A 72,089-nucleotide genomic window follows, 5' to 3' on the forward strand; every position below is an offset into this window, starting at 1 on the left:
ATATATCTATCTTTTCCTTTATAGCTTTAGATATTGTGACATGAAGAGAGAGGCCATCTCCACTGTAAACCAAACAAGATAGAAAAAAATTCTCACAGTTTTGATACATCTCATATTTTATGTTTAAAATTTTAATCCATATAGAATTAATTTTGGTATAAAGAATGAGGTATGGATTTGAGCTTGCATTTTTTTCCCAAATGGAATTCAGTTGCCTTAAGTCTATTTACTGACTGACCCACCTCTTTCCCATTACTTTGATGTCTGTTTTTCATCTTTTGAAGGTAATTATTCTCAATTAAAAGGCTAGATCAGACTCATTAGATCCTGGGTATGAAAATTTTTCAGTTAGTTTATTCAATTTAGAAGCTACTGGCAAAAAAATTCCTTTTATATACAATTCTAAATCCATTCAGCAGATGGTACTTATTTTTTCTCCAAACCAAAAATTCATGTGTCATAAATGTTGATGAAGTGTTCTTAAATGAAATTTACTCCCATTCATCTTTCATTTCTTAGCAATAAGGCTGCAGTCCAAGTGGAGAAGGAAAATGAATTCTCTGCAGTGCAGAAAAGGATAACAGACTATTTGCATCATTACCTTTAATTACACAAGAATTGGTCCGTTACTGGAGATTATGCTGTGTTTTTTTGTTTGTTCCAGTCTTGCTTGGGATACCTTCCAGGTCTCAACTACATTAAAAAAAGTTAATCTCATGGGTTAACAAAGAGAGTCATGGAAAAACTGCACGTGAGTTTATCATTAGTTCTTTATGTTACCAGATACGTCTACTGTTAACTCACTTCTAGGATCTGTATTTGTCAGATGACTTGATTTCTACCCTCACAAGAAGGTAATATTCAAGTGCAATCAGTTGGTGCTGCTAAAATAAACTTGAGAATACTTTGCAGGCTGCTTCAACTTGACTAGTCCTTAAAAAGATTCAAAAATGCTCCTTAAAAAATGGGGGCGGGGAGGGCATATGGACTTCATGAGCCCTAAGCAGACATCATTGATGGAACAGAATCCTATTTCCACTTGTCCATTTTGTTCACCTCTATGTTACCATTTAGAACAGTCCTTTGCACATAGCAGATATTCAGTTGGTTGAGTGGAAGGATGGAAGGAAGGATGGATCAATGGGTGGATGGGAGAGTCCAGATGTAGGACTCACCAACTTCCTTGACACAGCAGCAACTGTTGATGGAGCAATTAAACACTCAAGATGAAATCTATTTTCCGTACTACACTGAGGTTTTATTCTTGACTCATTTTTCCTGACTATTCAATGAAAGACATGTATGTTAAAGAAAGCACTTCAATCAGAAAAGCCTATCTTGCTTGGTGTTCTCATCGAAATGCATCATGCTCATTTTTGCATCATGATATAATAAGAAAACTGTTTTTATATCTCGAGTTTCCATAAGTCTCCTAAACAGAAGTGGATCCATGTACTCCCTGTTTCCATTAGGGACCACTCAAGGTTTCTTTCTCTCTCATTAATTACAAATATAAGCCAAATGAGAATGGGAGCTCCTCCTTTCATCAAGGACAATGGAAAGTGTTTTTATAATAGCCATGGTTGCAGTATTTTAAAGTACAGATAATTAAAATCTCAGCATGCTGCCATCCAAATCATATACAACAAAAAAGTAAAATCTTCTTACACCATATTTCAAAGCACCAGCCACTTGGCTCCGTCCTCCCCTTCCTCCTCTAACAGGCTCTTCTTACTCGGGACCTGGAGTGTGACACATGGCCTGTAAGAGGGAGCCGGCACCAAAGGTGAGCAGCCATTTGGTTCTGTTGGGCTTGCATACAGATAAGCAGGGAGTGTACACAAGCAAACAAACAGCGAGAGTGGCTGATGACAAGCTCTTACTAAAGTCAGGGAAGGACTGAAGAAGTTGCTTCTTACATTTTGGTAGACTGCCTGTAATTTAAAATGAACATTTATTTCTGCCTGTTCCCAGTTTACACTGTCAAGGTTTTGGTAGTAATCATTTCTCCTCTAGATTCAACTTCCACTGCTTGTTAAAAACCCTTGCTTTTATTCATTTCAAAGGAGTTGGCTTCCTCAGGAGATAACATCACTGTTTATAACAGATATTCATAACAACCATATGGACCTTAAAAAATCATCTGATCACTCACTCAAAAAATATTTATTGAGTACCAACTAAACACCAGGCACTGTGCTACATCAATGTCAGGGCTACAAGGGCTAGAGAGGCTATATATTCTTTGTATATATTTTTTAAATTACTAGTAGACTTAAAAACATAGACAAATAAATGCACAAGACTGCGGATTGCTGGAGGTCAGCAAAGCTCAGATAGAGCACTTTGCATGCAGTAGAAGAAATGCCAGAAAAAAAAAATCATTCATATAATGTCTCATCCCACAAGAGGTTTGAGGTGATTTACAAAGATATATGAGCTTCCCTCCTAGCTCAGCTGGTAAAGAATCCACCTGCAATGAAAAAGACCCCAGTTCGATTCCTCAGTTGGGAAGATCCCCTGGAGAAGGGGTAGACTACCCATTCCAGTGTTCTTGGGCTTCCCTGGTGGTTCAGGCAGGAAAGAATCCGCCTGCAATGCGGGAGACCTGGGTTTGATCCCTGGGATGAGAAGACCCCCTGGAGGAAGGCACGGCAACCCACTTCAGTATTCTTGCCTGGAGAATCCCCATGGACAGAGGAGCCTGGTGGGCTGCAGCCCACAGGGTTAAAAGAGTTGGACACAACTGAGCAACTAAGCACAGCACAGAGATACATACAATTCAAAACGATGAAATAAATGAGTCAGTGCAAAGTAATATGGATATTAAAATAATAAAGGTGGGAATAAATTTACCATTTAGATACACTTTCTGAAATTCATTTAGTTACTCAGGAAAGCCAACCACTAGTGATTGCAAAATGGAAGAGAAATGTAGGTGAAGCCTATTTAACATGATTTCTTCTGCAAATAGGAAGAATTTAACGCACAGACAAATAAAAGGCATTTGTAAGATGATTGACTGTACTACATAATGGTCATGCTCAGCGAGAACACATGGAAAAGGTATTGTTATTGAAAGAACTGAAAATTATGCTCTTGTAAAGAAACACTCTTTTATGTGTGAACAGTTGTATTTTCTACTGCAGGACACAACATGCTTTTTAATTAAAGCATGCATCAAACTAAAAAAAATAAATTAAATGATTAGCCAGTCTGTGGAAATCAACAGAAGGGATAGTCCCAACCTACTTTAGATGGATAATAAATAATAAATACCTAGGTGTCTGAAATCATGTTGAAAAGAGTAAGGATCAGACAAAAGGTGGAAATAAGCTAGTATCTAAAAACAGTGAGTTCTATGCCATAGTTAATCAGAAATTAAGATGTGGTTGATTGCTGTGGTCTTCTTAAGGCTTTGACAATTGTGTCTGGGGGACACCCACGAGTGAGGTCACTCCTACTACTGTGACACCAAAAGATAACAGTCACTAAACAAAGAGAAGGTTTAATTTTGAGGACATCTGGTTTAGACATTAGAACACAAGAGTTGAAAGCAGAGAAGGCAGGGCTGAAGGGTGAGCACCAGGATTAAGATTTACCATTGGCAAGGCACTCCTGTGGCCTGGGGTGGGGGACTAAATTTTGTCCCATATAGATATCATTCTAGCACATTTTTGAGGCAAGCAGCAGCATGACAGGTGTCTAGGCTAGACAGTTCATCAGGTGGTGTGACCCTTAAATAACAAGCCTCCTGGAGTGAGCGAACCTCCTTAGAACCACTCCCGGCTAACAGGTGGGTTGACTAAGAATCCAGGTATCTACAGGCAGCTGAGTGGCTGAGAAAAGCTATCAATTTTTCACAAGCTCCCTTGCTCTGGGGAGACCCACCCATGGTGCCAACCTGCCCCCATCCTTCACCAATTCAGAGGAAAGAAACAAATAGCTTCAACCGGATTAAAGTTCCCTCCAGCACCCAGCTCACTGTTTCCAAGACTACCAAATTTAACCTGATGCTCCTCCCAAACCTGTCCTCCAGGGATGACCCCAAGACACCCAGGTTGTCCTCGTCATGGTTTCCCTCTCTGGTCCACTTCACAGAGCAGCCTGCTTGTCCTGGTTCCCACACGGCTGCCGCTGGTACTCTGCAGTAACTTCTCACACTTAGTGAAGGAAGCACAGAAGCACAATTCTAATCAGTACTAATGCCAATATTTTTATTTAAAATCTATTCACTTAAAGTCGAAGTGACATCTTAATGCCATTCAGCACTGATGAAAATGCCACTCAGCATTGATTCACTTGATGAAAGTGAAAGACGAGAGTGAAAAAGCTGGCTTAAAACTCAACATTCAGAAAACTAAGATCATGCCATCCGGTCCCATCACTTCATGGCAAATAGATGGGGAAACAGTGGAAACAGAGACAGACTTTATTTTCTTGGGCTTCAAAATCACTGCAGATGGTGACTGCAGTCATGAAATTAAAACATGCTTGCTCTTTGGAAGAAAAGCTATGACCAGGCTAGACAGCATATTAAAAAGCAGAGACATGGCCAACAAAGGTCCATCTAGTTAAAGCTATGGTTTTTCCAGTAGTCATGTATGGATGTGAGAGTTGGACTATAAACAAAGCTGAGCACTGAAGAATTGATGCTTTTGAACTGTGGTGTTGGAGAAGACTCTTGAGAGTGCCTTGGATTGCAAGGAGATCCAACCAGTCAATCCTGAAGGAAATCAGTCCTGAATATTCATTAGAAGGACTGATGCTGAAGCTGAAGCTCCAATACTTTGGCCACCTGATGAAAAGAACTGACTCATTGGAAAAGCAGAGAAGGCAATGGCACCCCACTCCAGTACTCTTGCCTGGAAAATCCCATGGATGGAGGAGCCTGGTAGGCTGCAGTCTATGGGGTCGCTAGGAGTCGGACATGACTGAGCGACTTCACTTTCGCTTTTCACTTTCATGCATTGGAGAAGGAAATGGCAACCCACTCCAGTGTTCTTGCCTGGAGAATCCCAGGGATGGGAGAGCCTGGTGGGCTGTCGTCTATGGGGTCGCACAGAGTCGGACACAACTGAAGCAACTTAGCGCAGCAGCACTGGAAAAGACTGTAATGCTGGGAAAGACTGAAGGCGGGAGGAGGGGATGACAGAGAATGAGATGGTTGGATTGCATTACTGACTCGATGGACATGAGTTTGAGCAAGCTCCAGGAGTTGCTGATGGACAGGAAAGCCTGGCATCCTGCAGTCCATGGGGTCGCAAAGAGTCAGACACAACCAAGCGACTGAACTGAGAACTGAGAATGCCAGTCAGCAAAGTAATTTGCCCAGAATAAGAAAAGAGCTTCATTTTTGTAAAGACTTACTGCTAAATTTCCGACATTTTTTTAAATTAAAATACAAGGATTGTCCTCACAAACTCTTCCTGAATATTTCATGTGTTTTCTGCTTTATTTGCTGTGCATATCTTCACAGTGTGTGTATTTTTAAGTACTCCTAACAGATGGCTTCAAGTGCTACATATTATATAGCATTAAGTGAAGAGCTTGGTAAACAAATGAGTCAAGGATTAAAATATTTTACAGCTTACAAATCATGAAAGATGTTCAATAACAGTATATTAATAAAAAAAATCTTTAAATGTAAACATAAAACATTCAATACCGCTATTAGATCGGTCAACTGTTTATGACGAATTATTTCTTAAAAGTGCTAGTCCTATACAGTTTCAGATTATAACCTAAATTAACCTGAGGTTGGCAACTAGTTTTCCTATGAGCCTGGCCTACTCCTGCTTTCTCCATCCAATTCCCCAAGCTTCTCTGCCATTTCCCCCTCATTAATGCCTCCTTCCTAACTGCTGCTGCTGCTGCTGCTGCTAAGTTGCTTCAGTCGTGTCTGACTCTGTGCGACCCCATAGATGGCAGCCCACCAGGCTCCCCCATCCCTGGGATTCTCCAGGCAAGAACACTGGAGTGGGTTGCCATTTCCTTCTCCAATGCATGAAAGTGAAAAGTGAAGTCGCTCAGTCGTGTCCGACTCTTCGCGACCCCATGGACTGCAGCCCACCAGACTCCTCCATCCATGGGATTTTCCAGGCAAGAGTACTGGAGTGGGGTGCCATCGCCTTCTCCGAACTAGGAAAGGAAATGAAATTCGTAAGTCAATTTGTAACCATTTGCCCAACTTTAGCAAAATTTTGCTGAAAGAAGTTGAAAGCGCAGGTTTAAGTTGAGAATTGAGAATAATCAGCTGTGATTTTAATGGCCTATGCTCTGTAGCTCCTTTTCTGCAAGAGACTAATCTAGTGGTTGGCACTAGTTTCCACTGAGGGTTTGTGTGATGATTGAAACAAAGACCAAAAAACCAGGTAACTTTTGCCAGTGTACAGATGTCTTTGAATCCATTTTACACTCTTAACTTTCTAGCCATTATTCCATCGAGGGATAAAAACCAATGAAATATTCTGCTACTGAATGTTTCTCTCTCGTGTGAAAGAAAGTGTTAGTCGCTCAGTCTTGTCCTACTTTTGAGACCTGGTTAACTGTAGCTCCCCCCAGGCTCCTCTGTCCATGAAATTCTCCAAGCAGGAATACTGAAGTGGGTAGATATTCCCTTCTCCAGGGGATCTTCCTGACCCAAGGATGAACCTGGGTCTCCAGCATTGCTGAAGCGACTTAGCAGCAGCAGCAGCAGCTCCAGCATTGCAGGCAGATTTACCACTGAGCCACCTGGGAAGCCCTCCTCTCTCACACTACCCTTATTTTAAATTGTTATTTTCAACCTAGTACGTAATGGTCTTTTCCTAATCATCCAACGTTTTCAGAATCTGATGCAAGATCTAACAAGACTCTTACATTTCATTCTCGATTTCCGCAGACATGAGAACTCGACTCAGTTTTGATTGTGAAAATAATGTAAGCTTTTTATGAACGATTTGACAAAATGATTATAACTAGCAAAGTTACAAAGTGCCTGTTAAATAAAACCTCTCACCTTCAGGTCACAAGTTGGCTTCACTTGCATCAAGGTTCACTGCCCAATTTCATACATACCTTCAAAAACGTTATTCTACTGCACTCCATATGTGGCTGCGTTCTGTTTCCTTTCTATGCTAATATTTTATACCTCACTTTTCCAGACGTCTGTGGGGCTGAGAAGGATGCCCTCCTGAATCAGCTTGGCCACCACATCAGAACAAAGGCAGGCACTCTGGCAGTTTCACATTAAGGCCTGTGTGCATTTTTGCCTTCCCCATCACAACAGCAAATCTTACTGCACAACAATCACTTAGAAGCATCAGCAGTATGAACTATGTATTCTGCATAATGTATTGTGCATATCTTATAAGCAGGCTATCTATGTTGTTTCGTCAGACAAGTTTCTTTAAAACACAAAATATTCACATCATCAAAAAACTAGGAAAAAAAAAACAGAAAACCAACCAAAACATGTTCATAAATAAATTCAGGACTGGCAAGGAAAGTTGCTTAAAGTTTCAAAAAAAAAAAAAAATCTCTAAAATATATTAAGGAAAAAGGGAGTGGGTCTCTATCTCCGTGGTACTCAGATTTGAATATGCATTGAACCACCTGCAGTTCTTGTTAATAGAGCTTTCTGGGTCCTGTCCCCAGAGTTTCTAATGAAGTGGGTCTGGAATTGGGCCTGAGACTCTACATTCTTCCAAGTTCCCAGGTGCTGCTGCCATTGCTGCTCTGGGAACTTTGAGAACTAGTGATCTCACCAACCACCTTTCCAGATCTGGTTGGCCAACTCCTTTAAAAGTACAGTAGAATTTTAAACGGCTGATGTACAAAATCAAAGAGACTATGGAATCAAGGACCACTGTATTTCAACAGAAAAATGTGTTTTACATCCCCAAATCACATCACACACACCACACTGACTTTAGACGACTGGAAGCTGTCACATACCATATGTGGTATGACCTTAACACAGGGCAGTATTATGTGCTCAACTGACCGCTGGGATACTTAGTTTTTACCAAAAGGCAAGACCATCATAAATGACACTGAAGAGTCATAGATACCACAAAGGGGCCTGTGTCAGCTCCTAGGTTAACATTCTGGAAGGCTCTAATCACCAGAGCAGCAGTCCGTGGACTGTCAGTCAGATTACCTGTACTGCCAGGCTCAAGGGCAGGTGTACCTAAGAAAGGCTTTTTCTTTATTGCTGTAAGAACATCTCACATGAGCTCTACCCTCTTAACAGATTCTACGTGCACAATACAGTATTGTTAACTGTAGGCACCATGCTCCACAGTGGATCTCTAGAACTGACTCATCTTACGTAACTGAAACTTGACAGTCCCTGCAAGCTACCTCCCGCCTCCCGCCTCCCGCCTCCCGCCCAAGTCTTGAGCTGTGGTTGCACATCACACGGGCCCCGCATGCCCCTTGGCCAAGTCAGGTTTTGATTAAACACAAGATCATCTGTGCGTGAAGTAAACAAGTACACTCTGCACTGTTCTGATGATTATGATAGTGGTACATCAGAAATAGGGATGCATTGGACTTCCCCAGAGATCCAGTGGTTTAGACTCTGTGCTTCTAATGCAGGGGGCACCAGTTCAATTCCAGGTAGGGGAACTAAGATTTCACTTGTGCTGGTGCAGTTAGAAATACTTCTTAATTAAAAAATAGAGATTCACTTACGAAGAGACTGTACTAGTGGCCTGCAGTTTTTTTTTAAGAACCAGTTACTAACATTTGGACATCATATTTCACATAAGAATGTGTATTGTCAGTCACTGAGACCATCAGGTTTAGCAACCCTGGCCTCACGTTCATTTCTGTCTGGCCACCATGAGCTGGGGCTGAGCAGTTCAGTTCTCCCACACCGCCACTATTCCCAGTAACACCCCCTTCTCCTGCCCCTGGCCTGCCTTCTCCTCCACCACATCTATCCGGCTCTATAAACATTTCAGTTTACCAGCCCTGCACCAAGGTTGTGGTATAAATGAAAAAGTTTGCTGGGAACTGTAAATAACCATAATCTCTGTCTCATGCACTTTTCTGTCATTCACCAGAGCACGAGAGAATGTGACATTGTAATAGTGACCATCTTTACTCCCCTCCAGTTTTTTTTTAATCATTTCCAAACTTTGGTTCTATTATTAAAAAAGTGGACCATATCTCACACTTAACAACACACCACTGAATACCTCTGAGACAGAATTAGATTTCATGCTTCCTAGTGACTTTTTAGTATGTCTAACAGATGATGAAACCCTTGAAATTTCAAGAATAAAATTTTAGGGGTATAAGAACAGAATCAAGCACTTCTAGTTCATGTAATTATAGGTATATAAGAATGTGGCTTGTAAACATTTGTACAATCATAAAAATGTGAAAATATGACTTCTGTGTTATCATGTAAAATCATTTAGGGGGAAATGTAGAATGCTGGGCATCCTACAAGCTTATTAGTTGAAAAGCTGAACAAAAACATTTCTGAGAGGCACTGCAATAGAGCAAACCTACATGGAAAATAACCACTTCAACAGAATAACAACTCTCTACTCCCAAATTACCCCAAATATCTGTCTCAGAAGACTAAGGAAAATAAATGTGAGTGCTAGGGACAGGCAGAAAGGGGAATGACCTGGAGAAATACTAGAGGAGGTGATGAGATATATTAAATGGACCTCTAAAACTGAGGACAGCTAGGGGTGAGGAAGGTATTCTGTCTGCAGAGAACCCCCTATTCCTTACCTTCACAACGACGACGTGTGGATCACGTCTCATCTAGAATACAACCACTCAACATACTGCCACACCCAGCATCATCCCACGCCCTTCGATTCCTGCTGCCCTTGGATGGCATTCCTGCTGCCTGGGATGGACAGGTGTCGTATACCTGCACTGCAGGCTGAGAAGGCTGGAAGTGGGCAGGAGTTAGTGGTCTTTACCAGGACCTAGACTAAAAACTGGTGAGAAATGCTACGGGACGGCCAACTGTAGTCTACTGTTGCGTTCCAGAAGTAGATATTGTTAATCATCTTCGATTTCCTCTGAAAGCTTGTACAGTCCTTACCTTAGAAGGCTGTTGTGAAGAATAATGAGATAATGCATAAAGAGAAGGCACTCCGTACAGGTCTCAGATTCTATACAAACACTCAAGATGTAATTTTCCACCAAATTGTTAAGTTCTGTCCCTGTGAGGGGATGATGTATTTATCTATGAAGGGCTGCTGAACAGTGTCCACGCTGAGGTATAAGCCACTCTCTCAATGACTTTCCAAAACCATTTTCATAGTGAAACGAGTCTGCAGGTATTATAGAATCCTTGCTGCGACACATCAAATGATAAGACATCCAAGTACTGCATTTTTAGAAGACAAGGAGGTCTCATGGACAAATGCATATTCATGCTGTTCTATCTACAATAAGAAATTATGACAACCAGATCAAGATTAAACACTTTTAATCAACTATAATAAACCAGTAATCATATATATTATATAAAAATTCTGATTCATGCATCAGATTACATAAATTACACAACTGTCACATTATGTAATGTTTACATACTTTTCAGTTTGTACCTGCAAAAATGTATACAAGTTATTAGAGCATTTTCCTTAGTAATTGTAATACTCCTCAGTTATAAATAATGCTAGTATCTTTCAAATACCTGCTAAATATATACATTTCTAGATCTGCAGCATTTTTTTGTACCTCAAAATACAAACCACCTAGAAGAGTTAAGATTATAAGCCCAATGTATCATTTGTTACAGACTTCAGTTCCATTATAAGAGTGGATTTTTTGACATGGAAAATAAATGAAATAAAATGTCAACTCTAGTTTAATGCTTGAAGAGCTTCTACACTTCTTATTAAATACATCAGAAAACCCTTCATATGCAGATTAATTAGTTAAGGTGCTACCTATTGCATATTAAATACTTCCAATGAGTGCATCTGGATTATTAAAGTTATAAATCTGTGAAAATGGGGGCTTTCGGTGTGGGCTGACAGACCCTTCCATCTACAATCATGAGCCAGCAGCACTGCGATCCTTCTCCTTTCACTTCAAAGAGATCGAGGAAATGAGCATGCTTCAAATTTCACTTACACACGCGAGGGACACCAACCGTATCTATAAGACATATGAGCACACAGACATCACAAAGTTTCACCTTGTTTTGCAAATCCAGGGTAGGCTGCTTTTTCTAAAAAGCTACAGAAGAAAATAAAAGCTCGAGGGTAACAATTAATAGATATATTAAAGGCAGCAATTTTTTTCTTTTTTTTTTTTTTGAGCTCTCTTTGCTGAAGAACAAGCACTCTTACGAGGGTGGAGGAGTTGGTGAAGGATGAGAAGAAAGCAAGTCTGTGACTAACGAGCTGAGTTTTACTTTAGGTTTCCATTCATGAAACCCCTTTAAATACAGGGCAACATTTTCACAGCTGGAAAATTACAACAAAATCTTCATTTGCTGTTAAAAGCAACAGACATAGTTATGTATAATCTATGGATATACATGAATACGTGTATTCATTCATGGGAGGATGGCAGAACTAGGCTCGATGCAGAATACAGCAGCAAAAAGCAATACTTAAAATTGAGTTGTGAATGGGGGACACATTATTTTATATACAATTCTAAGATTTACTCCCTGGTATTCAATAAATGAACTTGAAGCCTAAGTGGTAGGAGTGTATGTTCAATACTTTGAAGCTGAACTTTAGAATTTGGAAGGGAGCTGGTTGTATAACTACACTATTTAAAAAATATTAGCAGAGGCATTTTTAATTACATTAACAGAACTGTGTTAGCTTAAGACAGGTTTGAGACTATTACAAACACTGCAATTAAAAAAAGAATCCTCTTTTTTGTGGAATATTTTTGAGCATGTCTTTTTTAAGCATAAAAGCAGAAGTAATCTCTGTCTATAAGTCTATTGTGCTGTGCATTAATGAGTATATATGTTTTATTTCCATGTCTAAGTTACTAAAAAAACATACCATTTTAATACTTAAAAGTTACAGTTTGGAAAAATTAACCAATGTGATCTTTTGGCCTTTTTTCTACAATGCTAGAAATTAATACTACTCCACTTGCACTTCCACTCACAAACACAGGAAACACTGGCATGTTTACTCAGGAACTCATTTTTACTTTTCGTTTTTAGTTCATTATATTGACGAATTGATTATGAAAATACAGAGTAAGTCTGACTCTAGGTCATGAATGAAAGAAAGTTCATAAACATCAGAAAAGAATATTTCAGGCAGTGATAAATGCAGATTCAGTTTTCAATACAGTTCTTGTCTCAGAAAAAAAGATAAAAATATTGCAGTTATAGCCAAATCATTCACCAAGGATAAGTCTAATCCTTAACAGTTTTCACACAGGCCAAGATTCTCTCCTTAAAAATGAATTTCCTCATTAAAAAAATAGTAGTCCCTGAATCATACTTTTTCATGAGCTTTGTTTACATAAAACATATCCCCAGTACAACATTGGTATCGTGGGTCGTTCTATAGAAAGTAAATTTGGCCAAAGCATATTAAAATATCTGCAGATAATGTCATAATACTGAAAACACATGGATTCTAATACTTTTAAAAGTGTAAGAAGAGCCTCAATTATACTAAAACTAAGAATTGTGCAACATTTAACAAATGTTAACTAAAAATGGCACCATGTTAAAAAATAAGAACTACTAAGACCTCAAATGAGAAAATAAAATTTTACACCAGACCGTGAGGTTTACTACAGAAATTTAGAAGTGAAGGAAAAAGTTGGAAAGAGCTATTTTTCCTTCTCTTTTTCCTATTAAAAATTATTTTTTGTATTAACATTTGGGATTTTTTTTTTCAGAATTTCAAAATTTGTGCTCTCATAGGAAAACTAAAGCAATTCAGAAAAATACAAATAATAAGGAATTTTAGCTTATGAATATAAACCTGGCCAAGTATTATCTGATTCAAAATATTAAAACTGAGCAACAATTACATGTGCTTTGTTATTTAACTCTCAATGAAGTCTTAGTAGAGACAAATATTAGACAAAAATGTATTTGGTAAAAGATTGGGGAATACATGTCTCCGTGTATACAGGTGAACTTTTCATTGTAAATTTCCTTTAGAAGAAACAGATTTCAGTATTACACAGTATGTATTTCAGACTTTTAAAGTTAAAAAATGAGCAGCAGATGATTAGTAAAATTTTTATATCACTGTTTTTCACTTTAAAGACTAATTTTGTACAAATATATAAAGAAAATTCATGAAAGCGGTCAACATTTTGGGGGAGCAGACTTTAAAAAAAGTTGACATACAGTTTTGTGAAACTGATTTATTTTTAAAGGGTTTTAAGTATGTGGAACAGTATAAATTGTCATCCTAGTAAAGATCTGTTCTAAGAACTCACCCCTCCTTTAGTAAATCTTACTGTGGTTCAGAACCCAAATGCAACCATCTGTTCCATTATTTATGTAACTTGAAACCAAGCCTAATTCATCATTCCTAGAATTTGCTCATTGCTCTGGGTTATCAGGCATCAGAATGATCACCTACTCCCCCCCGAATTATCTTCAGATACAACTTCCTAATATTTCCTTTGATAGTATTTTAAAGACATTCAAAATCTCAACAAAACAAATCACATTTGCTTATCTTCTGCTTAAGGCTTAAACAAAGCTCAGATATTAAGACAAAAAACTAATTAAAAAAACTCATGCTGTTGTGAAGTTAATGAAGTTTCCTAAAATACATCATTCTTTAAAAAGGGACTTTGGGTCATTACTTTGGAAAAAGAGAAAGGATCTGATGGTAGAATAATATATAGTAGCAGCTTATTTTGAAACCAAGGTTCATATAGTCAAGAGTGATTTGAAGCAGCTTCTCTATAACAAACCATTTAGAGTATTAATAGCAATGCTGATTTGTTTTGCATCGACAGAGCACACATATATTTCCAGATTAAGAAACCCTAATTGGTATCCTATAATTTTAGAGGCAACCAGTTGTTTTTAAATGTTCTAAAAACACACGTATATATGAGGTATATGCACGTATTTTACATACAAAGATACATGAACATCTAGATATTCATGTACACATATGTGTATATAAAATATGAAACCTTTTTTTTTAGTAGTGTTTATAATGATCAGTACTCCTGCAGCTAAATGTCTATAAATTGACTTCTGAGAAACCAACCACAGTTTCAATTTTGCTTTACGAGAAACCTGTTCCTGAGGAATACGTCATGTACTTCTGAAGATACTTCTAGGTCTAAGAGAGATTAGTGGGCCAGCACCAGCACCTAAGTGAATCCTAAGGAACGGCTTATTCACGAGAATCTGGCCCATTTTCACTTTAAAGGTTTAAATTATTGAGCTCACTTCAAAGGTCACTCTTGATAGTCCCTGCTAATATTTACAGGTGAAATCATTTTTCACAATGAAGGAGAGTACATAATGAAACCTGATAGCGTGGTCTCTTTTTCAGTACCAAGCTTTTCTATTTTTCGTCCTCTTTCTTCCTTCCTTTCTCCTTCCCTCCTCCCGCCCCTGCCCCCGATTATAAATGCAGTACCACTGGCTTGTTAAGTATTGGAGAATTTGCCAGCTTTCCTGGACGGCTCGTAGGGCACTCTGAGAATACTGGGCGTCTCCTCCATCACCCTGACCAGGAGGTTGTCGATGTAGTCCTCCAGCTCCCGGATGTGCGAGTCCTTCCTCCTCAGGAGCTCCTTGTGTTTCACCAGCTCCTGCAGTACCTCCTCGTAGGTCAGACTTCGATAGCCTGCAGTGGCGTCAAAGGGGTTGCTCTCCTAGAACAGGATGAAGACGGTCACTTCAATAGAGTATCAGGGGCAGATGATGAACTATTTTGAACTTCAACTTTTTTCAAACCCTCGTCCCTATCCTTGGCAAGAACCCGTGTGACAGTTCACAGCGTGTCTAGCCAGTTCTCCGGAGAAGGCAATGGTACCCACTCCAGGACTCTTGACTGGGAAATCCCATGGACGGAGGAGCCTGGTAGGTTGCAGTCCATGGGGTCTCGAAGAGTCAGACACGACTGAGCAACTTCACTTTCACTTTTCACTTTCATACACTGGGGAAGGAAATGGCAACCCACTCCAGTGTTCTTGCCTGGAGAATCCCAGGGACGGGGGAGCCTGGTGCGCTGCCGTCTATGGGGTCGCACAGAGTCGAACACGACCGAAGCGACTTATTAGCAGCCAGTTCTCAGGAAAGGACTAGAGCAGATGTACCCACGCCTTGATTACAACTCTAAATTCTTCTAAAACCATTTTTTACACTGTGTACAAATATCCTAGTGTTAATAAATGACCATATAATTTAAGATTAGATTAACAAATAAAATGTTCTATAATAAATATAATTTAAGAAGACGAAACCAAAAGATCTGTAGGAACCAACTGTAGGAAATATAAGAGGCTATTGAAAACTAGACCTTTGGACACTTAGTTCTCATGGAATTGCTTCCACCCAACTAGAGTTTAATGCTATGCCTTTGCCTCTTTATTGAAGATGGTTGTAAGAAACAGCATTATCAACTCTGCTTCAGATATTGGTTATGAAATGTGGCTGGTGTTCAGAACTACTATATACTATTATATAATGATATTATTATGTAATAATAGTATATAATAATAAATCCATGGGCAACCCTTGCAAGAAGCTCCATGGGATAACTACTATTTTAACTTATAGGCAAATAGACCTTTTCCTCCTCTGAGAAACTAGTTTATTTTTCTCCTCCCAGTACTAAAACCTGTATAATTTATTTCCCTTTTTGCCCTGGTTGTCAGGAAACTCAGAGTTCCACCCCTATCATGCTAACAAGATTAGTATATCTGCACTGTCTGCCACTTCACTTATTTTGTTTAATCTTATTCTGTTGGTGAAAATTCTTTTAACACAAAGGTAAAACATAAGCCAAAAAGGCACTGATTAATGTTTATTATAAAGCATCCTAATATTAATAGAAAGTATTTCTCAGGAATTTCATCCAAAAAGCACTGTATCATCATCTATTTAAAGTGTGTAATACTGAGATTTTTCATTATGCAAAATGTAAAGTAGCAATCTTTATGGCATTTTATATATACTTCTATCACTACATTCAATGACTGGAATTGGTGTTCATCACTTTCTTTCCAAACATTTCCTTTTGGCTTTAAAGAAAATACACTAAAATCCTGAGGAAATGGACCTTGCTCTTAAGGACTAACAGTATCTAATCTATTCAGTAGAGGACTGAGAACCAGGACCGATAAATATAGATAGGTCTTTTTTTTGTGTGTGGTCATAGAAATTAAATTTGTATTCATTTTTTAGGCTCTATTTTAATTTGCTATGCATCCAAGAGTTTTCATCAGTAAAGTCAAAGTGTAACTTTTCATCCCCTTCTCCCCCAGCCCTGTGAGTGTGCTGCACCAAAGGCATAAGCAAGAGCACAGGTGCCAGTATGTTTGTGTTAGCCAAGCACACTCCCTTCTCTAGCTAGGATAAAAGCAAAAAAATATTCTGGGCTGAAAACTTCTCCAAGCCACAAAATCCCTAAGGTGTTTTAGAGAAGACACAGCTTGCACTAGACCTTCAAAGATTCTGGAAGGTACAAATGCATATGGCAATCTCAAGCAGTGGGCTCTGCTTGTTCAAAGGAGGAAACAAAGCTCAAGGCCCAGGGGTCAATAAAGGTGATCAGCAGAGTACGGCTGGGAAAGAAGGTTCAGGGCAGGGCACAGAGACAGACAGAGGTTGAAATGGTGGGTTCCAAACAGGCCATCAAGGATGTCTAATGCTACCAGACTTAGTGCTATGGGAAACAGAGCCTACTAAAGGTTGTGGAAGAGAGGAAAGATGAGTAAAGCTAAATTCTAGCAAAATGGTATAGCAGTGGGTAAGACCATTTGGAGGGACCATGATTAGTTACAAAGTTATTTAACAGTATGTGGTACAGGCATCCTCACTTGTGTCTGATTCTTTGTGACCCCATGGACTGTAGCCCACCAGGCTCTCTGTCCATGGAATATTCCAGGTAAGAATACTGGAGTGGGTTGCCATTTTCCTAGCCCAGGGGATCTTCCCAAGCCAGGGATCAAACTCGAGTCCCCTGCATTGGCAGGTGGATAACACTGTGCCACCTAAGAAGTCCCCACTTAATAGTACAGACACAAGTTAGTAAGAGTCTCTACTAGATTAACAGAATAGAAAGGATGCTAAAAGGAAGTAAGTTTAAATTCTGTTAAACATATTAAAAACAGTGTATTTTACCATTAGAAACTGGTACAGATACAACTTTATGAGTTGTACTATTTTTGTCCCCCAAACATTTCAAAATATTGTTTTACTACAACTAAAGGACAATTCTGGAGATATGCTGGTTTACTTTGTAGTTTCTTCTCTTTCAAAGCAATTAACCTTTTGTTAGAGTAAGTACACACACATATTTATAAGTTTATCTAATTGGTCATAAGTAGTCTAGAGATATAAAAGTTATAATTTTCTAAACACATTCTTATTGACATTTATTACACTACGCATGTTTCTGAAAAAAAAAAAAAGGTAAGAAATACTGTAGAGGTAAGTATATTTAAAACATTAATTGAAAATAAGCTACTCTCTTACTTTAACCAAAGTAATTCTGTACAAATTTGAGACAGAAACCCACATAGGTCTCACTTTTCCTTCTCTCATAAATGAGACGTTCTCCAAGTTCCCTTTCAACTCTAACATCTCCTGGTCTACAAAGTGATTTTTCTGAACTGCATTAAAAAAAAAAAATAATGTCCAACTAATGTGATTTCATTTTTCTAATACAACATTTACTGAAAAATAGCAGTTCTGAGAACTGCAGGGATTAATGAAATTAAACTAAATGAGATTCATTATCAATTGATTATTTTACTTTTTTTCTTAATTTAACATAGTAATAGTGTCAGATTGAGCCTCTCTTAATCAAATTATACATTTATGAACTGATTTCTCCAAATTAATTAAGTGATAATATACACTTAGAAAATCATTTATATTGTTATATTTAACACTATACCAGCACTACCAGAGAATGTAGCTAAATTTCTCTAAAATGGGGATTAAAAATATCAGCAAATTCTTTTATTTTGACATAAGTAGCTTAAATCATGCCACGATGCAAGTCAATCTAAAATTTAATCTCTCAAAATAATCAATTATTATCCCACAATATTGTTTAATACTTTATAGCCATAATCTGAAATATACAAATCCACTAACTGGCTTATTTTTCTCTTCACAATCATCTTGGAAATACACTTCTGAGCTTTTCAATAAATTTTCCATTTGTCCTTTTATGTGAAAATTTTACCCCAAATTTCTTTATCAAGTTTCTATGCCAAAAAAACAAAAATCTTAGAAACACATGTACTATAAACTATGTTCTGGAAAATAATATAAAATAATTAAAAAGTTTTATGCCTAGCTCCAGATTTATCTTGTATTTGAAAATCATGTAAACCTAATTTTAAGCATAAGATTCTTAATTGACTAAATATACTCAATAAATACAACTATCTTTCTGTTTTTTATATAATTCCAAATAAAATAAAGATAAATGCATACAATAGGAAATAAAAAATATTTTCTAGTTTCAAAAATTATTTTGCTTAAGAACTCTCAGGCAAATATAAAAATAAATTATTTTTTCAAAAGATACCTTCAATACTATTTTTGGAAAAGCTAAAATTGAGAAATCTCCAAACTGGTAAAGACTCAAATAACTTAACACAGGCCTCCTAAGTACTCAATATTTTTCCTCTAGCACTCCATATAGATGGCACATATGTTTTTAAGATGTCTTCTTATATTGAAATTTAATGTAAATTTTTCTCCTCTATTCCTCTTTCATAACCAATCTTTTTTATTACTACCTTACCTCTGTTAAAAATTTCCATACGCAGATATAAGAAAATAGGTATTGGGTGAGAGAAAAGAATTACTACATGAAGCTTTTTAACTGGAATTTTAAATAACTGTTGTGCAAACGACTTTGAGAATTACTAGTGATCTATTTTTACTTTACTCATAGTCTAGCCTCTTAAACTAGGAAATGTATATTTTTTACAATATTTAAATTTCAACAAAAGCAAATTATCAAGACTCAAAATAACTGAAGATTTAAAGAAAGGTTGTCCTGGTAACCAAATATTGGTGGGGTACTAACTGACATCCGAAGCAACTAGAGGAGAGAGAGAGAGATAAGATGAAGGCTTGGCATTCTCTGATCATCTCATTATTGTTCTAATGAGGAACTTTGCTCTGGGAATATCATCTCAGCTACTTTCACATCTTTTGTCCTACTCCCTTCATCTCCCTTTCAGTTCTTAATTAGGCCTTAAAGAGCTCACACTGCCCTTTCAACTGGCTACTGCTCCTGTTTAAACACTGCGCTTTCACAGACAGGTGTTGGCACCAGCATGTAAGACATACAAACTTAATTACAAAATACTACGTCCAGAAGGGGGAAAAAATATAACTTAGTGCATGGCTATTATTGGAGAACTTAATGTAAATTACTTCAAACATCTTATAATCTTCAACATAAAACTTGTTCAAATACTTTTTTTCAACAACGATCAGTAGGAGGATGAGCTTTCTCCTCTTAATTGTATCTTGCAGTAAATTAACAACACCTAGTAATCCTTTAACTGTCATTTAGAATAGTTAGTATTCCAGAGAAAAATAATCACACATCAAGGATTCTTTTATCACCTTTAAATCCCTTAACTAAAACAATTTTCACATTTTATTTCTTTAAAGAATTCTAAGGATGCTTTTGCAGCAATAAATTACAAGATTTGGAAAAGTACATTTACAAGCACACAGAAGTTGTAATTAAGGTTACTTAATAAACAATAGCTGCACATTCAATCGATTTTTTGATGTTGCATTTTGTTTGAGATTAAGTAACTGCCTGATAGAATTCATTTTACTATCTGATCAAAGGCTGACTTCATATATTCTGACGTTTCTTGCCAGAGTGCCATAATATAAAGACTTGAGTATTTATGAAACATCAAAACGTACAAATCATTTACATAAAACAGTGAAAACACAGTACAAAGTCCTCTGCTTCTATAATGTTTCCTACCATTTTAAAGACAACTATGTTTAGAGTGGTTTACACAACACTATGGTTTCTTCTAGGCCTATCACATCACAGAAAATTGTGATATGTTACTGCTTTGAAAAATTCTTATTATACATCTGGATCACACACGTTAAGGACAGATGGTTCAAACAGCAACCACCAGCCGCTTGGAATAAAGGCTCTATTTCTGTTACTCAGTGAGAATGTAGTTTCCTACCAAGACATGTGCCCATATTTTAGAAAGTAACTTATTCTCTAGGTTTAATATAGTATTTAGAATTGACTGAACATGTTACTGAACCTCTGAACAGAGATGGAAAACTGAACTTGAAATAACAATGAAATGAACTTAAAATATCTGAATAATCCTTGCAAAATATGCGAGTTAATTTAGCAGGTCGATACCAAGTCTGTTAACATATTTGGTTTCATTCTGACTTAGAAGGTAAATGTCCTACAGGTTCTTTCAAACACACTTTCCTGGTTAAATGGATCTCTTGCCAGGAAGCTTTCCCTATTGTTAAATATTAACAAGCAGTTTTATTTTTCCTTCAATCTTAGTCACAACAATAACAACAAAATGCTAGTTTTCTCCACATGCTCTTATTTCATAACTATTATAATGCTGACTTTGACATATAGCTTTCTTATTCATATTTAAAGAGCCTGCAAACAAAATCTGTATATTCTAAATGAACTTCAATTTTAACTAAAACTGTTTGCTTATACTTCCATAGATCATACCTAAGTCATACCCTATGGTATATTTTGTGTTTCTTCTTTCTCTGCAGATTATTACGCTAAACCATAATCTGTAGGTAACGGAGGGATTCACGGAGATGGAGGCCTTTTTAAGAATGTGCCGCAGACAGCCAGCCAGCGTGTGGCTTGGTTTTTGGTAATTCTTAAACCCTCGACACAACTTACCGGAATCTTCCTGAGGTCCTCATGACTTGTCGGATTCACATGAAAACTGAGCAATAAAAGACAAGCATAAATGTTAAAAGCTTATCACAGTCCATGTGGGAGGAAACATGAAAGCAGAACATTTCAACCAGCACCGCAACAACAATTTCTAAACTCCTACACCACCTGGGTGACTGACATTTAATCCAGGATGTAAAAGAAAAACAAGATTTACGCAACATACTATACTTTTAAACTTTGAGGGAAAACCCTTCAGTTAATACTAGAATTGAAGAACTGTATCTTTAAATACGTAGTTTCTAAACATGTTTAAATATAAGCAAATTTACCTAGTCAGCTACTTTATAAAATTAAAGTTTGTAATATTATTATTCATTTAATACACATGCACATACCTTAGGCCTTCTGAGATAAAACTAAGGAGACTTAAATAAATTTAGGGTGGGAAGCATGTAGAATGAAAAGAGTTGAAGCCATCTTTTAAAACAATTATTCCTATAGGTGTTAGAAAAATTAACCTTTAAACATTTTCCTATCAAGGAGAGAATGAATTCAGAGCTGTGTGAACCATTTCTGTCATTAATGGATTTCTAAGTAGCTGGTCTTCAAAATTTAAATACCCAAATGGACCAAAACAAAATGGATTTCTTCCATGCAGAGGATGAAAACATCACAGCTGAATGTTATAATCATTTTCCTCTTTAACACGTGTCCATTAGGAAGGGGACTGCAACCAAAAAGAAGCTAAACTTCAAAGCCATCTGCTGAGTAAATATTTCATCGTTGCTATTCAAGTTTAATTTTTACCCAGCACTTAATGACTATTAGCCATCAGAACCTCTACAAAGCATTAATGTCCTAGGAACGTTTTTAATCCCCACAGCCCCCACAAAAAGACTTCACTGTAAAAAGTATATATATATATATATTTATTTATTTATTTTTTCATTATCTGTGCAAGTAACTGGAATCCTTTGAAGAAACTCACTTTGAAAACTTTTGACTGCATGCATGAAAAGTCTGGGCACAGAAAAATATCTATTTTCACACGGAAAAATATCTATTTTCACAAGTATATGTCCCAAGCTGTAAATCCACAGGGCATGTGTGCATGTATGACCACCTTGAGAGAGTTTCTCATATATCCAAGGTTTCATTTGTTATGACTAAAGGTTTGTGGTAGTAGCTACCAGAACTGGTTGCTGACCTCTTCTGCCTAGAACTCCTGTGGATAAATTTGGCATCTCAGTAGAGCCTGGTGACATGGTAGGGAAGATTGAGACATGTTTTAAATACCAACGATGCACCATTTACAGGCCAGTTTGGCTGACACATTTTCTCATTCCCAGTACTTCACTATCTTTATGGTGTTCTGTGTGGTCCCAGACTGGAGTCCCTGTACCGGCAAAGCCTCAAAAGTCTGACAAAAAAGTGGCTTAGAAGAAAACAAAAACAAATCCAAAATACATCATCATGTGTACCCCTAGGCCCACAGTGGCTCGGGAGCAGCTGATAACACATGTGGTTCCCATCCTCCCCGGTTTCTGGGCCAAGGAGGTCAACATCAGGGACCTCAGGACTCTCTCTTCTTGCCCATTATCTCAGTGTGCTGTTCTCTGATATGTCAAGAAACGCATTCTGCGGTGGCTTTCTCCATTCGACTGTGATACTCTGGAGGACAAACTGATGGGCTGACAGCACACCACAGTGGTTACAGGCAGAGAGGTGGTGGTGTGAACTCAAATCCTGCTTTTTCCCTTTACACACTTGCCTTTGAGTGTGTCTGGGTTCCCTCATCTGTAAAATGGGAATGCTAACAGGAGGAATGCAACAGTCCCATGTAGGACTCTTGGGAAGATCAAATGAGATGATCCCAGGTAAAACACTCAGCACCGTGGCTAGCAGACAGCACATGTTCAGTAAATTAATTTATTGAATGAATATTTACATATCGCTTATACTGTGCCAGACATTGTGTTTAATAATAAGCACTTTAACCAAAATTAACTCATTTCATCTTCATAACCCTTAAGGTAGGTATGATCTTCATTTTCAAAAGAAGGAAATGAGTCACAGAGAGGTTAGGCAGCTTCTGGGAGGTGGTACAGGAGGTGAGTGGTGGAAGTGACACAGGCCTAGCCCTGTTTTCTGCTCATGGATCCACTTAGTGAGCACCGGCTACACCGGTGAAGCCCTGAACACACAGGGCTTGAAGCATGAGACACACAATGTTTTGAGTAAGCACACAGGAGATGTGCCCCTGCAGGCGGAAGAGAGCACTCCTGAGTTAAATTCCTGGACCCCCTAGAGGAAGGAGGCATTCTAGTGCAGCAAATTAGCCAAGGAGCATCTAAGTCCAGGAAAAAGTAGGACTTAACACTGCATGAAAGATAGGCTTGGCAAGCCAGAGAAAGAGCACAGGGAGGCCCTGTATTGTCTGCTACTGCAGGACACCAAGGAGACCAGCACACAGGCAGCAGGATGGGAGGGAGCCCGTGAAGGGTAGTCATGTAGGGGATGAGGCCCCTGGAGCTGATCCACAGAGCAGCAGGTCACTTCTGACGAATTTCATCTTTCATAAATGCTACTAGATGTTTCATAGGGGTTTCCCTGGTGGCTCAGATGTTAAACAGTCTGCCTACAATGCAGGAGACCAGGATTCGATCCCTGGGTTGGGAAGATCCCCTGGAGAAAAGAATGGCAACCCACTCCAGTATTCTTGCCTGGAGAATTCCACGGAGAGAGGAGCCTGGCGGAATACGTCGATCCCATCACATCCTTAAAGAATAAACAGTATTACAGCTGTATAAATCTCATTACATGTCTCAGGAATGCATTATTAGACTAAGAAATAGAAATGCTCATATTATACTTATTGTAATAAAAGTTTTAAAGGAACAAGACATTTAGGACAAAAATTTTACCAAAATCACAAAGCTAATAGTATGTACAATCCAATGGCACTAGCCTATGGGATGAAAGTGAAACTCAGAGACAACCTGCAAATGGTCTGTGAATTGTCAAGAATGGTCACAACTGGAAGGGAAGGAGGTGTGGAGTGCAGAGAGCCCTGGTCTTCGCCATTGTACCTGTGTGTAACCTGAGCGTGCCCACACTCGCGGCCCAGGCAGCCATCTGAGGCCAGAGCTCTGGGACTTGAGGCCAAAGCTCTGGGACTGGCCATTGTCTGAAATCCAAAGGCAGAACCTGTCCCCTGTGGTCGGCTTTATATTCACAAACTGACGTGTCAAACACACGACCAACCCAGTCATTCACAGCTGCCTTTTTTGATCTGTCCTTAAGAGGGGAAAAAGAGTTAACTGAACTGGATTGAATTAGCCTGGGGAGAAATAAAATGTCTCTATTTATCGACTTGTGGCGCCGATTTGTGATACCTTTCCCCTTGCACTGCTATCCTCGTGTCAGACAAGACACTGAGGAATATAGGCTGGCTGCTCAACTGAGTTGTTGACAGGTTAAGGAAAAGGTTTTTTAAATCAGGTGTTAAAATAAACAGACATGCTCATACTGAAAAGGTCTTACACAAATTTAAACTTCACAATTCAAAAAAAATTATTTTTCAAAATCAGGACTATTAAGGTGGCAGCAGGAGATTTTAAAGTACCTTTAGACCGATAAAAACGTGTTTAAATTCATAGTTTAAAAAATGTTTTAAACTAATAAAATGCTTTACGTTAACATTCTGAGGTTTTTAAGTTTAATAAAAGCTTATTTTTTTATCTTGTGGTATTCCCAAATTTTAAAGAATTTTTAATTCACAGTACTCAAATATATTTCAAGGGATCACTACTGTCTCTTCAATAACGTCACAAAAATTTACTTTGAAGTTAGGATAAATACGGAGTAAGTAAATTAGTGAAACTTAAAACTGTCCTTCAATTTCTGCTATGGACTAGCTTCCCACAGATAAGCCAGAAAAGCAAACCAACGTTTATAAAGTGATAAAACTACAGAAATCACTAAGGCATTTGGCAGTGACCTGAGTTTTTTTCTTTATCATTCCTTTTCTCTTTTTAAAACTCCTTTTGTTGTCTTTTGGAGTGAGAATACCTAAGAAAGGGCAGATACAGTTAACAGTGAAAAAGTTTATCAAGACAAAAACAAAACAAAACCAAACCCACAGAACAAAGATCTATTAAAACTGATTAACTAGCTGCCTTGTCAGTGTAAGACAATACAAACTGTGGAAATCCCGGCTCTAGAATTTTATATCTTTCAAGGAGAAGTCATATAACAACACTTGAAGCTCTTCTGAAGGCATTTAAAAACAAGTATTATTACATCTTCCACAATACATCTTTCCAAGATGTGTTTCTCTGGAGTTACAAAGCTAAGTCCATTTTAGCCTACAACTTGACCCATTTTGTATTTAAGAAGTGAATTCAACTTATCTGCAAAATTCAGGAGGTGTCCTGCTTGTCTGGGAGGGAGGGTCAAAGAGAGGAAGGGGAGTAGAGGAGTAACTTTCTTAAAAACGCCATTTAATTCCTGACACTGTACAGGAAGTAAGTACCACTTTACTGCAGAACCCCTGACAAGAATTCTCTTCAAGGGAGGGTACCCTAATATTGATCTTCCTGTTTAGTTGAGAGAGGGGGCTCTGCAGACCTGGAGCTTCATTTGCGGGAGAGATGTAGTTCTGGGGGAGGGGTGTAAACTGAGAATTATAATACAAACCCTTTAATGAGTGTGAAAAGAGGAAAAGTAAAGTATGCCCTTTACAGAGAAGCAAGGGCAGGAAGTAATGGCACTGGTCAAGCCACAACTGGGATCACTGGACTTTAACCATGATACCAGGTACCTTGGAGAGCACGTTACACGCTACCCCACTTAATCCCTGAACATTACGGAAGAGGAAACAGGCACGGTAAAGGTAACAACAATGCTCAAGGTAACACGGTTACTAAGGGGCAGAGTCAGGATTCAGAGAAAAACAGCCAAAGGTCACCATCCGAGCTCTTAGTCACAAACTGCACCTCCCACACAGGGTTCCACTGGGAGCTGAGAGAGGCGGGTCTCAAGGCAGCCAGCACAATTCCTGAGCATTCTTCCAATCAGAATGACTGAGAAAAGTGCAAGACCCAGACATTCTTACAGACAGAACAAAGGCTGCAAATTAACAGGTACTGAACTTCTTTGTCTGTCCCCTCTGAACTCCCCCGCTCCATTCTGCCCATCTCTGCACCCAAGATGGCTGATCGCTGGAAAGTTCGTCACCTGGGCCCCTCGCCCACTGGTTTCCAGCTGTGCTTGACCACTGGGAGATACTTGCAAGAGACTGGAGGACAGAAAGAAGGGGTCTCAGCCCCATGGCACCACAGCTCTGCCAGTAGCTTCTGTACAAACAGCCACAGCTGTCCCTTCACACTGTGTGTGGCAGTCCCTTCCAGACACGGCAGGTCCCTAGTGCTACAATAGCCTTCCTTGGTGTCCCAACCCCAGCCAGCCCTCCATACGCGGTCTCTTCATTCAACTTTCTTCAATTACTCACTTTGAGTGTGTCATCTGTTTCCTGCTAGGAATTTAACTGATGTAAGAATACACAATAAACGCCATACACTGTTCACTCAATAATTTAAAATAAAAAAGAAAGAAAACCAAACTGCAGTTCTGAAATGGTATAACTGAAGTGACTGGGATTTGACTACTACTACTATACTTTATTATGGCGCCTCCCAATATATAACACATTTTCATGAACAGAACTCCTTTAAACATGTTTCCCAAGGAACAGGAATCCACACACTGGAATACAGTCTCCCACAGTAAGATCTCATAGGCGAAATCCCATCTGATCATCGCACCTTCGGATTCTCCCGCTCCCTTGCTCCTATCGGACCCGCTCTGTGGACCCCCAACATCCCAGGTGTTTCCTAATCCGTCTGCATTTACTCACCCCTCTCACCAGAGCATACTTAGCCCATCATCCCTCAGATGTTTCCTCACTTTCATTTTGCCAATCTCTAACTCCTCCCAAGCCCCTCCTGCCGTCTTTGTTACTTCACTGACTCACCTTTGTAACTAACCTGAAACACATCCTCACCACCGCTTTTATGAAGGTTAACAACAAATCACTTTTATTTACAGCAACAGCCTCATTCTCTTTAACCTCTCAGTTCTCTTTGAAGAGTATTCTCTCTTTCTAAGATCTGTGATCTGTGATGGCCTAAATTTTCTCCTATGTTTCTGATTACCTGTCATCTTCCTCATTCTGCCCTAGGTGGAAGACACTAGCTATTTCTAAAGGTTCTGCTTTCAAACTTCTTTTTCCACTCTACCTTGGTGATTTCGTATCTTCCCTCTACTTCAGCTGCCACCACTATGTGGACTGATGACGGCTGCATCTTTAATCTTCAACCACAACTGCTGTATCCTTTGTAACAATACCTCCTTTACAAAAGTCTGTTCAGTCTCAGACTGGGTATATTACTTGCGCCTCAAAGTTGTCCCTAGCCCATCATCACCTTGACTCTTCTATCAGTTCTGTCTGACTTTCCTCTTCTGGTACAAAAAGGTGAAGTCTTGCCTCAGAGGCACCCCTGACTCCAGCCTTCAGCTTGCATGCCTCATCAGCAGGCAGCCAGCTTCTCCCCACTCAGCTTCTGGACGTGGATCTCTCATTGTTTCCTTGCTACTCATTTCCAATGTTGGTTACCCTTCTGCTCATGAGACCACATGACAACCTACACTAAAACAGCCTGGACCACAGTAACAGCTTCCTCTCAGGCTCTACCACCCTCCTTCCATCCCATCTAGCTATGCAACAGGCGTGGGTAGGATATTCTAAAGCTCAAGTCTAACCTCGTCATCCTTCTTTCAAAGAACTGGCCTCCCACGTCCTCCAGGACAGTAACAAAATTTCTTAGCCTGGCTTTCAAAGCCTATTGTGCTTAATTATATCTTTTCAAACTTACTGCCCACCACTCAGCACCCAGGTACAACCTATTAAATTGCTCTACATTTCGTATATAATTTATTCTTAATTAGGAAACAAAAATTTCATTACCTATTTCAAAAAATTAGGATTAAAAGAGATTTAAAATGGAACATTTTTTTAAATGACAAAGTGCTAAATCCAATGTAAAGTGTATGATCCTAGATACAGACCTTACATCCTTCATAAAAATTAACTCAAAATCAATCACAGACCCAAATGTAAAGGACAAAATTACAAAACTCCTAAAAGATAACACAAAGAAAATGTAGATGATCTTGGGTATGGTAATCATTTTTCAGATATTACACTAAAGGCATGATCCATGAAGAAAGAAAAAATTTACAAGTTGAACTTAATTAAAATTAAAAACTTCTGCTGTACCAAAAAAAAAAAAAAAACACAAAACTGTTAATAGAATGAAAAGTCAAGTCACAGACTGAGAGAAGATATATGAAAAAGATATCTGATATAAAGGACTGTTATCAAAATATACAAAGAACTCTTAAAAGTCAACAATAATAATCCGATTTAAAAACAGGCCAAAGATTCCAAGAGATCTCATCAAAGAAGACATACAGATGGCATTAGGCATAAAAAGATGTCCAACATAAGCTACCGAGGAAAAACAGACGCAAACAACGAGATACCACCACACACCTACCGGAAAGGCCAAAACCCGCCACAGCAACGGCACTAAGGCGGACGCAGGTGTGGGGCGGCGGGAGCACTGACCACACAGGCCAGCCCCTGCGCCCGGTGTCCACCCAGAGGAGCCGAAAATCACGTCCACACAAAAGCCTGCACGCAAATGCCTGCAGAAACTTCATTCCTAACTGCCAAAACTTGGAGGCACTCAAGATGTCCTCCAGTAGCTACGTGGATAAACTGGTACGTCCAGACAGTGGAATACTACCCAGTGCTAAGAAATGAACAGATAAGCTCTCAGGTCAGGAAAAGAACGTGGAGGAACCTTAAGTGCACGTCACTAGGTGAAAGGAGCCAAGCTGAAAAGTCTACACAGACTGTACGATTCTGACTATGTGACCTTCTGGAAAAGGCAAAAACTATAGAAAGAGTAAAAAGATCAGTAGTTTCCAGGGGTCGGGGAGGAGGGACCAGTCAATAGGCAGAGCACAGAAGATTTGTACAGCAGTGGAAATACTCCATATGATACTATAAAGATGGAGGCATGTCATTACACATTTGTCAAAAGCCACAGAATATAGCACACCAAGAATGAACCCTAATGTAAACCACAGACTGTATAGTTCTGATGTGTCAATGTAGGTCCCTCAGCTTTAACAAACATTTACCACTCTAGTGGGGAATGTTCATAATGGAAGAAGCTGTATCTGTGTGATTGTAGGATGATACGGGAAATCTCTGTACCTTCTGCTCAATTCTGCTGTGATCTCAAACTGCTCTATAAACAATTGTTTTTTAAGTCTGCATTTTGGGTATTTATCTTAATCCCTGAACTCTCTATTCCTTTCTACCACAGGCTCCTTGAAGAAAAGGAACAATATCTCAATCTTTTCAGTCCAAACATCTGACACAGTACCTAGGGTATGGCAGATGCTTAACAAACGTATGTTGAATAAATTAATAGCCAGTGCTTAATAAAAATTGAGCTAATAATTGACTGAATAAATAGGTGATCAATAAAGGCTTCAACAGGAAATAATCAAGTCCCCAAAGAGCAGAGGAAATCAGTTTTCTCAATAATGAAGATCACTTTGATCTAGACCTGAGAGCATATTACTCGGGGGGCGGTTCATTCTTTTTAAGATATAATTACTCTGATACTTAAAACTGTCAATATGAATTGAAATAAGTTTCAAACTGGTGACTTCTAATAAAATCCATTCCACTAGCCAGTTTACCAACCAGGTCTACCACTTTGGGTATTTGATCACAATACAGATTAAATTGAAAATTCTCTGGTAAATCCTGAAAACAATTTATAGAGGTTCAATGTTAAAGGAGTTCAAAGAATGTTAACAATTCCTTTTATAAAAGCCTTTAAAAATGAAGTGCTGGTAGAGAGATTCCACTAAAAAACAAAACCTTCGGCACATTTCAATTATGTCTATTACACATGCAAATAGGGCTTAAGAGTCAAGGTGCAACTCAATACTGCTTTTTTCCTTTCTTTTGAAGGGGGAGTTGGGGGAAGTGAGTACCAAATCAAATTAATGTTACTAGAGATTAAAATACTCCATTCTCTCTCCTGGGACTGGGCATGCACACTGATACCTGGATGGCAAAACAGAACCTAACACATAAATGTCCGTGGGGATTAACAGTAATTTACTTATTATTATTCTCACAGGGTATCTTTTATGAGATCTCGTAGGCAAGATAATTAAGAAATTGTGGTCAGTGACACCACAGATCATGGACAGCAAACTCAGACCTAGCTGCTTCTCTATCATGGTATAGAAATCTCTATGTTATAAACAAAGTCCTAAAACATTGAGGACTGAAGGATATCCATGAAATTAAGGCATGTTTCATCAAGAATATTATGTTTGATCAAGTTTAACTTATGGTTTTTTCCTGGTGAAAAAAGAATTAGTTATAAATAAAATGTAGTTAAACTGAATAGCAGACAACAAAATAAAAAAACAGTCGATCAATTTACGAATTTCCAAACACAAGCCCTATGAATTCTGAGAGTTTGCCATTTCTTTAAAACTAAGCTTCTCAAACTCTGTTCTCGTTAGTATTCTGCCTGATGCATGAGAATAAATGTGACAACAAGCATAGATTGCCTTGACATCTAAAATTTAACTTAAAAATTCAGGTAGATTTTTACATTTTATTCCACACCATAATCATGTTTGTCTTAACACAAAAAAATCTTTTCTCCTTAAATTTTGAGGAACCTTGTCAGTCTGGGAAATTGTGTTGTGATTATCCTGTTGCTCTGAGTAGACCGTGGCCCACTGTCTGCCATATATTCACTGGAGTCTTTTTGAGGGTATGGGGAACGGGTAGGAAGCAAGTTCTGTTTACTCTGGAAGCCCAACAGTGAAACTGGGCAGGAGTGATGAGAACAAGGCACCAGGGCCCTTCACAGGGCCAGACCCAGCACAGGCTCTCTCTGTGATCAAGACCAACCCAGCCTTGATCAGCCTTTTCCTGACAGGCTGAAGACAATCTAGGCAGAGGTAACTCTTCCATGAAAGAGGGGACAAAAGCAAGTTGGCGCACAGTGCCCCTGGCCAAAAGTACCACAAGCTGGCTCTGCACCCACGACAAAGCCAAAAACAAAGTCCAAGTATTAGCTGCTCAGTGTGACTCTTCAACTCTATGGACTGTAGCCCACCAGGATCCTCTGTCTATGGGATTACTCAAGCAAGAATACTAGAGTGGGTTGCCATTTCCTTCTCCAGGGATCAAACCTGGGGTCTCCTGCATTGCAGGCAGATTCTTGACCGTCTGAGCCACCAGGAAGCCCAAGTTCTGGAAAAGAAGCCTTGGCACCCTCTGGTCACCAGGACGGCCTCCAATGTTCAAGAACATCCTGCAAGGGGTTGTGGCCAGAAAGCACCTGCTTCCTTAAACCATCATCTCTGCAGAGCTTTCAAGACGAGGTACACGAGGCCACTGGACTTCCTGGGGCCTCTCCACAGGGTGACACAAACCCCAGGCTCGGTGTATGTATCCTGCTTGGAAGCAGAGCTGCTAGGGTGACTGGGAGATTCCTGGCTATGCTACACCTTAGGCTGAAAAGCCCAGCCTTAAGAAGTCTTGGCAAGTTAAGAGCTGGTTTTCTAGGACTCTAACATTGTGTAATTTTGCCAGAAAAAAAATTATTGTTCCATGTAAAAATACTTTCTAGCCTCTTCTTCCCAACAAGAACTTTTAAAAGAAAATAACATTTATAAGACAAGTACCCACTTACTTGGTTAGAAGGGATATACTACTACCTGTGTGAATTTCCTAAGGCAGGGAAGCCTTTTCCCAAAGCAGACTCAAAACTTTGAGGAGTTTTCCATAAGCAGCAGTTATCCTTCTTACTCTGATAGCTTTGAACAATTTAATTTGAACTCAGTCATGTGAGTTTAGAAAAACTCATCAAGCTTTAAGGTTAAGCCACAGCTTAGATATTTACCCTGCACTGTTCTTATTAGTGTTATGTAATAATTTCTGAACACGGGATTATACACTGCCTTCAAAGTCATAAATTTTCTACTTAAATAGGGAATATTTTTACTTAATTTCAATGTGGTACACAGTTTATTTCATCAAAGATTATTACTGAACATACACATTGAAAAGAATTTTTATGTCTATTTCTTTTTACCAAATGTATGTTCTTTATCAGTCAGCGAAAAATATGAACTCCTAAGTTCTTTTATGATTTATGATTTTTAAAGCTGAGAATATAGTTACTTGTAAATAATTTAACTTATTTAAAGCAATCGTTACTAGATTCTATAGATGCTTTGTAGTAAGACCACAGCAAGAGCTACCATTTCCAGCTTTACCACGTGGCAAACCTACCTCTAGCACTTTATGGTGCCTAACATCACGTAATTTCTTCCATAGCACCAAGGCTGTTATCCCATTTTACAATGAGGCTTAGAAAGGCTAAGTAAGGTCAGACAGCTATTCAAGAGACTCAAATCCAGACCTGAGTCCTAAACCTGAATTCTTGATACCTATCCTATACTTGCTTTAGGATATTCTACTATGACTATATTTATACTTTTACATAACACTGAAAAGTCCTCTGGTAGAAGTAGTTAATCAAATATATCTTATGACTCAAACATGAAGTTATATCTGGTATGATCTCCATTTTTAATTTATTTGGGAAACTTAATTTCTTTGAAAGTGAAAAAATCTACGTGAAACAATATATTGTACACCTCAAGTAAACAAAACATGTGATTAACCTGAATATCCCCATTCCCACACCAGGCTCCATAACAAAGAGGCTGTTATTCTTAACGCAGAGCTGCTGCAGGGCACTCACTAATTGGCTCCTGGTAGCCTAAAGGAGCAAACACACTTCCTCAGGAACCTACCAGGCAGGGAACGACAGACTGAGACGAGACTCCAACTAGAAAAGCAATGGTAAAATTACTAGGTAGTTAGCAGACAACTAAAGATAAAACAGTATATAGTCACTGTTATAAAACATTCTTTCAAAATGCATCTCTCAATTTTTAAAATAAGCTTCCTTGCTATGTACTAAAAACTACTCTGTCTACTCATTCCCCAAGTTGAAAAATCTCGTTCAGTGGTCAAGAACAAAAGTTCAAAGGCCTCTTCCTTGAAGAAGCACTTCCCAATCTCTAGCAAGCTCTTCCTCCCTTCTCATAACAAACCGTATTCTACACAGTTCACTCGGCCTGGATTACTGGTCACTGCTTACACGTCCCACTCCCTAGCTTAGGAGGCTACTTGTAACCTATGAATCTCATCTTCACTCATCCACCTCCAGCCCCCGTAGAGTTTTACAAACATGTTTGTTGAAATGACCTTTAAAAATTGGCAATTTGAATTAAGTTTTATTCTGGGTAAACTGACCCATGTAATTGCTATTAAGTAGTATTAGCACTTTGTCAGAAAGATATCTAAGCTTAAAATAAATATATAAAATACATAAAACATTTTTATTTGTTGTACACTATATTTAAAGTAGTTACATAATACTGTACTTTAATATTTATATTGATTTGAATACATTTACATTATAATTATTATCTGTTATATGATGTGTGTGCATGTGCGCACGCTCAGTTCACTAAGTCATGCTGGGATCTTTGCGATCCCATGGACTGCAGCCCGCCAAGCTCCTCTGTCCATGTAATTGTCCAGGCAAGAATACTAAAGTCAGTTGCCATTTCCTCCTCCAGGGGAATCTTCCCCACCCAGGATCGAACCAGCATTTCCTACATCTCCTGCATTGTCAGGCAGATTGTTTTCCATTCAGTCACCTGGGAAGCTTCTGTTATATAATACTGAATTGTATTAGTATATCAAATCAAAGATAATTTATATTTAAAATATAAGTTCAAGGAGACAAATGTCAAATGTCTGAATCCTAATATTCTTAGAAACTAGCTAAATGCATATAAGGAAGATGATTTCCAAATCAAATTAATTGCTTCCTATCAATTCCAAATCAAATTAATTAATTTCTATCACCAGCAGCTATTTAAAACACTCTGGCCACAGGTAACACTACCACCACATGTTAAATATATAGAAATAGCACCTGTATTTAAAAAATTAAAGCTTTATTGTTATGAAGGGTAACCACAGGTGATGTGGACACAGCAGTCCAAAAAGAAATGCTCTAAACATCGAAGCAGGAGGCCTACAAAAGCGGTGCACAAACAAGGGAAAAGCATAAAAGAAAGAAAAGTTATTCTTAGTGAGAAACTGACAAAAGGGATCCCAAGGGGCACGACTTGGTAAAGCCAAAGTCACTGGAGAGAAATGCATGGAGTAATAACAGTGTTAAGGTGAATACACTTTAAATGCATTAAGTCCATAAGCAGTTATAGAAATGTGCATTCCTGAGTTCAAAGAACCTGAAGTATTTTCCAGGTTTCAAAAACAAACTCTCATGAACTGTTATTAGGTTGATACTAACTTCCTTGTCTCCAATAACTCAAAATATGTAAGTCCTATTCTCTAAAAACAAAATTCTAAAATAAACAGCATCACATTAAAAACACAAAAAACTCAAACCTCTTCATCAAGACTGGAATGCCAAGTTTGATTCAAAGACTAAAGATCTGACATTGCTACAATACAGTTCTTACAGTACTGTGATTCATCAAATTTAAGACATTGATTAAAGACATATCACTTAAATGATCCTCCTCATTTTTTCTCCTTTACCAGTCCCCCAACATCCCTCCCCTACACACACACACAGGCAGAATGGTCAAATCCCATCTATGTTAGTCCAGAAATGTATCTCAGAGATGTTCCCTTCTTTCCATCCTCACTGCCAAGTGACCTCAATCAAACTCTCACCTCAACAATCATGGTAACTTCTTAACTTGTTCTCTTGCTCCAAGGCCTCCTCCCTGTTGCCACTCCTGGCCCCAGGAAATCCCCATGCTACAGAATACTGAAGATATTACTCTGATGGTATCACAACCCAATGTAAAAATCTTTCATAGTACCCCAATGCCGATACAATGCCAGTCCTTAGCATGGAATTTAGACCTAATTTTTATGTGCCTGTTTTGATGAGCTCTTAGAGCAGGATTTGTATCTTAATAACCTCTGCTATCCTTATATATAGCAAATACGAAAGTGAAAGTGTAGTTGCTCAGTCATGTCCGACTCTTTGCAACCCCATGGACTGTAGCCCGCCAGGCTCCTCCTATATTCCAGCACAAGACCTAGTTCTAGCTTATTCATCCAAAAATAATGAAAACTGAAAACATCATTTGATTATGAGATCTGAAATTCAGAAAAAGTCATTCTGATGGACTTGAGCAGACAACACAGAGGAAGCAATGGAATGAATTAGAAGACCTGCAAGGGCTTTCTTCATATTCTTAACCTTTAGAGTATAGCATGTTTTAATAAAGGCTTACAGACTGGGAGTTTTCTGAACCAGATCTCAACTCATACCCCAACAATTTCAAATTTACATAGGAAATAATTAGACCAAGTATCTGAAATTGAGACCATCTAATCTCAGACTTAAAGGTACCCTAAGAATATACGGGAGGGACCCTTACAGTATTTTGGTCACCTCATGCAAAGAGTTGACTCATTGGAAAAGACTCTGATGCTGGGAGGGATTGGGGGCAGGAGGAGAAGGGGACGACAGAGGATGAGATGGCTGGATGGCATCACTGACTCGATGGATGTGAGTCTGAGTGAACTCCGGGAGTTGGTGATGGACAGGGAGGCCTGGCGTGCTGCAATTCATGGGGTCGCAAAGAGTCGGACACGACTGAGTGACTGATCTGATCTGATCTGATCTTGCGTATTACGTAAAAGCTAAACTGATGGAAGACAGTCCTCTCTGGCCTAGATCCTGACTAATTTAAAGCTCAAAGAAAGTGGACTGCCCATTTGGAACAGGCAGTTTTAATCAACAGCCCATAGGTGAAAAATAAACAGAATAGTCTAAATTTAGAGCCTGGGGGGTTACAGTCCAGGGGGTCGCAAAAAGTCGGACACGAATGAGCGACTACGCACAGCGCAGTCTGAATCACAGAAGTTACGTCCTTCCAATGTATTGTTCTCAAAGTTCATTAATGGCAATTAATGAAGATTATTAATCTATATGTAACAAGCTTCCTTGTTTGATTTTACAAAGAAATAATTATCTCAAATTCTATCTTAAAGCAAAAAATTTACATATTGATTTATAAAAATTAGTGCATTAAGGTCACTAGAATATAATCTTGTATTTTCCTATCAGAAACTTCAAGAACACTTACATTCTACATCTTGTATTTGATCATAACAACCTGTTCTCTTTAAGTATTGGACTCGCTATGTGTTATCCTGTGTCCAGTGCCTAAGAGCTCGTTAATTACCTAAACTATATCTCCATAGGTCTTGTTAATTACCCGTCTCCTGTCTCAGAGGACCTTGTTAATAACTTGTACAGTCTCTCTAAAGAGGTCCTAACAACACATTAAAATTAAAGATGCTTTTCTTTTAGCACCTGTCAAGTGCTGTAAATTGAGAAATTTTCACATCAGTTTATTAGCCTACAGTAGTTTTTATGGATTTTTTTTTTTTTGGCTTGTTTTCTTTTCTCAACAGATTCTCTGTGTATCTCAATCTCTCAGCTCAAAATAATAACTTAGCAAAGTTTGTCCTTTTCTGTTAGGGCTTTTTTTGTTTTCAATTTTGAAGTCTATAAATATCAATTTGCAATAGTAAGTTAGCAAAAGGATAGCATGGTTGGTATCTTCAAATTAACCCACTGGGAGTTGTACCAATTAATGAGAGCTATTATAATGAGTATTAGGATGACAAAGGGTAAAAAAGTTTCAAGTCGTATCTGGGGAGTTAAGCATAAAAGTTCTAGTTAGTGTTAAGGGAACTAATCACATCACATATTTCAGGCTCCCAGTCATCCTTTCATTAGATACATTCTGTAAATCCCTGGGCACTAATGGATTAATGGCTCTAAAAATCATCTCAAAAGTTTTTGTTTTCTGTCTCATAAATGAAGCTACAAATTGTCAGCTGTGTAAAAAAGATTTATAGGCTGCCATGAATAACAGGCAGATTATCTTTAACATTAGACAAATATGGACAAAAAGTAAACACTGCTATTAAAATAAACCTTATGTGGGGTGAGGTTTATTAAACCAAAGACTGTGTTTTAAATTTAAATAGGAAAAAAAATGTAAGGAACATTATAAAAATGATGGCTTTAAAACTATGAATAAGGTCTTTTCTTTAGGATGATTTGTTTACTATAACCCTGAAAAATAAACACATGTCTATTTTTTAATGGACGTACTATACAACTTCATAGTCATTGTCACATGCTCAAAAGCCTGTGGTGATTTTCGCTGTGAAAATTAGAAACATATTTAAATATATACTCTAGGTAACTTTTTTTTTTTTTTGCAGTCTAAGAAAGGCATGTGACAATCATCAAAGATACTGGAAAAGACCCTGATGCTGGGAAAGACTGAAGGCAGGAGGAGAAGGGGACAACAGAGGATGAGATGGTTGGATGGCATCACCGACTCAATGGACATGAATCTGAGTCAACTCCAGGAGTCGGTGATGGACAAGGAGGCCTGGCATGCTGCAGTCCATGGGGTTGCAAAGAGTTGGACACGACTGAGTGACTGAACTGAACTGATACTATTATGCAAAATTGTAAAGTACATATGATAAATATGAGATCTTGATCTCAGACACTATGCACTGACCTAAAAAATAACTGGCTTAAGTTCAGAGCTAAGATGTGGACAGATTCTTCCACAGCAAATACTGCAAAGGGAAACACAGGCATATACACTCTAATAAAGTCAAGGATACTAGGAATGGAATTATACAATATACCATTAAGTTTTCATAGCCCAACTAAGAGTTTGTTTACATGGTTTTCACAACTACAACAAGGCAGAAAATAATGAAAGGAAAGCAGGTTCTTTGTGCAGGTCTTAAAGAGGATGTTCCCAAAACAAAATTCTCTGGTAAAAATACCTCCCCATAAGGTCTTGCTCTTCAATGAGCTGCCTCTAACCTCAAACAGCATTAGCTCATCCTACAGAGTAGGCTTATGTTCTCGACTATATATATTTTTTTAAATTTCAGAATAAGACACACTACAAATTTTTTCCTTGTATGAATGACTTCCCTTAAGCAGGAGAAGTTCTTCAGTCCTAAACTGGAACCTCAGAAGAATACACATCACAAATTCGAGGTTCTCTTCAATTTCTTACAGGTAGCGTACAAACACAAGCATGTTTTTTAAATGCTGTTCATCACGACTGATGCCTAGGTGTCACCTGAATCCTAAAAAACAATCCATCCACAGATGCCATAAATACTCAACAGTCAGACATTTCTGCTTGATCTTCAATGCCGACTATAATTTAGTTGTTTCTTAGCCATTCGACCAATAAATACTCCTCTCCACATCCCTGTTTTAGTCAAGCCGATCTCCTCACTGATCCCTCTACTTACTTAGGGCCCTGCGGACAAAGCTAATATGACTGTCTCTTCAACTATGAGTTTACCAGCACAACTCCTGATTCTTGTTCATATATAAGTACTTACTGAACTTTTATGAAATAGATGATGTAATTCAGATCAGTAACTATTAAGCCTGAGAATCAGCAGGAAGTCTTTTTTTTTAACACTGACTTTTATTTCCGGGCTTACCCACTGAAGATTCTAATTTAACCTTGCAGTAGGACTCAACTAAGATTTAAGCAAAACGAAACAAAAAACCCAGGTGCCCCTGACGGTCAGCACTGAGGATGAGCAGTGATCTGGGTGCTGCGCGCACGTGCTCAGTCGTATCTGACTCTTTGCCCGCGGGCTCCTCCGTCCCTGGGGTTTTCCAGGCAAGAACACTGGAGTGGGTTACCATTTCCTTCTCCAGGGCATCTTCCCGATCCAGGGATCAAACCTGCCTCTCCTGCACTGGCAGGCGGATTCTGTACCACTGAGCCATCTGGGAAGCCCCTGGGTGCTGCAGGCACCCACAAAAGAAGATACAGCACAACTGTTCAACAGTTTACACAGGTTAGTTGGGAAAACTAAAACCGAGACAGAATAAACATTGTTCGGCAATTACGTTCTATATCAGCAGAATTCCACAGGAGGGAACACTATGTTATCAATCAAGACAGGATTAAAGAGTTTTCAACATGAAGGATAGTCTGAGGACACTCAGACGAGTAAAGAGTGCATTCCACAGCTGAGCCAAGGAACGGAACTGGCCAGGCTTAGAGACCTCAGGGTAGAGAGGTGCAATAAGGAAATGAACCCACCTGGAACAGAAAGGTGAAGTTCAGTAAAAGAAAAACTCAATAGTTAAGAAAAGCCTAAAACACAATAATCCTTGACAATCAGAAACAGAAGTTTGGATCTGGTGTTGCAAACCAGTAACGCTGAAAGTGTTTTGAATTAGGCTTCCTTAAACAGAACAAGAGGCATTATGACCTAAACTCTAAATAACGATGCTATGTGCTATAATACATAAATGCAAACATCACAGTAATTTTACATTCTGAAAATTTATTATTCACAACAAGGTTCAGCAGTTGTTGTTATGAGGTGGCCTTTCACATGCATTCAGGGATTCTATCTATGGCTCTCCAAAGACCTCCATCTAGTTAGTACAGGTTCAACAGATTAGTTAGTACAGGTTCAGCAGATTATCTGTGTAAAAGGTCAAGTAATAAATATTTTTGACTTTGTGGGTCATACAGTCTCTTTCATAACTACTCAACTCTACTATTACAGCACAAAAGCATCCATAAACAAATGGGCAAGTTGCATTTCAGTAAGACCTTATTTCCAAAAACCAGGCAGCAAGCCAGATTTGGCCTACAAGCCTAGTTTGCCAACCTTCTGTCCAGGGTATGGTGGAAGCAAGGAATATGGAGGGCTGTATAGGAGGTTTTCATGGACTAGCCCTAAAACTGGTATACATCGCCCACTGGTATCTGTAGGGTATTGGTTCTAAGACCCCAGATTACTCAACTCTCTAGATGTTTAAGCCCCTTGTATAAAAAAACCTAGTATTTGCATGTAACCTACACACATCCTTCCTGTATACTTTAAATCATCTCTAGATTACTTATAACACTCAACACAATGTAAGTGCTATATGAATAGTGGTAAATACTGTGTAAATGGCTGCCAGCAAGCAGCAAGTTCAAGTTTTACTTTCTGGAACTTTCTAGAAATTTTTCCCCCAAATATTTTTGACCCAAGATTGCTCGATTCCATGGATGCAAAGAACCCAGGGATATGGAGGACAGACCATTCTTCTCTTCCACTAAGCCTTCAGTAAGCCAGAACTTGGTCACCTGTCCCCACCTAAGAGAACAGTCTAGCTGTGACTCTCTTCTTAAAAAAAAAAAAGCAAATCTGCTTTGGTGAACATACCTACCTATTTCCACTTTCCAGAGGGAAAATAGCCCAGTGTTGAAGAATTAATCATGAACAAATTATTGAAAATGGTATAACAAACATTCAGGAATATTGGTTTTGGGAAAGTTAAATATTGCTCATGTAAAAAAATCACTATTTTTTTTTAAATTATTTAACTGTAGGGTTAATCACGTAACATTAGCTGATACTGATGCTGCTAAATTACCTGTGATTTGTAATTAAAAACAGGAGCAGCAGCAATTTTAAAACACAAACAACTCAACACCAATAGTTAACTGATAAAACATTCTTCTGAAAACTCTAAGAATTCCAGCTACGCTTTCACATACACGTGCAGCAGGACTTCTACAGCATACCAAGTGTTAGAATGTTATCCAGACTTCTTAGAGCTGGCATCCAGGACACACACCACTGTGCACTCAAAGCCAGTGCTCTTCTCTGGGTCTGCAGCTAAACCATGCTTCCTAACTGGCTGCACTCAGGCTAGGACACGACTGAACACTGCCCAACGGAACACCGGCAGAACAAGGAATGGGTACCACTGCCAGGCCTGGCACATGAAGACATCCGCATGATCCTCCACTCTTTTTCTCTGCTGCGCAGCCTTGGGGGATGCACATTAAACAACAGTATTACAAGGAGCCTGGTTCCTGAGCAACCGTGTGGAGCCAAGAAACAGCATGGAACAAAGCACTCACGTGTCATGATAAGGAGGGATAAACTTTTACTGGAACAAGCCAATAAGATCTAAGGTTGTTTACTGCAGCTGGTAATCTATCCTATTATAATACAGAATTCTTAACAAACTTCAGAAATGTGCCAGTCAGAATGAGTATTACATTTTAGTAGTCCTTTAAGACTCATTTAGATTTCTAACCATCTTTTGTTGTTGTCGTTTAGTCACTAAGTCGTGTCTGATTCTTTTGCAACCCCATGGACTGTAGCCCACCAGGCTCCTATGTCCATGAGATGTCCCAAGCAAGAATACTGGAGTGGAATCATGTTTAGTTGTAAATAAAAATACACACATCTGCCTTTATGGATCTGTTTCTGGTCTATCAGAAAGACCTTCACAGCCCACACTGAGCTGGAAGCAGGGGGCTAAGGGAATGAGGGGATAATACTAGTATTTTAGGAAATCCATCTGCTATACCATATTCATTTATTCAAAACCTGCTTTCCAATACCTGCTACCTACCATTACGCTGGAGATTAAGGGTTAAAAGATGAATGAAAAGGAGGCTCTGTCCTCACGTTGTTCATGGAGGTGACAGGGGTAAAGTAGTCAGGTTACTGAACCGCAGGATGCCCACAGAAAGGCAGGCCTAGGGAGACCAGGCTGCAGCACAAGGAACAGTTACTTCTGTTCAGAGAAGTGGGGGTAGGTAAGAGGAAAGAGACTGAGAATTAGCAATTGCGGGGAAAGGGATTTCAAAGAGCCCTACTCTATGTTGAAGTAACCCAACAAAAACGCTAGCTCATTTCCTCTCTCAGTTTTACGTATGACTATGGGATCTATTCCAAGAACAGAAGCAAAATGCAGTAACTTTTGTGATTATAGGTGATTTCTTCAGCTCGACTTTACTTACAAACAAATAAAATCTCTAACTTTCAAGAAAGTGTTCCTTTTTTTGGCATAAGGAAAATTCTCCAGTTGTGATCACACACACTATTCAGCCAGAGAGTAACAATATGGTTCCCACGTATCTGAGATCACAGGGAACCAGTTTACTCAAAGAACAAAATTCAGTTCCACACCTACATATTTCAGCCTTCACTTTGTTCATCTTTCTCACAGACATCAGTCACAGGAGTCCCGAGGACTCTGTAAAGAGATCTATTTAGCGTTACTGGAAAAAAAATAATTCACAGCATGTGTCCTAGTGATGCAAGTCTATAGTTTCAAAAGTGCATTTGGTTTAGATGTTAAGGTAAGAAATCTAAAGTGTCCCATATAACTGAGGAATGCTACTGGAAGGAAAAATATGAACAGACCAAACTATCTTAACTATATCCTTTCTAACTCCACTTGAGACAAAGTTCTTTTCAAAAATTCAAACTGCACTATCTTCCTAGATCTATTTATAGTCAATCCTTCTATTAATTTATCTCTAAAAGATGCTTGCTCCTTGGATGACAAGCTATGACAAACCTACAGTGTATTTACAAAGAGACATCACTTTGCTGACAAAGGTCCGTACAGTCAAAACTGATTTTTCCAGTTTTGTACAGTCATGTACAATGTGACAGTTGGTCCATAAAGATGGCTGAGTGCTGAAGAATTGATGCTTTTGAATTGTGGTGCTGGAGAAGACTCTTTAGAGTCCCTTGAACTGCAAGGAGATCCAACCAGTCCACCCTAAAGGAAATCAGTCCTGAATATTCTTTGGAAGGACTGATGCTGAAGCTCCAACACTTTGGCCACCTGATGCAAAGAGCTGACTCATTGGAAAAGACCCTGATGCTGGCAAAGTTTATTGAAGCAAAAGAAGGGGGCGGCAGAGGGTGAGATGATTAGATAGCATCACCGACCCAAAGGACATGAATTTGAGTAAACTCCAGGAGTTAGCAGAGGACAGAGGAGCGTGGTGGGCTACAGTCCATGGGGTCACAAAGAACTGGAAACGACTTAGTGACGAAACAACAACAAACCCCTTTACCGCAAATGTTTTCCATTTACCACAAAGATGGTTTGTGATATAAAAAGGAAGAGTAACTTCGAAGGAATCTACAGATGTTTTTGTCTTCATAGTTGGCATCTCGTTGAGTATGAAGAAGAGAAAATTTTAAAATGAAAAAACCTATTGTTTTTTCACTACTTGCAATCATTTGATGCATATATCATCTTGCTGTCGTTCAGTTACCAGTTGTGTCCGACTCTCGCAATCCCACGGACTGCAGCATAACAGGCTTCCCCGTCCTTAACTATCTCTCAGAGTTTGTCCACTGAGTCCATGATGCCATTGAACCATCTCATCCTCTATTGCCCCTTCTTCTCCTACCCTCAATCTTTCCCAGCATCTGAGTCTTTTCCAATGAGACAGCTCTTCACATCAGGTGGCCAACGTATTGGAGGTTCCGCATCAGTCCTTATTCAGGGTTGATTTCCTTTAGGATTACAACTCTAATTTTGATAGACACAGCATTAATACTGAAGTAACCCAAAACAAAGCCTCAATTTGGCAAAACGCCACACTCACTTTTAAAACATTGATTTTTAAGTTCATGTAAATAGTCACATATAAGGCAATTAAAAATTCGAGGACACCTATTTTTCCACATACTGCCATAATTTAAAAATCATTTTCCTACCACATCCCACTGTTTTCACTTTTCTTTGACTCTACTGCTGCTAAGTCACTTCAGTCGTGTCCAACTCTATGCGACCCCATAGATGGCAGCCCACCAGGCTTCCCCGTCCCTGGGATTCTCCAGGCAAGAACACTGGAGTGGGTTGCCATTTCCTTCTCCAATGCGTGAAAGTGAAAAGTGAAAGTGAAGTCGCTCAGTCGTGTCTGACTCTTCGTGACCCCATGGACTGCAGCCCACCAGGCTCCTCCGTCCATGGGATTTTCCAGGCAAGGGTACTGGAGTGGGGTGCCATTACCTTCTCCCAGTCTCTAAGTTATCTCAGATAGTTCTTGGCAATAACTTGGTCCAAAAAAAGCTCAGTTAAGGGAAAAAAGCAACTACATGTCTATTTACCTGTGTAGCTTCTTAAGGCAATATGTGAAGTGCAGTATGTAAAATAACAAAGTGAAATATTTGGGAATAGCATATCAAAACCATGGCCTTCTCAATAAAATATTAATACCATATGATAAAAACATATTTCTTTGAAGTATAGTCTATAAAGAAAACTGAACAATACTTTCCAAAGCTACAGTGAATACCCATTTATTTTGGTAAAAGAAGACAAAAGAAATACTAGCTTTCCCCGGAAAACTCTAAATTCATGTTTTAAGAGATCAGAAGACAGGCAGGAGATCACAAGCCTAAAAGGGCAATTATTAGCACTATTTTCTGTTTATAGCGGGACAAAACAAAGCAACGTTCTTGACCAAAATATGACACGGCACTACATAAAACGTAAAAATATGTAAAACGTAAAAATATGACACGGCACTACATAAAACTAACAGCAACCGCTGTTACGGGTGCCCTATCTGGGGCCTGGGTTTACGCCACGCACTTTATCATTTATCGTCCCCCAATCCTACTGAGAACGTCTCCTTTTCCTTATTTCAAAGACAGAGATGCGGAAGTTGAGAGAGGTCACAGAGCCACTGAGGTTTCTCACTGGGGTCTGACCACCATACGTTCTTGCCCCGGGAAAGAACGTTTATGTTTCACGGCAAACAGTCTACCATGCTCCTCCATGATAGCTGCACAAGATTCCAATAGATTCATCTTATTTTTTGCTTGAGGTTTCCTTAATCAGCTATTCCACCATTCACTTCTGCAAAATGCATCATCTTACTTAAGCCATACAATTCCAACCTGTACTAAGGAACTAGAAAAGTACTATTAACTTAACTGAAAACTCCAGGATTTTGACAATCTAAACCTTATCATGATAGATTATTTCTGTAAGTCATCATTACAGATGCTCTGTGATGTATTTATAGCACTCCCAAGGTTCACTGGATTCCAATAAACATTACTCCAAACAGCCATTTAATAAGGATGTATGTATGTGCATGCTAAGTCGCTTCAGTCATGTTCAACTCTTTGTGACCCTATTGGCAGTAGCCTGCCAGGCTCCTCTGTTCATGGAATTTTCCAGGCAAGAAAGCGTGAGTGGGCTGCCCCGCCCTCCTCCAGGGTGTCTTCCAGACCCAGGGACTGAACCCACGTCTCTTCAGTCTCCTGCACTGGCAGGTGCATTCTTTACCACTAGTGCCACCGGGAAGCCCTTAGTAAGGATAGTCAACACCTGTAAAGAAAACCATGGCTTCCAAGGATACAGAAACATGACAGACTTCAAGTCCATGGAGTCACGAAAAGTTAGACATGACTGAGCAACTAACACTTTCACAAAAAAACATTAATACTTAAGCCAGTATTTCTTAAAGAATAGTCCATACGCTGCTACTGGTTCACAACCAATCAATGAAAAATAGTAACATCTAGAAACCCAACTCATCACTTAGATTTCTGGCTTGAATTAGCACCCACTGGTGATTCCCTCTCACCACACCTCATCAAAAGCTACATAGTTTTCTCCCTAAGTTTCTGAGAGTTTCTGGCCAGCATTAAGTAGAAAGAAATATAATGCGGTGGGGATTAAGAATCTTTTATCCTTCTAAGATAAAAAGTTCAGTTCCAAAGATGTACACACTGCCTGGCTCCAAAATTAATTATAAAAACAAGATTAGCATTTTTCTCAAATCAAGTGAAAGGAATTTAAAAAGGATATTTGATACTTTCAAGTATAATATTTTCCAAAATAGCACAACTTCCCCACGTTTAAGCTTACCTTGAAGATGGCATTATATTTGAAGCCCTGAATTTTGTTGTAAACGGATTAGTTGACTCATAATCAAAATAGTCCTGCCGATGTTCACTAAACGCATTAGGTGATTTCAAGTCACAAGGGCTATCGGCTCCCCCGTTGTTAAGTTTATCCGATCGTCTATCTTTTTTTCCAGTCACTCTTTCAAAGAGGCTGACTTTCTCCCTTTTTTCTCTCTTGTTTTCTTTTCTTACTTCAATTGATTTTGAAAATAAATTCACGCTGCTGTCCCATGATTCACTGCTTTCTTCAAATGGATTTTTCTTCCTTGGCAGTGTTGCAAATTTTTGGGGTAATGAAGCAGTCACATTTGTAAATGGGTCATTTTGTCTTCCGAAAGCCGATTCACCTGCATCCACACTGCTGTCAGGTTGGTTCATTTTAGAAGTATCAAAGCTCAGTGTTCTTCTGTGTGGAGACTTGAGACTTCCTGCAAACAATTTTGTAGTTAGTACATAATCAGTGACACATTATATCACACTATTTGACACATCCTGTGTGCATACTGCTGCTTTTAGAATGAGAGCAATTAGCTATTTAAAGATATTAACCTTTTAAAATAATCAAGGAAAACAATCTTAAAATGCTAAGGTACAGCAGTATTGCAGGCTAATAACAATTAGTATCTTGCTAGACAATTAGTAATTTACTCAGCTCAGAATGAAACAATCACACAAATTATAATGTCAAAACTAAAGGTTCTGCTCAGCACTATAGTGCTGTATAAATTCCCACTGTTCTTTCATCAGTAGTATCAAATTCACTTTCTTACTTCTGAACAGTAAGATTCTTTTCTAGGAAAATTCTGATGAAATGGAATATTCATTTATGTTTCAGGCTTCTGAGACAGGAGAAATAAGAGTTAAAAAAAAGAAAAAGAAACCAGGCCATGAAGAGAGACCAAGACTCATTTCTATTATCTAATTCTATAAATACAGGATTGAATTCAAACCAGCTCTGTCTTTAAATTTACCAATTTTGAGTATAGTAGGTACTCAATAAATATCTGAGGACTAATTTAGAAAATGCTAGCAAGAAACCTCAATTTTTATTCTCTAACTTTAGAAGTCAAAGTTTAAAAATTAGGAAGGTAGTTCAGATCACACGGGATCAACTATAAAGAATGCATACATCACTTACCACTTTCCGGAACTGCTCCAAAGGAATCTATCTGGCGGCCAAGAAGATGCGTTTGAGCAACGGCGCCAGACTTCAGCTTCTCCGAGCATACGTGGGCCCCAGTTAAATCAGACATTGAATGCGCTGAAGAGAGTCGCTGAGGACCCAAAAGGAAAGGCTTTTTTGGTTTAGATTTCATCTGTATTTCACTACTTGAAAATTCAGTATGGGCATCAGGCATGTGAGAACTTGGAATGATTGCAGAAGATGTATCAGAAAACGTCCCATCAGTTTTTCTACCTTTCATCTTATCTTTTAATTTTGCAAAAGGAGATCTTGTTTTGTCCTTCATTGATAAGTCAAACATACTTGCTGTCATATTGTTCCTCATAAATTGAATATTGACCTTTATCTCACCCCTGTTTTTGGCTCTTTTTCCTTGTTTGGATTCTAATCTAAACCACCTTAAAGAGAAGGAAAAACTGGGTTGTAATATGTAATGAAGAGAGGATTACCGAGCTCTGTTGTATACAAATTGCTTTTTAGGTAAAGTTACTCTACATCAAGGCAATCTAAGCATTGAAGGAGAAACTGTCAGCCAGAGTGCTTCTGGTTTTATTCATGGCTTCATTTAAAAAAACAGGGAGGTCTCTGCCATGTATCACATGCAGAAGGAATCAGTCTTTTTTGAAAAGCTATTTAGACACCTTTTTCTTTCATAATTTGAAAATCACGCATCAAAATTTCTTACCAATAATAGCTATTATGTTTCCATCTAGTCCAAGTGTGGCTCATGGCTGAAGAATATTTTTTAGCATTAAAAGACACTGAGGTACAGACCCTGAAATAATTCATCAATACATACTATTTTTGGGCACCATAAAATAATAACCAAACTTTTAATAAAATATTCAGCCTCTGAGCCAAAATAGTTCTTCTGTAAAAGCTATTAAAATAATTTTGTTAACATGGGAGACTACCCCATACAGTTTGTTCATCATGAAAATTGCTTACGATGTAAATTGTGTGTGTGTGTGTGTGCGCTAAGTCACTTCAGTCATGTCCGACTCTTTGCCACGCTATGGACTGTTGCCCGACAGGCTCATCTGTCCATGGAATTCTCCAGGCAAGAATACTGGAGTGGCTTGCCATGCCCTCCTCCAGAGGATCTTCCCCACTCAGGGATCGAACCTGTGTCTCCTGCAGCTTCTACATGGCAGGTGGATTCTTTACCGCTGAACCAATGGGGAAGCCCACAATGTAATTCAGATTTATATGAAATGGGTCAAAGCCTCTTCCTGAATAAAATATGCAAAATAAGTAAAGTGCAAGAAGTGACAAATGGTAATAAATCTTGTAAAGCATTTTTAAAGAAAAAAAGAAAGCTTAAGTGCTCCCTCTTAGAATCTGTTTCAATAACTTGCTACTGTGACAATGCCAAATAAAATTTATTTTAACTGGACCCAAATCTTATGCTTTTAGTCACTTGAGTGAATTACACTGCCCATTTTCAAATGATGTGTAAAATGCAAATTTTATTTTGGTTTATTTACAGTATTTTTATCCATGAAAACTTTTCCAGTTGGTGTCATAAATGGTCAGTCTACAGGGCAAACAGCCAAAAAAACTACAAACTCCAGCAGAGATGAGAGTTCCTACAATGTTTTCACATTACTTAAACAATGAAGAATAATATCCATTTCTGCAGACAGGTCATTATTTAAATACAGCTCTGCAAGTGTTAAATTTTCTTAAATAACTCAGATCTAATTTTACAGAATACACCAGAAGAAGCTAGCATTTACTATCAAGTGGAACACTAGTTTCAAAGATCTTTCCAGGCAAAAGAAAACTGGCACATAATATGTATGTATGTATGTATGTATGTATGTGTGTGTATATACACACCAGCTACATCTTAGAAAGTAACATGCAAGTGAAATATTTTCAATTTAATCAGTTAAGATCTAGCTGCATCAAAACAAGCAATTTTTAAAAAAAACAGAAAGTCTTAAAACAGAAAGCATTAACCTGAGAGCCTAAATAGAGAAAACCCTTTATTTGAGGCAAATGGTGAAATGTGAAAACTCAGAGACTAGAAACAAAAAATGACAGCAATAAACTCTGTGGAATAGAGAACCTTCAACAACACAAAGTTGAACACTCACAAAGCCTGAAAACAAAGTAAGGTTATATACCCAATTATTAACTCACAGTTTTGGAAAACAGAGCATTTTCGGGGGCGGGGCGGGGCATGGAATTCTTCTGATGGATGACCCATAAGAAATGCTCTGTTAATATTGCAGGTTATTCAGAAAATAGGTGAGTACACTTTGCAAGAAAATGTGCCCCCCCACCCGTCAAATCCCCAAACAAAATAGAAGCAAACAAAAACACCAAGTATGTCAGATCTGTGTATGTAACACAGCATAGCAAATCTGAGGGGAAAAAAAATCAAAAACAGAATTTTAGAAATGAGACCAAATAAATCATTTAGTCCAAAATCCTTATTTCACAGTAAAGGAAACTCAGGAACAGAGAATAAGTAGCTTCTTAATGTCAGACTGGAGTCAACAAGGAAAACAGACAAAGCTGACCAGTAACAGCTGCATGAAAATAGTAGTTCTTTTGTATTTAATGACCCACATATATGTTAATTAGGTTAAACGCATACCAGCTTGTATATCACAGGACGCTGTATTTAATCAGGAGACTCAATCACAAGGGCAACACAGGTTTTGTCTTGCTGGAGTGTAAGCTTCTTGAAGGCAATTTTCCTTGCACTAAATAAATGTTTACTGAATTTTCATTTCTAGAGCTATATTCTTAAAACAACGACACTACAACTCTCTGTATGTCTGCGTGTATGTTGCACCATTTTGTTCTCTGGTGAAGAGAACTGAAGCTTAGGTAAGCTTTAATGGATAAAAGCAAGTCAGTGTTTGAATATAAACTCTAAATACAGTCTTTTCCATCCTTCTTGACCAAAAAAAGTAAAACACACACACAAAAAAACCCAAAGACCCAACTGCAAAGAACTTTAACAAATATACCAACTTAAAATATAGGCATGACAAATAACTCGAGCTGCTTTGTTTGGAAAGTGATGTAACAGGGAAGTCTTAACGAGACCTTCAAGAATCATTCCAGAGACAGCACTTGTTTTCCCTGGCTTCTAAAAAGATAAAAGGAAGACACAGCATTTGAGGCTTAGTGGAGTAATGTTGATTTTATTTTTTCACCTCTGGAGTGCTAGATTTAAACTGTATATGGCCTCTGTTCAATTTTTGAGTGGGCACAGGTCCATGTTCAAAAACCATCACACATGTGGGAACTATTCCCAAGCAATTGGTGCTGTGTGGTCAGAAATGGGACAAGATTGGCAGGAAGGGTGCCAGAGGCCAGGACGCAGGTGCACCGCAGAGCGGCACACACAAGTCCTAAAACCTGCATGTGCTTGAGTCATACCTAACCTAGGCACTCGGATGGCTATTACTGTTCATGAGCATTAAAAACAAACAAAAACATCAACATCGCTCACTTCTGCTGTTAAAAAAAGAAAAATCAATCGATACAACATAATAGCATAAATTACAATTTTACCATTCTATTTTTAAGTACTGTATTGTTTTCTTAAATCTTGTGCCCGAACCAACCCAGACGCCCATTAAAACGGGAGATACAGAAAACTTCTCTTTCCAGGTCCCACTCATGAAAGTGTTCTGGCTCAGGCCCTTTATCCCTCTCCTTGAAAGAAGGAAAAAAGCTTTTAATTTCAAGGTATAAAAATAAATCAAATGATACTTTTAGCTACCACACTTCTTTGCTTATCATGGAAGACAAGCTGTAAATCCTTGTCTTGAGTGTCAAGAGTAGAAAGTGTCACACCCAGCAGTTGCATGGGACTTCCAAATCAGCTGGTCACCTTCATCACCCATACCCATTTTCTAAAAAGCACTTGGGAATATGCTGACAAGGCTCAGCAATGTGCAGAATATTAAATATCTTTCTTGCAATACGCCAGTGGCTCAGGTCTGTCTCTTACTGGGCCAAATGTATAGTTGTGCTGCAAAAGGAAGCTATTAACTATATTAAAAAACTAGAAATATTACGAATAAAGAGGGCTCATCAAATATGTGGTCTCCATTTATCCACAAAGAAAATCTTAGGGATTTAATAACCTGAAAATCACTTTGAATGCAATAACATCACGAGCACTGTTGATAACATTTAAATGCATTTTCCTCCCCAAAAGTCCTAATCCGTTTTTTTTAGTAGCCAACAGAGAATTTCTGTAGGGAGACGACGATATTAAGAGTATTGCTTACAGCCAAATTTATTGTAACTGTGATGCTGCCAAAGATAAGGAGTAAAACAAGAAGAAACTTTAAAAGTGTATTCCATCTTCAGAATCCCTGGGTTCACAGTCGGGCCTACTTTCATTTGGAACATTTATATTTCAGAGAAGGCCTGTAGTATATCATTCATTAACATTAAAGTACTGTAAGTGCAGTATCAAATTTGAAGATGCAATAAACTTAAAAAGTTTACATTCAAAACACTTCTAATATTATTTAGTAAGGTCATCCAAAATTGGCAATTTGCAATAAATTAGTCAGTGATTATCTATTTTTCAGTTTAAATTTGATGAAGAACTCCTCAGAGATAACTGAATGCTACTTCATAGGTATCAACCAGTATTATTAAAATCACTCATATATATTCAACTTTACACTTTATTTAAACCATTTTCTCTCCTTCTAAAATATTTTCATCTCTTCAGTTTCCTGTGGCATTCCTAGTATTACTTATCTCTCTACCCTTTTACCTTACATATATTAAACCTTTAGGTCCTTAGGTAAAGACCTGATTAAAAAACATTTTTTCAATGAAAGTAAAAATTTCAATCAAGAGAAATCTGCAGGAACGTAGGTATACAAAAAACATGACATGGTTGTTTTAAAATATAAGAAAATAAGATCATCAAGAAAGTTTTTAAAAGCGTAAATAAATATCAGTTATAACAGCAAAGCTATTTTTGCAATGTGACACCCCCTTATAAATTCAACCTATATTTTTCTCCCATTAATTCCATCCAGTTTAAACATTCTTTCAGACTAGAGTAATAATAAGTTTAAGAAAGGGGTATCACTATCTCAGAAAACATACTATTTTTCAATTTAAGACATAATATCCTAGTTTTAACTTATATTATGGTTTTTTAAATTAGAATATATCTAACCTAAGTTTGGAAGTCTTATTAAAAAGCTCATGTTTTTACTGTATATGTCATTTGATCACAAGAATTTAATCATTGTTTCCAATCTGATAGCATTTAATCGGTCTAAACACACTGGCTTTGCAGAACTAACTTTGAAGTAACCATGTTCAAGAATGAGGATGTCTGTACATACTTTTAAAACTTTTTTCTTTTAATAGCTTTAGACTCCACCACGATGTACTACTGACCCTGAAATCAGAGCTAAAATAAAAGCCAACTGTGTTTACAATGCTGAAATAAAATATTGAGTTCTAAATTTGGTAATTCACCACTTGACAGCTTCAGAGTTCAGCTACAAAATAAATTAAAAAAAAAAAAAATATATATATATATAGAAGAAGGCATATTGGCAGATTTACTTTTCTAATGTTCCATTTTCTGAAAATTGTAATGTTTAAAGATTGTAATAATTTAAATTGATCAACACTACGGCCCAGTCCTCTTATAAGTAGTGAAACAATGTTAATTTACTTAAAATCCTGAGCAAAATATTCAATTATTTACGAGGTTTACCTCAAACGAGAGTAATGGATCATTAAAGACTCCACTTTAAAAAAAAATGTGTCTTCACAAGGGCTATTTTTACTTCAGATTTATGCAAATATGGTGCTTAAAACTGGGTCATATTTCAGTCCAAAAACCAATGCCCCAAGTAGACAAATAATTTCCAAGAACAGAAATCCATTCAGATAATAGCTAAGCTCCCCCCCAATTCAAAATAAATTACATAACTTACTCTGTTTTCCTTCTTTGTTTGTCCTCAAAGATGTCATTGAGATTGATGGCCACCTGCCCTAAAAACTTATCCAGACCCACCAGGGACCTGTGCATAACTATGAGGAAAAGGATGTATTTCTCTGGATTCCCCTGCATTAGCAGCCCAGGTAGCTCAAAAGAGGCCTCTTCCTTCCAGACTGGCTCAAGGGTTTTCTCAGCTACAGAGGTGGAGTACTTTTCCTTTCCCAGCTGAATTATAGTGTATGTGTCATTGGTGCCACTTTTGCCTTTTGGCTTAAGATCTTTGGCTTGGAGCACGGTGACCTGCACGTGGGTCGGAAACCACTTTTGGGCTTGCTCGGAGAGCATCATTCTGTCCTTTTTCTCTGCACCAAGTTCACCAGCGCAGGAAGAGCCCCTCCCGCAGGGAGAGCCTGATGCCTTGATCACTGCATCCTAAGGGCACTTAACGGAGGCAGGCAAACTCACAGCTGCCCGACTCCCTCTAGGGCTGAGGTCCAAACGCCTGGCTGGGGCAGCCCGGGGGCACGGCTGTTCTGTGGTGCCGGTGGTGGGAAGGGGTCCCCTTTCCTCTGGAGAAGCACAGGGGCCCAGCATCACCTGGCCGCGCCGTCCAGGCCTCGCGTCCGCACCTACACGCTCCGCCGCCCCCCCGCCTCGCCCCGGGACGGGCCCTCGGCACCGGCGAGCGGCTCCCGGGCCTGCCGGGCACCGCAGGCCCGGCCGCCAAGGCCCCGGCGGAGGGCGGCGGAGGAAAGGAGTGCGCCCCCACGCCCTAATTCTCAGCCCCTGGCCTCCCGCCGGCCTCCTCGCAACCGGGCCGCCCCCCTCCCGCCTCCTCCGCGCCTCCCGCTCGCCCTGCGCTAATCCGCGCGGGCCCAGCCGGGCTCCTCCTCCCGACCCCGGTAATACGAACCGCCGCCGGCTCGCGCGGCCTCGCTCCCTCTAGCAAACCTCTCCCTCCTCCTCCCCCGCGCCTCGGCTCCTCCTCTCGGGCGGGCGTGGGGGCGGGGGCCGATCGCCCGGGGCGGGGTGTGGTGGCGGGGGCGGGAGTGGAGTGAGACCTGGGGAGGGGGGCCCCGGCTGCCTCGGCGCGAGAGGACCGCGGGGCGGCGGGCTGCGGGCGCGCGGCTCGACCTCGCCGGGCCGGCGGCTCCTAGCACCGAGCGGGCGGCGACAGCACTTCCGGGTTCGCCTTCTCCATGTTGGTCTCGAGAATGCGACGGGGCGGGGCCGGGCGGGGCCGGGCGGGGCCCCGGGGTCAAGGGTCAGCAACTCCCCGGTTGCCTTGGTGACTGGGGGCGTGCCTCGCGGGAGCCCGGGAGAGCTCAGCGCAGATACGAGCGTTCGTCCTGCTGGTTCGCGCCAGCTTGGGGTTTGGCATTGCGCTGGGTGCTGGGGACGTGGGAACCTGCAGGAGCTGGCAGTTGTGGGGCGGGGGAGGGGTGGCGGGCCTCCGGGAGACCAATCTGAGAGGAGGCAGCCAAGGCCCGGAGCCTGCCTTGGGAGAGACCCATTTTCGATCTTTGGAAGCCGTCTTTGCTGTACCCTGGATGCCCAGTATCTGGCACCGAGTGGGCATTGGATGAATGATGGTGAAATGAATCAGTCACCTTAATAGGCCGAAAACATACTTTTTCCCACCCGCCCCCCCTTATCCACTTTTCTCTTTTTGAAGAGAGAAGGCTGTTGATTGGAATGACATCCCCAACTCAAATGACGGTAGAGGCAAGCAGATAAAAGATTCCAAATTAATTCGGGGGTTAATTATACCCTGGGAGGCACTGGGCTGGAGGCCGGAGACCTGGTTCTAGTCCCATGTCTGCCACCATCAGACTGTATGACCCTGGTCAGGTCATTTCCCCTGCCTGAACCTTGGTTTCTGCACAAGCAAAACACGTCTCCATCGTCCCTGAGACTCTAAGGACTCAACGTCCAAGAACTTCCTGGGCACTCAATCTGGTAGTCTGTCTAACTTCCGAAGCCAAACCCAGAGGTGATTCTGGTCGCATTCAACGAAGTCAGCTAAGAAAAGCAAACAACCTCCTTCACCAAGGGGGGATGACAATTTCCTTACCTGCCCTGAGGGCAAGGCCTGATGGACACCAGTACAGTGTTAAGAGGGAAAAAAAAAAAAATGGAGATGTGCTAATACTGCATTTTTTCCAAAACCATTCTGACTTCGCGGGAGAAGGGCAGGTAATGACTGATGAGTCAGGAGCCTTGTTTGATGTCCTGATTGCCAGAAATTCCTGTCCAGAGCTCACGATGAGCACTTAGCTTCCTGAGACAAAGAACTTAGATTCTGGGAGCCTGGATTTCCTGGTCCATAAATTGTCCAGAAGATTGCTACTACAGAGTTAGGAGGGTATTAAGAGATAATTCATGGACATTTCCTGGCATAGTATGGAACATAATTCTCAGCTTGCCTTTGTCCCTCTATTTCTCTATTGCAGGAGATATTTATATACTACACTTATTGTATTCTTCCCTGGTGGCTCAAACAGTAAAGAATCTGCCTGCAATGCAGGAGACCCGGGTTTGGTCCCTGAGTCAAGAAGAGCCTCTGGAGAAAGGCATGGCTAACCCACTCCAGTATTCTTGCCTAGAGAATTCTGTGGACAGAGGAGCCTGGCAGGCTACAATTTATTGTATTCACTTCTATTTATGTCTTATCTTCCCAAGGAAAGTCGAATTTCTTTGGATTGCCCTGTGTATTGAGGATCATCCCTTCAGAGTGCTTAGCAGGCAATAGACCTTTGTTGAATAACCCAGTGCCTTTCTCCATTTACAAGACTAATTTGGAGAGTAAAACAGTATGCTAGAGGTGCATACATATTTCCAACTAAATGACTACAAAAGTGTAAAGTATTACGTTTATCATTTTCAGGTGAGGTTTAAAACATTCCCACTTGAGAACATTGCGTTCTCCATGTTTTTGTTTTTGTTTTTTTTTTCCCCTCAGTGACCCCATGGATAATAGCTGCAGAACTTAAAACTCTTTAAGAAACAAGGTCTTTTCATTAAATATTTTTTAAGTGGAGATTTGGGAGAGTCCGATATATTTGTGTCAGAAGAACAACCATACAGTTGAAAAACCTTCGGGGGAGAGGGGATAACATTATATATTATTTAAATCTTGCAGAAAGAAGGTATTTGCTTGAGCCTAAAGAAAGTGAAAGTGAAGTGAAAGTCACTCAGTCATGTCCCACTCTTTGTGACCCCATGGACTTTACAGTCCATGGAATTCTCCAGGTCAGAATACTAGAGAGGGTAACCTTTCCCTTCTCCAGGGGATCCTCCCAACCCAGGGATTGAACCCAGGTCTCTGGCATTGCAGGTGGATTCTTTACCAACTGAGCCACCAGGGAAGCCCTGAGCCTAAAGAACAGCACCACAAATCTCAAAGCCTATTCATGTTCTAGCACATTCTTTCAGGGACCCACTGACACTTGCTGACATCTATAGATTTCATTTATCGGAAACCATGGTTTTTTTCGGTACTGCTTATGTGCAGTGACTGGTGTGAGTTCTCCATGAAGTAGGCAATCTAAAAAGAGAGATTAATTTGTTGGTGTTTAGTCGCTAAGTTTTGTCTGACTCTTTGCAAACTCATGACCTGTGGGCTGCCAGCCTCTGCCTATGTGATTTTCCAGGCAAGAATACTTGATTGGGTTGCCATTTCCTTCTCGAGGGGATCTTCCTGACCTAAGGATCAAACCCCTGTCTCCTGCACTGGCAGGCGAATTCTTTACCACTGAGCCACCAGAGCAGCCCTAGATTAATTTACCACCAAGATATTCAGGGACCCAAACTACAGATAAATCTTGAATCATCTTGAGTCATCTAGGATGAAAAGACCTGGTATCAGGTCATTCTGCTGAAAGTTAAAATCTAAAAAAGAGGCAGAATTTTTCATCTCTGAGAGACAGTCTATGAAAAAGCCATGTGTGGAAAGCAGAACAAAATCATCATACTGTAAATATTGCATCTGGATTCGGAGTGGGCAGTTGTTAGCCTTAAAGAAAAATATTCTGAGGAATTTTTAAAGAGTGCATTGGAATAATCAAGGGTGGAATTTCAACCAGGTTGTCCAGGGAGAAATCAATTGACACCTGAAACTTACAAAAGCAAAACAAACATCATAAAAATAAATTTAAATTTAGAATTGTTATGAATTGCATTTTTAAAAGTCTTCCTCTCTATTAAAAGCTGTAATTAGGTAAGCAATAGGCAACTGATTATAATAGTGAATGTGTGTTTCTGAAGAGCTTAAATTGTTTGGTAAGCTTTATGAATGATTACAAACTTGTTTACAAATATTTCATTCATCTGAAATATAGCCATCTCTAGGGTGGAAGTTGGAGAAGGCAATGGCACCCCACTCCAGTACTCTTGCCTGGAAAATCCCATGGACGGAGGAGCCTGGTGGGCTGCTGTCTCTGGGGTCGCACAGAGTCGGACACGACTGAAGCAACTTAGCAGCAGCAGCAGGGTGGAAGTTGGCAGTTATGGTTCACAGCAATGCAGTAACACACTCTAACACAATTCAGGGAATACTCTAAAGGCAACAGCTGAACAACTGGAATTACTAACATCTCTTCCTGTTGCACCTAAGTTTCTTTTGAGTTTTCCCAAAACTTGGCCAGAGCCAAAATTGTTCAGTTTTACTGTCTGGCAAGTTCACAAATTATGACTTAATGTTCTGAGCCATAATAAGAAAATAGTTTATTTTTGCCCCAGAGGAAGCAAATAAACAAGCAAATCAAAATGAACTAGAAAGAGTCTTTAATTGCATTTGTAAAAGTGGTTTCCCATAAGAAAGATTTTTTTCTTTTTTGATTATTTGTACTAAGAGTAAAAACATGTCAGTCGGGTCAAATATATGGTTGGCTCATTGTGAAATATAATGGTAATTATGCAAGATCTGAGATAAAAGTGGTTCTACAAAAATGTTTATTATCTTACAGTTTAAAGGTTCTTTTTACTAATTGAAAAATATACATGAACCAAAGTTTAGACAGGGAAAAAGGATTGCATATGTTGTAAGGACAACATACCTTACGAATGGACGAGAGTCACTTTTTAAAGTTATCCTATGACTGATGATATGTCCTGAAATGTTTGGTGAAATTCCAAAATTAAGGGTTTGGGAAAATAACATATCATAAAAGAGGAAAACGCTGAAATTTCTAACTTAACAATACTGCTGCAATGAATAAGAACTATTTGTTCAGGAGGTACAAATAATACTCTCCAGTAGTGGAGGATTTCACAGATGAAAATATTTACTAATGCTGCAGCTTTAATAAAATCCCACAAGGAGACTTACGCTAAACTTCATCGTGAAAGATCCCTACCCCTTCTTTGGGCATCAATATCTTTAAAATTGAGACTTAAATATCTATTGTAGGACAATAATAGTGCTCTTAGTTTTTAAATAGCCCATTGTATTAATAATGGCTATAAATAGCCATTATATTAAATAGCAAATATACATTGCATAACATATACATTATGTAACAGATATTGTTTTTCATATGGAGGTTCAGAGACACAGGGCCACAAGAAGCTTTCCTGATGTATCATTATAGTCTTCAGATATATGCACATACACACATGCTGCAAATATATATAAAATTTATACACATACGAGTGCATGCTAAGTCACTTCGGTTGTATCCCACTCTTTGTGACCCTATGGACTGTAGCCTGCCAGGTTCCTCTGTCCATGGGATTCTCCAGGCAAGAACACTAGAGTGGGCTGCCATGCCCTTCTCCAAGGGATCTTCCTGACCCAGGGTTTGAACCCACTTCTCTCATGTCTCCTGTACTGGCGAGTGGGTTCTTTACCACTAGTGCCAGACATTACTTTGCTGACAAAGGTCCGTCTAGTCAAGGCTATAGTTTTTCCAGTGGTCATGTATGGATGTGAGAGTTGGACTATGAAGAAAGCTGAGTGCCGAAGAATTGATGCTTTTGAACTGTGGTGTTGGAGAAGACTCTTCAGAGTCCCTTGGACTGCAAGGAGATCCAACCAGTCCATTCTAAAGGAGATCAGTCCTGGGTGTTCATTGGAAGGACAGATGCTGAAGCTGAAACTCCAATACTTTGGCCACCTCATGGGAAGAGTTGACTCATTGGAAAAGACTTTGATGCTGGGAGGGATTGGGGGTCAGGAGGAGAAGGGGACAACAGAGGATGAGATGGCTGGATGGCATCACAGACTTGATGGACATGAGTTTGGGTGAACTCTGGGAGTTGGCGATGGACAGGGGGCCCTGGCGTGCTGCAGTTCATGGGGTCGCAAAGAGTCAGACAAGACTGAGCGACTGAACTGAACTGAACTGAGTGCCACTTGGGAAGCCCTTGTACACACACATAATACGGCAAAACTCAGAATTATGTTAGAGATTCGTACGTAGATAATCTCCACATAATCAGTTGAAAAATAACTTGCAAAACTGATTTGAAATTATAATTGTTATAAACTAGTATTGGAGTTTTTGGTGATTGTCTTGTTTTCATCACTGATTAATTTGTCTCTGGGATTGGGCAGTGTAGGACACAGTTTGTGATGCAGGAGAAGCAGTGTGGTGTGTAGTTGAAAGTGCTCTAGTCAACAGCCTGGGTCTTAATCCCAGGGCTGCCTATTACAAGTTTCATATCTTTAGGGAAGTCATTTTCCTTCTTTGGACCTCTGTTTATTCATTTGTAAAGTAAGAGTCTTTAACAGGAACCACTTAAAGCATTCTCTATCATTTAATAATTCTAAGTAGTCCATCCAGAACACAAGGAAGCAAATTGCATTATCATTGTCTAATTGAATTTGCTTGGTATACTAATGCAGATTCCCCTTTTTATGTAATTTATTAATAAAGGATCTTCTAATGCAGCAGAAAAAGATCTCTCTCTCTCCCAAATGAAAATGATTATTACAGAAAGGAAGTAAATATAACTTGTGTTTATAGACCCTGCATGAGGAAATTGACACTAACAACTCAAAATTTGAAAGAAATTACATAAAGGTGTAAGGGATTTTGAAAAGCCTTAAACTTTTCATTTATAATAATAAATAGAACTTCTATTCATAATGTGTTGGGAAGGGTAAGAATTTGTGGACCAGGATACATATTTGTATGTAAAAATGTTTTATATGGATATTTTTTAAAAATTTCCCCTTCGTAGTATCATACTATTATGTTATGCAATTTTTGTTCCCTCAACAGAGTCAACTGAGTGACACCTTCCGGTTTCCCTGGCGGCTCAAATGGTTAAGAATCAGCCTGCAACATAGGAGACCCAGGTCGGATGCATGAGTTGGGAAGAGTTTGCAAATACACAGGTATTTGTCTTCAAGTTGTGATTATCTCATTGTCATGAGCCTTGCTGAAATCTTCCAGAACACGGTTACTCTTCTGGATTTATGTGGAGGTTAACAAGGACTGGATCATATTGATTATTGCTGAAAGAAATGTTTATCAGACTAACATAAACTCATCATCCTTGTATTTTGTAAACAGCTGATGATATTTTTTTATGACCAGTTAAAATCGAAGATGGAGGACTTTAAAAAGGAAATAAAGGATTAGAATGACAATATTTCTGAAACTAACATATATGTTCCTTTGGAGAGCATTAAACAGGTGAGCAGCTGGCAAAAGCATTTGGTGGGATAATTTTCTCCCCCTGCATAAGACCCAGCGAGCACCCTTTCTCCCTTTCTACTAATTTAATCCACACAAAACAAAATAGAGGACTTTAAAAGTAGTGTTATATTTTGTGTGTTTGATATAAAACCAGTTGAAAAGTATTGCATTTTGAGGCACAGACCCAGTGCTTCTTGACCCAAGGTCAGATTTCAAACTATTTCTGCTAAGCAGTTTTCAATCAGCCTGAACAATATTTTAGTCCATCTGAATGTCTGATAATAAAGGTAGTTTGGGCTTAGAACCAGGTGCTTATCTTTTACATGGTCTGGATTAGGTCACCTTCCAAGCACTTACAGTCTATGATTCAGGGACACACGATTTTGACCCTGTATTATTTCATTTTCTCATCATTGAAATGATCACTGGTGATCTATGTAGCCAAAATTAAGCATCAGACTTAGTTTGACAGGGCTTCCCTGGTGGCTCAGACGGTAAAGAGTGAGCGAGTGAGTGAGTGAAGTCGCTCAGCCGTGTCCGACTCTTTTCGACCCCCTTGGATTATAGCCTATCAGGCTCCTCCGTCCATGGGATTCTCCAGGCAAGAATACTGGAGTGGGTTGCCATTTCCTTCTCCAGGACAGTAAAGAATCTGCCTGCAAGCCAGGAGAATTGGGTTTGATCCCTGGGTTGGATCCCCAAGATCCCCTGGAGGAGGGTCATAGCAATCCACTCCAGTGTTCTTGCCTGGGGAATCCCCATAGACAGAGGAGAGTCCACGGGTTCGCAAAGAGTCAGACACGACTAAACACAGGACAAGGTTAGTTTGGCAAAGTAGACTTGAAAGCAGTATTTGCTTCCAGAAAGTGAGGCGATAATGGAACGGGCACTGAATGAAGAGGGGCCACCTGACTCAGCCAACCAATGGTGCGTATGACCTTAAGCAACATAAATTCTTCTTTAGTAAAACGGCAGCCTGTAAGTTTCTTCTACTTCCAAACTTGGATCTCAGATTATCTAGAACTGCTTCCGATAGACTCACATCAACCTTTTGCTGTGGTTGTTGATCAGGCTTATCGAGAAGGATAAGGTATTTAGATTGTGGAATTTGTACCGATAACTATGCTCTTGTAACCTGAGGTCTTAATAAAAATTAAGGACATTTATCGGAGAAGGCAATGGCACCGCACTCCAGTACTCTTGCCTGGAAAATCCCATGGATGGAGGAGCCTGGTGGGCCGCAGTCCATGGGGTCGCTAAGAGTCAGACACGACTGAGCAACTTCACTTTCACTTTCATGCATTGGAGAAGGAAATGGCAACCCACTCCAGTGTTCTTGCCTGGAGAATCCCAGGGACGGGGGAGCCTCATGGGCTGCCGTCTATGGGGTCGCACAGAGTCGGACACGACTGAAGTGACAGCAGCAGCAGCAGCATTGAGAGAGTAGCATCGAAACATATGCATTACCATATGTAAAACAGATAGCCAATAGGAATTTGCTGTATGAGGCAAGGAGCTCAATCCAGATCTCTGTGACAACCCAGAGGAGTGGAATGGGGTGAGAGATGGGAAGGAGGTTCTAGAGGGAGGGGCCGTATATATATACCCATGGCTGATTCATGTTGATGTATGGCAGAAACCAACACAATATTGTAAAGCAGTTATCCTCCAATTAAAAATAAATTTTAAAAATAAATTAAGGAAGTTTAAAAAAAGAAACAACTCCTGTCCAAACTGTGAAGTACATTGTTTGAATTTCTAAGCTCAAGTTTTGACTAAATCATCGTGTAATTTCAAGGGTTTTTATTTCTCTTTGCTTATATACATTTGAACACAGGAAAGGAATGGGACAAACCAGCTTTGTAAACATGAAGTCTGGAGCATGAGACAGCTCAGAAATCAAGGGCTGCAACATTTTGTAAAGCAAGATTAACTCCAAAGTTCCTGGCACTCACTCAGATAGAAACATTCACTCAGCTTTCATTGAGTGCCCATCCCAGGAAAGGTTTTGTCCCCTGGAAGCTAACTACCAGTGTGACCTTTGGAAAATTATGTAAACTCTCTAAATTTAGCCTTCCTCATCTGCAAAAGAAATTGTTGGGAGGATGAAATAAGGGGTCAAGTAAAGTTCAGGGAGGAACTGGCACACAGGAAGTGCTCAAAAGATGTTCATTGCTGTTGGGTTGGTGGTATAATTCCACTTCTCTTTGAAACAATTTTCCTCATATCTGAAGGCAACAGTCAGCAGCACAGTTGTTCTGGACTATTCTTCACCAAGGAGTTAAGTATCTGGAGCAGCAGCTGGTGGCAGCCCACCAGCTGGCTCAGCGGTAAAGAATCCTCCTGCAATTCAGGAGTCTCAGGAGATGTGGGTTCGATCCCTGGGTTGGAAGATCCCCTGGAGGAGGGCATGGCAACCCACTCCAGCATTCTTGCCTGGAGAATCCCATGGACAGAGGAGCCTGGCGGGCTACAGTCCATAGGGTCTCAAAGAGTCGGACACCACTGAAGCGACTTAGCACACATACACACAGCTGCAGCGGGTGCCTCACTAGCTCAGTGGATGAGAGTCAACCAGTGGAGACTCTGAGTTACTTTAGTTTCAAGCCAAAACCAATGTTATCAGACACTTTTTCCAAATAAAAATAAAATAACTCCTTAATATTCAGACCTTCATTTAATATTGAACATTAACTTTTAAAAGTATCATTTTAACAACTTAATTAGATTTTGAGTTCCAGAAAAATAATCAAGACTCTCTAAATTATATAACTTCTTTCTCTACAAGCAGCTGAATTAGAAACTTAATAAATTATATACCAGATAGTATTTTAAAATATTAGATTTTTACTTAGAATTGTGATAAATTTAAAAACAGAAGCATCACATCCTTTGGTACACCTAGTAAGATAAACATTCAGTGACTGATCAGTGTTTTCAAACTTCCACACAGCACTCTAATTTTAAGCATGTAATCTCTGTATTAGGGCCTCCTCAGTGGCCCATCAGTAAAGATTCTGCCTGTAATGTAGGAGATGCAGGTTCAACCCCTAGGTCAGGAAGATCCCCTGGAAAAAGAAATGGCAACCCACTCCAGTATTCTTGCCTGGAGAATCCCACGGACAGAGGAGCCTGGAGGGCTACAGTCCATGGAGTCACAAAAGAGTCAGACATGACTAAGTGACTAACACTTTCAATTTCTAATATTCTTGCCTAGAGAATCCCATGGGCAGAGAAACCTGGTGGGCTGAAGTCCATAGCGTTGCAAAGAGTTGGACATGACTGTGTGACTGAGCGCTCTTGGATCTCTATATTAATAATAATAATAGCCACTATTTCTGATTGCTTCAGTTCAGTTCCGTTCAGTTGCTCAGTCGTGTCTGACTCTTTGCGACCCCATGAATTGCAGCACGCCAGGCCTCCCTGCTTACCTTATGCTAAGTTCTTTAACGTCACATACTCATTTAATTTGAAAGAGATAAAGCTACAACCAACATAAACATCAATCACCATTGTTTTTTCATATCCCATCACAAAAAAGAAGGAAGGTTGGAAGGGAGATTGTCCTCTCAGGCACTGCTCACATCAGGATGACAAAGAACACTTGGAAACCAAATTCTTCATATCCTTAGAACAACTCTTGTACTTCAGTTGGCTTTAAGCATTATCATAGCATCCTTGACACAATCCCAGAGCCTAACACTGCATTAGTGAAACCTCAGAGGCAAGCAAAAGAGAATCAATCTATTTTGCAACACCTGGCATACTCTCTGAAGCAACAGCCTTTACTGTGGTGTTTGGCATCCATAAACTGCAGGAGATGAGATTGCCCTGGCAGTCCAGTGGTTAAGACTCTGCCCTTCTACTGCAGGGGATGTGGGTTTGATCTCTGATCTAGGGACTAAGATCTCCACAGCCCTTTCGGCATAGCCAAATTAAAAAAAAAAAATGCTATGCATAAACTGCAGAGGGATTGACATGTATCAGTGAACCCATCCATTGGGGGAAAAAGTCACTTTTGACATCATTTATGCTTTCGTAACCCAATGATGGGAAATTGTTGGGTTTTCATTCAGAAAACCAAGGTTCACATACCACTTTAATCTACTAATTCTGTTTATTAGACATTTGCCAGAAAGTAAACTGCAATAGTGTATGGAAAAAGCATGCTGTAAATCATTGCAGATGGTGACTGCAGCCATGAAATTAAAAGAGGCTTACTCCTTGGAAGAAAAGTTATGACCAACCTAGACAGCATATTGAAAAGCAGAGACATTACCTTGCCAACAAAGGTCCGTCTAGTCAAGGCTATAGTTTTTCCAGTGGTCATGTATGGATGTGAGAGTTGGACTATGAAGAAAGCTGAGCACCGAAGAATTGATGCTTTTGAACTGTGGTGTTGGAGAAGACTCTTGAGAGTCCCTAGGACTCCAAGGAGATCCAACCAGTCCATTCTAAAAGAGATCAGTCCTGGGTTTTCTTTGGAAGCAATGATGCTAAAGCTGAAGCTCCAGTACTTTGGCCACCTCATGCGAAGAGTTGACTCATTGGAAAAGACTGATGCTGGGAGGGATTGGGGGCAGGAGGAAAAGGGGATGACAGAGGATGAGATGGCTGGATGGCATCACTGACTCAATGGACGTGAGTTTGAGTGAACTCCAGGAGTTGGTGATGGACAGGCCTGGCGTGCTGCGATTCATGGGGTCGCAAAGAGTCGGAAACGACTGAGCGACTGAACTGAACTGAAACTGTAAAGAATTTTATAAATATGAAATTTTATATTGGGTACCTACTAGCATTTTAGCATCAATAGTTAGATGACTTGGACAGATTGAAAAGCAAGAAATTCTACCTTACCATCATTCAAATTAAGTTCAACTCAATTTAATTTATAAAGTAATGAATAAATAATAACTTAGCTACGTAGATAAATGTATGTGATGGGTCAAATATATTGACAGAATATACTGTGTTTGGACAGACTAAATATAAATGTATTGTGGAATGAAAACCCCCATACGCTCTTGGAAAAATACACCTTAATAGACCCTTGTGGCTGTAGGGTTGATAATACATTGATAACATCTTCCATGCTTCTCATTCTTAGTTATACAGAGTCCCCTTGAGACTTTCCTCCTAGTCTGAGGCAGTAGCTAGAAGAGCCAGGCGTACAATGCCAAGGTCCAGCATCAACTTAGCCATGTCAAAGTAACCAGTAAGGGAAGAGGTAACAAAAGCCATGGTTTATGCAGTAAATAAAAAATGTTGGAAGAACGCAATTGGTGAAAGAATTAGACTGGACAAAGATTTTACTGGTCAGGGAGAAGGGGAAAAAATAAGAATACTTTCACAGAGGGTCAAGCTTGTTGGATATTTTTTAATGTCTCTGTGACATTTCTCTTCTCTCCCTTGTTGAGCATGAGTATTGGGCATATCGTTCATAAAACTTCCAGACCAAAAGTAGTTATTACTTGTATCCTGTTTTCCAGGAAGTTCCTTGAAAATGAGCCAGGTACTAGAGGCTCCCCAATCCCTTGCACCATGCTGCCTTGGAGCAGCAGCACAGCAGGAGAACATCAGGTCAGGGGAACTCTAGACAGAGAAGATCCGAGGTAATCCCCTTAGCCTCTTGTTATCAGAGAGGCACCAGAAAAATCTCTTGAGACTTTCATCTTCTCTAGAGAGGTGAGAAAATGACTAAGAAACCACTGGTAGACCTAAATGATCATCCAAGTTATGATTGGAAAGGTTTGGAGCACATGGACCAAAGACCAGGAACCGACAATGATGGTGTGCTCGGTTGCTCAGTTGTGTCCAACTCTTTGGGACCTTATGGACCGTAGCCTGTTGGGTTCCTCTGTCCATGGGATTCTCCAGGCAAGAATACTGGAGTGGGTTGCCATTTCCTCCTCCAAGGGATCGTCCCAACCCAGAGATTGAAGGGGTTGCATCTCGCCCCTTGTCTTCTCAAGGTTTTGCATCTTCCATTATTCTTTCTCCCTCCTGCATCCTCAGCTGTTTTCTTCTCTACTGGATCAAAGTCTTGGCAGTATGCATATTCTCTAATACCGCTCATATTAAAACCACAATGGCTCAGAAGGTATATTGGTATACACCAGGGGCTGGGGTGGGAGGGGGACTGGGGACAGGACAGAGTTTCAGTTTAGGAAAGTGAAAAATTCAGGAGATGGATGATGACAGTGACAAAACAATGTGAATGTACTTAGTGCCACTGAACTATACAGTTACTATGGTTAAAAGAGTATGTTTTATATTATGTGACTTTTACCACAATAAAAAACATTCGAAAAAACAACAACAAAAAAAATGAAACCACAACAATGGCTCATTTGACCTTGTGTCCCCTCCAGCTACTACCCCACTTATCTATTTCTTTTTGGAGAAAAACTTCCTGAAAGCCTTGTCACAGCTTGCTCTCTCTTTCTCCTATCTTCTTTTAAACTGTGTTCCAATCAGATTTTTGTCTTTCCCACTCCACAAGTACATGTTGCCAGGGTCAGTTTTCAGTGCTCATCTTAGGCTAATTAGTAACATTTGATACAGTTAATCACTTATAGCTTTCCTTCATTAGATAAAATTCAATGTTCAAATTTAGGAAACAAAGACATCTTAAAGGAAGACCAAGGTTCAGAACAATGGCTTACTCTGTTGTAATATTGGGTGTATTACAGGTTAATGTCATTGTGCCATACAATGATTAGTAATGAAAATATAAACCAAGTCTAATTTCCAGGACTCATTTAGTATATTTTTCATTTATATTTAAAATATATTTTATATCCACCCACAGCTCCGACCACAAAAGTTGTTAAATAGCCTTATACTAGGTGTGTCTCTGAAAAGCATGATTAGTAAGAGAACTCTTATTTGGTAGCTCTAATAGCCTGCCTCTAGAGAAACCTATATGCAGGTCAGGAAGCAACAGTTAGAACCGGACATGGAACAACAGACTGGTTCCAAATAGGAAAAGGAGTACATCAAGGCTGTATATTCACCCTGCTTATTTAACTTCTATGCAGAGTACATCATGAGAAACGCTGGGCTGGAAGAAGCACAAGCTGGGATCAAGATTGCTGGGAGAAATATCAATAACCTCAGATATGCAGATGACACCACCCTTATGGCAGAAAGTGAAGAGGAACTAAAAAGCCTCTTGATGAAAGTGAAAGAGGAGCGTGAAAAAGTTGGCTTAAAGCTCAACATTCAGAAAACTAAGATCATGGCATCTGGTCTCATCATTTCATGGGAAATAGATGGGGAAACAGTGGAAACAGTAGAAGATTTTATTTTGGGGGGCTCCAAAATTTACTGCAGATGGTGATTGCAGCCATGAAATTAAAAGACGCTTACTCCTTGGAAGCAAAGTTATGACCAACCTAGACAGCATATTGAAAAGCAGAGACGTTACTTTTCCAATAAAGGTCCGTCTAGTCAAGGCTATGGTTTTTCCAGTGGTCATGTATGGATGTGAGTGTTGGACTGTGAAGAAGGCTGAGTGCTGAAGAATTGATGCTTTTGAACTGTGGTGTTGGAGAAGACTCTTGAGAGTCCCTAGGACTCCAAGGAGATCCAACCAGTCCATTCTAAAGGAGATCAGCCCTGGGATTTGTTTGCAAGGAATGATGCTAAAGCTGAAGCTCCAGTACTTTGGCCACCTCATGGGAAGAGTTGACTCATTGGTAAAGACTCTGATGCTGGGAGGGTTTGGGGGCAGGAGGAAAAGGGGATGACAGAGGATGAGATGGCTGGATGGCATCACTGACTCGATGGATGTGAGTTTGAGTGAACTCCGGGAGTTGGTGATGGACAAGGAGGCCTGGTGTGCTGCGATTCATGGGGTCGCAAAGAATCGGACACAACTGAGCGACTGAATTGAACTGAATGGGGGACTTGGAGCTTGGACTTCAGGGATGAATATCTGTGTATGTGTGTGTGTGACTCAGTCGTGTCCATCTCTTTGGGACTCTTTGCCCGCCAGGCTCTTCTGTCCATGGAATTCTCCAGCCAAGAATACTAGAGTTGGTGGCCATTTCCTTCTCCAGGGGATCTTCCTGACCCAGGGATCAAACCCTGGTCTCATGCGTTGCAGGCAGATTCTTTACCATCTGAGCCACATGAATTATCTATATCCTTGCACTTTCTCTAGTTTGGTGATGTTAAGTGTCTCATAGACCCAAGTCAACTTTTCTTGAGGCAGGTCATATCAGAGTAGCTCTGACTCTGTCCCTGTGGCTGTGGCTTGGTGGAAGGAGAGAGCTGGTGGGCCCCACAGTCTGCATAGGATTTCCACTTTATTAGGGATAGAGGCAGAGCCAGTCCTCTTGGACTAGGCTGTTGTAGGCAGCTACAGTGAATGACATAGAAAACATTAAAATACAGACTTTAAAGACTTTTGGTGTGGTTCAAATTTCAGGGTCAAGCTTCATTTAGGAACAAAAATCATTTTACCTCTCAGTTTAAATGAAATAAAGTGTTCAAAATCACTAAATATATGCTCTTGTCATGTCAATGTTGTATGATCGAAGTACATATTATTCCAAGTATTTATTTCTATATTCTATTAATGTTTGTAGATTTTTTCTTTCAATTGTTAAAATAATAATGACTACAAATTATAATTGCTAATATTCTCTACAGTAGAAAGCTTTCAAATCACCTCCCAGCATTAATACCTTTAAAAAAAAAACTGAGTTGCATTTGGAATTTCCTGGATTCTTCTATTTGTCATGCAAATATTCAGTTCTGCTCTTTTTATGATAATATGAAATAAAGTAGTTTCTCATAGTAACATTGTAAATCATTTGCTTTCTATTACATACAGCTGGTTTTGTTACTGTAATGATTTTCTATGAGTGCACATTGCAGAATGCATAAGATGCAATGTGATATTCTTTTATTCAGAATTTATACATAATTATTATTTGCCCAGAAATAATGAGACAATTTGGAAATATAGTAATTTATTGTAATGCATTTCTTTTTAATACGTATCTATAATGAGGAAAAAAAAAACTTAATTTCTGAAAATGAGATGCCATCTCTTTTTGTTGTAGAGACCAGAGTTTTCATCTCACTGAAAATTCAGAATCAAAATCAAAAACAGCTGAGGTAGTTACTCGGGTGCCTTCCTTCAGCTTATTCAAAAGAATATAGGATGAACGGTAAGAATTAAGTAAACCACAAATTATTTTGGAGTGTCTGGTTTGCATTATAAATAAATTTTTCACTGCTGGTTGTTTTTTCAAAAATATCGCCTGTATTTTTGATATTCATTCCTGTGATCTAATGTAAACTATGTCCTACCAGTTTAATGTATTGTTTGTTCATGATTACATTTTTTATTACACTCATATGCTATAAATATTTTTCACTCTGCTCTTTTGGCTCTTCCCCAAATACCAATAGTCTTTAAGACATGTTGGGAAAAGTGTTATTAAGAGAGCTATCCTCCTTTTGTGTTGGCACATACTGATTTCACACCTTGAACAGAGTCTAACCACATCAACAAAAAAGTATTGATTTTTAAGACATGGAATTAAAGATTATTTATTAAAAGGAAACAGCAACAAAAAGTCAAAATAGAGTCACTCTGGCATAAGTCAAAATAGAGTATCAATCTGGGATCAGAATTTTCTTCCTTATTGATCTGGACAAAAATTTTTAAATACTTGATGGTAAATTTGCATTAGTTTGTACTTTGAGAAAATCAAGGTAGGTTAGTTTTTGGTTTTGAAGTCTAAATGCTTGTGAACCTTTTCTTATATACTTGAAAATGGTAAATTTATATAATATTCTCATATTTCATTCTTAATTACAAAAGTAGTATCACCCTTCACAATGCATCACATATGATAAGGAAGAAAGAAGACTTCTAGTCATTGTCTGCAGGCCACATATTTTTAAATTGTGTTTAATTTTCACTACAACGTTCTGTTTCATTCTCATTTTCTTGGTAGTTTGTGGCTCCACATGAAGAAGCAGAAAGTTTATGAGAGGGGGCAGTACACCAAGAAAGATTTTGGGAGGCAGGTACGATGGAGAAGATTGCCTTCGTGGAGAAGGACATCAGTGACGGACGGGTCAGCATGAAGTAGACTGTGCCCAGAGAAAGCCACAAGCACCATCTGCATGGGGGCCACCCTGTTGGTGGACGTAGGGACACTTGGGACCAGCCAGAGCAGCAATATGAGAAGAACCTCTCCATGCAACCAGCTAGTGACCAGATAGTCACCTTCCTCCTCCCAGCGATGTTAGTCCTTTCAAGGCAGAAGGGTCATCTGAAGCCATGTCCCCTCCCTTTCTTGCCTCACTCCCATTTAAACAGAAGAACATTAAGTAGAGTTCCCTGTGCTATATGGTAGTTTCTCATTAGATATCTATTTTATGCAAAGTATCCATAGTGTATGTGTGGCAGTCCTAATCTCCCAGTTCCTCCCCACCCCCGACCCTTTCCCCTTGGTGTCCACAAGTTTATTCTCTGTATCTGTGTCTCTATCTCAGCTTTGCAAATAAGATCATCTAAAGGAAGGCCAACCCACCTCTCACTCCCAGGTTCCTTAAGCCATGCAGCTGGGTGAGGGAAGGTTGGGTGAGTGCTTTGAAGAAGATATAAATTGGACTTTATAAACTAGATCAGATAGGCTTGTGTTTTAATTCCAGAATGGGCAGAATATTATGAGAGCTGCTGAAGTTATTCTGAAGGGATGTGCTGGCCATTAATTTCTTTAAAAGCCACCAGAAAACCTATTGATCAAGCCAAGAGAAGTTTATTAAATCTACTGCAATAAAAGAACAGACAAGAGTACTGGAGTGAGTTGCTCCAGGGGAATCTTCCCAAGCCAGGGATCGAACCTGGGTCTCCCACATTGCAGGCAGATTCTTTACTGTCTGAGCCACCAGGGAAGCCCAAGAGACAACACCACCTTGACTCAAAGGGGTGCCTCAAAGTGGGGCAGTTGGGAAAGGGCCTAAGAGTCTGGGCTGGTAACACTGGGGCAGGTGCTGCAAGGCAGGAGTAGGGCTCACTGGGTAAGGGCAGGTTGTTTGTGACATATCAGCTTTGGCTAAGGGCAAATAAAGGCTCCCGTCTTGGAATGAACCTTGTTCATAGCTAGTAGCTAGTTTTGATCAGTAAACTGTTTTG

General features: G+C 39.5%; 1 protein-coding gene and 1 long non-coding RNA gene across 3 annotated transcripts in view; one reads left to right on the forward strand and one right to left on the reverse strand.

Annotated features, from left to right (window-relative positions):
* Positions 1-13,781: 13,781 nt before the first annotated feature.
* Positions 13,782-54,223, reverse strand: RAB11FIP2 (RAB11 family interacting protein 2). Of its 2 annotated transcripts, NM_001192771.1 has the most exons (5): positions 53,275-53,922; positions 47,279-47,721; positions 46,103-46,568; positions 21,069-21,114; positions 13,782-14,814 (listed from the first exon to the last, which is right to left on the reverse strand). In NM_001192771.1, exons 1-5 carry the CDS (start codon positions 53,625-53,627, stop codon positions 14,587-14,589), a joined length of 1,536 nt encoding a protein of 511 aa, NP_001179700.1. In that variant the 5' UTR covers positions 53,628-53,922; the 3' UTR covers positions 13,782-14,586. The 2 variants fall into 2 exon arrangements, with proteins under 2 accessions (NP_001179700.1, XP_015316223.1); XM_015460737.3 differs by lacking the exon at positions 21,069-21,114 and having other exon boundaries at positions 14,673-14,814; positions 53,275-54,223.
* A 6,278-nt stretch (positions 54,224-60,501) lies between these two features.
* LOC112444480 (uncharacterized) overlaps positions 60,502-72,089 on the forward strand; it is a 14,124-nt gene continuing 2,536 nt past the window's right edge. Inside the window, exons 1-3 of the long non-coding RNA XR_003032768.2 lie at positions 60,502-60,621; positions 70,000-70,107; positions 70,903-72,089. The exon at positions 70,903-72,089 is cut by the window's right edge and continues 2,536 nt beyond it. This is a non-coding gene — a long non-coding RNA (uncharacterized lncRNA). The remainder of the gene's footprint in view (positions 60,622-69,999; positions 70,108-70,902) is intronic.

The sequence above is a fragment of the Bos taurus genome, chromosome 26 (genome assembly GCF_002263795.3).
Source record: "Bos taurus isolate L1 Dominette 01449 registration number 42190680 breed Hereford chromosome 26, ARS-UCD2.0, whole genome shotgun sequence".
NCBI classification, from domain to species: Eukaryota; Metazoa; Chordata; class Mammalia; order Artiodactyla; family Bovidae; genus Bos; species Bos taurus.

Coding starts and splice junctions, on each gene's coding strand:
- RAB11FIP2 (NM_001192771.1), bottom strand. CDS start 53,627: ATGATGCTCTCCGAGCAAGCCCAAAAGTGGTTTCCGACCCACGTGCAG. Junction 47,722..53,274: donor AAACAAAGAAGGAAAACAGA/GTAAGTTATGTA, acceptor CTTCTCTTTAAG/GTGGTTTAGATTAGAATCCA. Junction 46,569..47,278: donor TGGAGCAGTTCCGGAAAGTG/GTAAGTGATGTA, acceptor AATTGTTTGCAG/GAAGTCTCAAGTCTCCACAC.